The sequence below is a fragment of the Vicia villosa genome, linkage group LG4, assembly GCF_029867415.1.
Source record: "Vicia villosa cultivar HV-30 ecotype Madison, WI linkage group LG4, Vvil1.0, whole genome shotgun sequence".
NCBI classification, from domain to species: Eukaryota; Viridiplantae; Streptophyta; class Magnoliopsida; order Fabales; family Fabaceae; genus Vicia; species Vicia villosa.
Window position 1 is genome coordinate 185,033,528 of NC_081183.1, and position 72,089 is coordinate 185,105,616.

The 72,089-nt window shown below is 31.4% G+C and overlaps 5 protein-coding genes across 9 annotated transcripts in view; all 5 read left to right on the top strand.

The window, feature by feature from the left end:
• The window catches only part of LOC131600527 (F-box/FBD/LRR-repeat protein At1g13570-like), a 2,727-nt gene extending 287 nt beyond the window's left edge, over positions 1-2,440 (top strand). The window contains exons 3-5 of the mRNA XM_058872671.1: positions 113-983; positions 1,129-1,284; positions 1,977-2,440. Coding sequence (XP_058728654.1) covers positions 153-983; positions 1,129-1,284; positions 1,977-2,342 — 1,353 coding nt within the window. The 5' untranslated portion in view covers positions 113-152 and the 3' untranslated portion in view covers positions 2,343-2,440. The remainder of the gene's footprint in view (positions 1-112; positions 984-1,128; positions 1,285-1,976) is intronic.
• A 4,778-nt stretch (positions 2,441-7,218) lies between these two features.
• On the top strand, positions 7,219-9,481 carry LOC131596346 (F-box/FBD/LRR-repeat protein At1g13570-like). Of its 4 annotated transcripts, none has more exons than XM_058868970.1 (5): positions 7,219-7,285; positions 7,451-7,501; positions 7,711-8,577; positions 8,798-8,965; positions 9,081-9,481. In XM_058868970.1, exons 2-5 carry the CDS (start codon positions 7,499-7,501, stop codon positions 9,369-9,371), a joined length of 1,329 nt encoding a protein of 442 aa, XP_058724953.1. In that variant the 5' UTR covers positions 7,219-7,285; positions 7,451-7,498; the 3' UTR covers positions 9,372-9,481. The 4 variants fall into 4 exon arrangements, with proteins under 4 accessions (XP_058724953.1, XP_058724956.1, XP_058724955.1 ...); XM_058868973.1 differs by having other exon boundaries at positions 7,271-7,289; XM_058868972.1 differs by lacking the exon at positions 7,219-7,285 and adding an exon at positions 7,290-7,348.
• Positions 9,482-26,547: 17,066 nt separating this feature from the next.
• Positions 26,548-29,306, top strand: LOC131596347 (F-box/FBD/LRR-repeat protein At1g13570-like). 2 transcript variants are annotated; one of them, XM_058868975.1, is made up of 5 exons: positions 26,548-26,705; positions 26,775-26,828; positions 27,016-27,870; positions 27,999-28,154; positions 28,439-29,306. In XM_058868975.1, exons 2-5 carry the CDS (start codon positions 26,826-26,828, stop codon positions 28,733-28,735), a joined length of 1,311 nt encoding a protein of 436 aa, XP_058724958.1. In that variant the 5' UTR covers positions 26,548-26,705; positions 26,775-26,825; the 3' UTR covers positions 28,736-29,306. The 2 variants fall into 2 exon arrangements, with proteins under 2 accessions (XP_058724958.1, XP_058724959.1); XM_058868976.1 differs by having other exon boundaries at positions 26,552-26,705; positions 26,778-26,828.
• An 8,540-nt stretch (positions 29,307-37,846) lies between these two features.
• On the top strand, positions 37,847-43,184 carry LOC131598509 (F-box/FBD/LRR-repeat protein At1g13570-like). Its single transcript, XM_058871103.1, has 3 exons — positions 37,847-38,719; positions 38,850-39,005; positions 42,885-43,184. Exons 1-3 carry the CDS (start codon positions 37,847-37,849, stop codon positions 43,182-43,184), a joined length of 1,329 nt encoding a protein of 442 aa, XP_058727086.1.
• A 1,693-nt stretch (positions 43,185-44,877) lies between these two features.
• On the top strand, positions 44,878-48,043 carry LOC131598510 (F-box/FBD/LRR-repeat protein At1g13570-like). The gene is made up of 5 exons (XM_058871104.1): positions 44,878-45,041; positions 45,923-45,980; positions 46,162-47,034; positions 47,132-47,287; positions 47,738-48,043. The coding sequence occupies exons 1-5, from the start codon at positions 44,878-44,880 to the stop codon at positions 48,041-48,043; spliced, it is 1,557 nt and encodes a 518-aa protein (XP_058727087.1).
• Positions 48,044-72,089: the final 24,046 nt, after the last annotated feature.

Below are 72,089 nucleotides of genomic sequence, written 5' to 3' on the forward strand. Positions count from 1 at the left end.
AGGGTACTCTTTCAAATGACCTACCAATAATATTTTAGATTCATATATACACTAACCTAATTTGTTTTCTGATTCATTATATACCTTTGTTTCAATATGAATATATCTAAAGGGAACACAACAGACAGGGTCTACTCCTCAAATTGATTGATATGGAGCCGGATAGAATTAGTTCGTTACCGAATAATATAATTGAAAAGATACTGTCCTACATTCCAATTAAGGAAGCAGTTGGAACAAGTGTTTTATCCCATAAATGGATGAACAAATGGTGCACACTACCAAGTCTCGTATTTGATACAGATTGTTTCTCGATTAAAGCTTCTGAAGACCCTTCAGTTTTCAATAAGAAGTTTGTGGAAATTGTTGATCACGTGCTTTTAGTTCATTATGGACCAGTCAACATATTCAAGATTTGTGACTACAATTTAAATCGTCTGAGTCTTAAAACTAATGTTCTTGATCGATGGATTCTGCATCTAACAAGAAGGTCTATTCAAGAGCTTGTGTTGGAAGGTTGGATAGAAGGACAATATCAAATACCTCGGTGCTTATTCTCTTGTCAAGGCTTACGTTGCTTAGAGTTATCTTGGTGTTGGCTTAAACCTCCAACAAAGTTCGAAGGTTTCAAGAACTTGAAAAGTCTTGGTTTGTATGATGTTACTATATCTCAAGATGATTTTGAAAACCTCATATTTAGCTGCTCTTTGCTGGAAAGTTTGACATTGATGAAGGTTAACGGTGTCTCCCATATTAATATCCATGCACCAAATCTTAAAGAGTTGAACGTTGCGGATGAATTTGAGGATATTAACTTTGACATTGCTTGTCAATTAACTTCTGTATTCGTCAATTTACCTTTGTATTTCAACTCTGCAAACAATCAAAGTAGATTGCATGGTGGAGGTTCTAGCAATTTGCTCAAATTTTTCAATCATCTGCCTCACATAGAGGGCCTAGCTATTGATAATTATTTTTTAAAGGTATAATGCTTCAACCATCTTATTAATATTGAATTTGATTGTAGAAGTTACTCATTTATGCTTGTTTAAATCCCCTACAAATTTATGTAACTATTAAATGCATTATATTCATATATTCAGATTTATAACCATCGTTCTTTTCTAGTATTTGGCTGCAGGTGTTGTGCCGGTAAAACTTCCTACTCCCTGTATCAATCTACAAGGTCTTTCTTTATTCATAAACTTTGATGATTTGAAGGAAATTTCGGCTGCTCTTTGCCTGCTCAGAAGCTCACCTACTCTTAAATCATTAACAATATATGTGAGTACTCGCTTTGTTTGGTTTGACTTTTTTTTTTTGAATCAAGTAAATACTTTATTAATAGGATTCAGAAAAACAGATACAAAGCATGTGGTCACAAAGAATCTTGCCTCACAAAGAATTCACTCCCCTAAGCCATCATTAAGTTACTTAGGTGATGTCTCAATTTAAGACACCCCCACACTCTATAAATCATATTTTCAATTATTTTGGAGCCCACAGTAGCAGTGTTCTTACTCCCTCCAAAACATCTATTGTTTCTAACCATCCAACACTCATGAAGTGTTTCAGCAACAGCACATTTAAGAATCCTAGCTCTCCAACTTTTCTTGTTACATCTTCTCATAATCCAAAGCATCTCACCATGCCATCCTTGCGGACTATGCCTTATTTGTAACCACTTTAATACCTCAAGCCAGATTTTCCGCCTAGGGAATTTGTCTTGTTTTTACTGAAAAAACTTAAATAACTTGAGATTAAATTCCATAACTTGTAGATGTGAGTTAATATTGCTAACAAAAAGGTATGAATCAATTGTAGTTATACAAAGTAAGTGACGAATGCGCCTCATTTTCCATATTTTATCAATCAATACAATGTTAGCTTTAGCATTTTAATATGATATATATCCCTCTTATCAATCAATTGTTTTTTCTCCCTTTGATCCATGGGTTTATATTAATTGCAAGCAGGCACGGATTGAGCAGCATTCGGCACCTCTGACACCTATAAGTGAAAACTATTGCTGGGAAGATACATTTTCCAAGCCAGACACACCCATGCAAGTGCATGACTTGAGAATAAATAACATCTCCGGACTCCAACCTGAACTAGAATTTATCAGATTTCTGGTTCTCTATTCGCCCGTGCTAGAAAAAATTATTGTGGAGCGTAATCCAAATGTCGGAACGGAGTTGTTTATTAAAATACTTGGGTACATAGTTCAGTTCAAAAGTGCATCAGAAATAAATTTTATTTACAACAAGAGAGACTCCTCGTGCATTTGTATTCTCTTCCAATCATCGAAGTTCTTCAAAAGTCAACCAGAACAAGAGTAAAATTTTTAATTAAGTGTGAAATCATGACTGATTAGTATTGAAATTATTTAGTGTTTTTCTAACTCTTTCAAGTTTGCATTTTTGGGTCCAACATCATAAGTTATTTTAATATATGAAGTTTTTGCTAAGTTTTATGCTCCTACTATTTTTATTGGAATTCATTTTTTGTATTTTGTATTTTCAAGATTCACACTACACCATGAATGGTGAATCCGAACTTAAGTAAAAGGTTGGAGAAATTAAAAGAATTCGAGGAGAATGTTCGAAAGATTAATAACAGGCTAATATTTTTCAAAAGCAACTTTAATGAATTTGAAGAACAAGAACACAATTTTAATTCAGTGGCATGTATAAGCATGCTTTATTTTATATTTCAAACTTTCAGTTGATTTATTTGGAATTAGGACTAGTAGGTAATAACTATAAGAGAGATGTTACAATGTTGTTTATTACTAATGCTGCTGCAACTAACTTAAAAGTTTAACAATTATTTACATACTTACATCACACAAACTATTTTGAAGAATTCCATTTCCCATGCAATGATCCAAATGTATCTTTTACAAGCCAAAAACGAGAGTATAAGAGATACTCGGCCTATTACATCCGAACAATAATCCCCTACTTCCAAAACAGAAGAAAAATGTGGACCTATGGATAATCTCCAATATACACTCATCAAAATTAAACACTCCTCCATTGAAAAGGGAACCAATCCCTCCTCCATTGAAAAGACATCAATCCGCAATAACCATATGCTCAAAAATGTGGCTAACCAGATTATGACAACAGTTGATCTAATAGACTTGTTCTTCAGCTTCTGATAGCGGAAAAAGAACTCCACAAAATCACCCAAAGACAACACTGATAAATGCATTTTGATGCACAATATTCTATGTTCATACTTAAGCATTTTCATAATTTGTTTTGCTTATTTTTCACTTTTATTGTGTTTTCTTATTTTATTTTTGTTTTTATTTAATTTTCGTATTTTATTTTCAGTATTTGTAGCTTTCAGTAAAAAATTCATAACTAGAGCTACGGGAATCGGATCGACGCGTTCTAATATTCGTCGGAAAGCTGAGTGAAAGAGCTGCAACTTTCATGTTGTGGAAAACCGGATTTCAGCCGCTCTATAGTAATTTTTATGATAAACTTAGCTTTGTACGTTTGTAACGGAGAACTAATTCCAAGGTGAAATCTGCTGATTACGAATTAAAGTGAGGCCTTTATAAAATGTATTTTAAAATATTAATTTGGAGGTTGCTAAGGGTTGAACCCAAGACATAAAGGAAAAGAGGCATATATTTTACTAACTCAATTACAATAATATATATAACGCAAGCGTCAATATATATTTTTATAACTAAATGAAAAAAAAAAATTAAGGCCTTTTTTAGGTCCAAACTTTTGAGGCCTAAAGCCCTAACTTGAGTAGTTTGGCCCTCGGGCCGGCCCTGATAGGGTATATTGATTTAAGTCGATTGCTGTATGATCCTTAACTATAACCATGTTAGCGTTTGCTTACTTCGTTATCGTGTTTGATTAATCCGCGATGGCTTAAATCCGTTTGCTTAATTCGGATAATAGGAATTTACATCACATAAAATCCGTTGCGCTTGTCAGTGAGTTTTGTAGTCGAATAGGGATAGATTAGGAGATTGAATTTATAATAATCAATTATAAGTCAGAACCAAAATCAGTAGATTAGCCGTTTTAGCTTATTTGACACTTGGCAAAAGCCTTGATTTTCATTGAACAATAGAAAAGTTTTGATTTTTATTGGACAATAGAAAAGTGATTTGTGTGATTTAGTTAGTTACTAAATTGACTTTTTTTGTGTATAATTTTTTTTTGTGTGTAACAAAGGCCATTTTTCTCAAATTGGTCAATTTAATCATATTAGTTAAAACAATAACAAAGGACATTTTTGTCAGATTGGTATATTTAAATATTTAATAGTATTAGTTAGATTAAATAAAATTATATTAAGTGACACGTCAAATCAACTATCTAGCCATTAATAGAAGATATCACCATACTCTCTAAAATGCCCTTTTCTATTTTTAAATTTACAAAGCACAAAAGTTAAAATGGTTTATTCATAATCAACCTATCCTTTCAATCTTCTCATCATTTCTAATGTTGCCACATGTAATAAACTAATAGACAAACCACCCTCTCATTTCAACACACTTCACTTCTAAATAACTTTTATCTCTCTCTTCAATAAAACCATTTTAGTAAAATCATTGTGGTTTAAATTTCACAATAAATTTTTTTTCAAACATTAAAATTTCTTTATCATACAAATTCTTTTTTTTATATAACATTATTCAATACAGTTGAATTTAAATTATTATTATTATTCATTTTAAATTTTTATTTGTATTTAAATAGATTTTACATTATATAAAATAATTTTTATTTATTTACTATTATTAAAAATATTAATTAATATATTTTTAAAATTTACACGAAATTTTTATTTTAAAATATTAAAAATTCTTTTTTTCTCATAAACCATTCTCAGTTAAATTTTTCTTTTTCTCACACCTATTATGTTATAATTAATATATGTCTTTATTTGAGACATAAAATTTATATTTTCAAATGTCAAAATATTTTCTTTTTCTTACGGGCCACTATCAACAAAATACGTATTTTATTTTAATAAACATTTGCCCTTATTTAAAACACAAAATTTTTATTTTCAAATGTCAAAATTTTTATTTTTCTCACGGGACATTATCAGCAAAATACTTTTTTTTAATTAACAATTGTCTTTATTTGAGACACGAAATTCTTATTTTCAGTCAAATATATATAAATATAACTTTCAATTTACAGTATAATTTTACATTACTAAACTAGTAACAAACCCGTGCGTATGCACGGGTTCTGGTTTGGTACGCGTATTTGCTTACATGATATATTTATTTTAAATCATAAACAAAATTTGAATCAAAATTTTTGGATCATAAATACCATTTTTCGTATATAAAAATATCTAGATCAATAATAAATTTTTTCCCGTATATAAATATTATTTAAGTTTAGATATCATTTAGAAAAATATCTGAACCAAAAGTAAATTTTCGTATCTAAAAATATTTAAATTAATAATTAACTTTTTCCGTATATCATTTTTTAATCAAAATTATTTGGATTACAAATACCATTTTTCATATAAAAAATATTTGGATCATTAAGATATTTTCCCATATAAAAATATTATTTATGTTTAGATATCGTTTACAAAAATATCTGAATCAATTGTAAATTTTTGTATATAAAAATATTTAGATCAATAATAGTTTTTTTCTCGCATTCCTTTTTTGAATAAAATTTTTTTGGATCATAAATATCATTTTTCATATATATAAATATTTAGATCATTAATAGATTTTTCCCATATACAATATTATTTATGTTTATGTATCGTTTGCATAAAAATATTTAGATCAATAATAATTTTTTCCCGTATACCTTTTTTGAATAAAAAAATTTTAAATCATAAATGCCATTTTTCGTATATAAAAATATTTAGATCAATAACAAATTTTTTCCATATAGAAATATTATTTTTGTTTAGGTATCATTTACAAAATTATCTAAATCAATAGAATTTGAATATAAAAAATAATAGCATGTTACAATTGAATAAGTTTTAAACTTTTTCACACACACACGCACGCACGCACGCGCGCGCACACACACACACACACACACATATATATATATATATATATATATATATATATATATATATATATATATATATATATATATATATATATATATATATATATATATATATATATATATCCTATTTACATTGATAACATATATTTCTGAAATGACATCAATAACAAATAATTTTTTTAATATTTAATTGTGCAAACATTTTTTTAATTGCATAAACTTTATAAATGAAATATATTAATATAATAATATTTTGAATCATATAAATTAAGCTAATGATAAGTGACACACTTTTTGTATTTTATCCAATAACACACATTTTTTAAGTATATTTTTTAATTCATTTTAATTGAAATAATTTTTTTAAAACTAAAATTAGTATTATTTTCATTAAAGAATTGTATTTTAAAATAAAAATTATTTCAAATTATATTTCTTTGTTATTTTTATTCAATTAAAAAAGTTAATTTTTAAAAATTAAATATTACTTTAAATTTAGATTAACAATTACTTAAAATGATCATAATAATCTTTTTATTAGAAAAATAATTTATTGGAATATTTTGATTAACACTTTATTAGAAATAATAATAAAATAATAATAAAAAGTGAAAAGTAAAAAGTGAAAAGTAAGTTGAAAAGTGAATTGGGAAAAACCAACAAAAGACATTTTTGTCCATATATTATTAATTTAGACTAAGATAACAAAATGGTATTTTTGTGATTTTCGAACAATAATTTTTCTTATATTATAGATAGATAATTTTTACCCGTGCGGACGCACGAGTATATTACTAATATTTGTAAATGGAAGAGACCAATTTACACAAAAGAGAGAGAATTCAATTAAATTAATATTATAGGTATTCAATTATAACTTTGTATTGTAATTAAAATACAATTTTAACTTAAAAATACTATTATGACATGGCAAGTATAGGCATTTTAATTAGGTATATGTAAATTAAGTTTACACTATGGTGCGCTACCTTTAAATTCTAATTCTAAATGCAAGTTAGTATCATAGTTACTCTTCTCAGTCGTCTGATCTGAAATAGACAGTTGTAATTATTTTCAATGAACATTGTAAATGAGTACGATAACCGTCTGATATTCAATTAATGGTCAAGATGCGTGCTGCTTATACATCAGCAATCCCGGTTCATAAATACACAGTTTATAGTATACACTCAAAATTAGAAAACGTTAACTCGTTGAGTTGTTCCTCGCAGTCGCAGGCATGTAAACCCTAAAACCCTTTTCTTCTCCATTTTTCTGTGTGAATCAAATCCTTCTCTTATGTGATTCTCAAGCCTTTTTGATTTCCTCCTCAACATTGAATCCATCATTTCTTCTTTGTTTTTTCTCTAATTAGTTAATGTCTTTTGTTCTGTTTGTTGCAGCAATCCCGTTCCAAAGATTATTGGGTGTTTTTCAATCGCTAGCTTATCATGGTAATTCTTGAAATATCCTTTTATACTTTGAATTCTGAAGAATAAATAATTGTGCATTTTTTTTTAATTCAGTGAAGTTACATTAGTTTGAGTTTCAAGTTCTCTTTCAGTAGACTTAGCTATAAGTCTGTTATGCATACACTGACTTTGTTTGTTTTCTGATTCATGTATGTACCTTTGTTTCAATATGAATGTATATATATCTAAAGGAAAGAAAAGAAACAAAATCTATTCGCCCAACCGATATTCTTGTGGAGCCGGATATGATAAGCGGCTTACCAGGTCATGTAATAGATGTGATTCTGTCTTTCTTGCCAATTATAGAAGCAGTGGGAACAAGTGTTTTATCCAAAAAATGGAGGAATTGTTGGCGCACACTACCCAATCTTGTTTTTGATCCACAATGTGTATGTGTGGCTTCTCATGACCCTGTAGTTATTGAAAGCAAGTTTCTTAGAATTGTTTATCACGTACTTTTACATCATTCTGGGCCAATCAACATGTTCAAGATCGATGGTTTTCGTTACATTAGTGAGAATCTTATGAGTGATATTGATGAGTGGATTCTTTATTTAGTCAAGAGGTCTGTTAAAGAGCTTGTGTTGGAAGTTTGTGCTGAGGAATATCCCTATGGGATACCTCGGTGCTTATTCTCTTGTCAAAGTTTACATCGTTTAAAACTAAAATGGGGTTATATTAGATGTCCAAAGACGTTTGAAGGTTTCAAGCACTTGAAAAGCCTTGATCTAAATATGGTTCAAGTGGAACAAGATGATTTGGAAAATTTGATATCCAGCTGCCCCCTACTTGAGGACTTGACATTGTCCAGACTTGAAGATTTACAAGAAATTACTATTCATGCACCAAATCTCAAGTTTTTTAAATTATATGGTGAATTTGAGAGTATCAGCTTTGACAACACTTATCAATTAACCGCAATATCAATTGAGTTACATATGCAATTTGAGTTCGAAGGCAATCAAAGTATATTACATGGACACTCTAGCAACTTGCTCAAATTTTTGGATCATCAGCCTTGCATACAGAGCCTAGAGATTCATAGTCATTTTTTGAAGGTACAATGCTTGAGCATCTGAATGTTGAATTTGACTACTAGAGTAGATCATCTAATGTTGTTTAAGTTAATCCCCAATCTGAACCCCCTACAAATTTAATATGAGCCATAATTATTTGTGTGCTACTCTTGACCTGTAAGTATTAAAAAGTTTATATTCTGATTTAAAGTCTTTCTTCTGCTTTGCATTACTTAGAGCCATTCTTCTGTTTTTGCTTCAGTATTTGGCTACAGGAGTTGTGCCGCTAGAGCTTCCAACGCCATGTATCAATCTAAGATATCTTTCCTTATTCATAAACTTGGATGACCTTAACCAAATTTCGGCTGTTCTTTGCTTGCTCAGAAGCTCACCTAATCTTAAAACGTTAGAAATATTTGTGGAAGAATCTGTAAGTACTTATTTAATTCAGCTTTGTTTTCCTGTCTTAGCTGTGGTTGAACTTCTTAAGTTTGTAAACATCTCTTGCATGTGACTTACAACAATCAATACATTGCTATCTTCAGTGGTTCAGGGAGCAGAATGTTCTTTCAACACCCGACTCCTATAATTGGGAAGATATATTTTCAGAGCCAGTCATGTCCCTCGGAATGCAATATGTGACGATAAACAACATCTCTGGTTTCAAAGACGAAATAGAATTGATCAGATTTCTACTTCTCTATTCACCTGGGCTAAAAAAGATGATTGTGAAGCCTAAATTACTCTTCAGTCTGGAGTTGAAGACAAAACTAATTCAATTCAAAAGAGCATCGGAAAAAGTTGAAGTTATTTACGACGGTGAAGACTATTTGTAATGATTTTTATTCTCGATATTTCATCCTATGACTTTTAAAGTTAGGGAAATGCTAACCAGTGCCCTCAGGACAATGGTTAAGACTTTAAAATAGTAAATTTATTTCGGTAATCTATGTATTTAATGCCTCGAAAATTGAAATATTAGATTTTCTATAAAAAAAATTCTTTTTTTAGAATGTTTAACCATTGCCCTGAGGGCACTGGTTAGGAAGACCCAATTAGGGACAATGCTATAACACTTGTGTTGGTAACTTCAAATTCCCATTCAAAAGTTTAGAAGACATTGGCTATAACTATGTGACACTACATTTAGTTCCAAAAGTTTATAAGTCTTTGTGTATGACTTTGGAATTTAATTTCAACTTGTAGAAGTTGTTCTGTTAAATAATTTTCTTTACCAATTACATGTTTTGTTGAATTACCAAAATATTCAAATTGAAAAAAGGCTAGCTTATCAATGCATTCCATACACAAACCTGATTCACAAGCTCAATAAAATTAAGTGTAGAAAAAACATAGATGCTACTCCTTGAAACATGTCAAGACTTTTTTATTTTGGTAATACTAATAACTTCAAACGCTTGGGGAAACAAGCTAAAGTAGGTGTGGTGTGAACGATAAAGGAAAGAATAAGACAATTTATTTTCCCACTCTTATTCGTGATTCTAAGCACTTGGTGAATAGTAAGATTATTTTCCGACTCGTGATTCTAAATCCTTTGTGAATAATAAAAAGGGTTGAATATATTTTTGTCTCTATAAAATTATTAAATTTTATTTTTGACCTCTATTAAAAAAATGAAATATTTTAGTCCCATAAAATTATTATGCAACGGTTTTAAACCGTTGTGTAAAGTTTAGAATTTTTTTTTTTAAAATTAAACCACCGGAACACTTTAAATAAGTGTTCCGGTATGCAACTTTAAACCCCACTTTAAACAATTTGAAAACTATCAAAACTCTTTTTAAGTGTTTTGGTGTGATTATTTTTTAGATCGGAAGCCTTTGAGAAAGTGTTATAGTTTATATATTTTTGGATGTTTCGAAAAAATTTCTAAAACGTGAGGAAAAAAATGAAATTTTTTAAAATATGTACTATTTATAAGAGGGTATTTCAGTTCAAATTTTGTGTGTGTAGGGGTATGGGTAAAACTGTAGGGGTACAAAGTAAAATTTTCATATGGAAATTTAATCTCGGTCACTGGCCCATTTCCCAATGTCAAATTTAATTCAACATCGATCCGCCAATGCACCCGTTTAAACTGAAGTATAAGTTTTTCACATGCAAGTTTTAGGGTCTGATTCTATTTTTATTTTTAAAATACTATTCGAATAGTTCATTAACTTGAGCGTTGAAGTGTTAACCTAAAGTCCACTCTACTCTACCGCATTAGAAGCACTCACCATTGTATCGGAAAACTTTGTTTATCTCTCTCTCTCTCTCATATACTATTCTTAGTTCCACCATGAAACAATGACACCTTTTATAGGATTCGACTTCTAATTCACGCGAATCTCCACAAGAAACCCAAATCTCTTACTGCAATTTGACAAACATACGACCTCCTTCTTATTCCGACAGTTGATATTTTTCTTGTTCGTATTACCGATCAATCTTGTGAAACCATGGTAGCATCAAAATTTAATCCATTATTCGCAAACATAATGTCCCTGCCACTATAGCAACGTTCCAATCTTACGAGGGGGACTTAAATTTCTATATTGTTTAAGGACAATATGGCTCTGGTGACTACTCCTTGAACCCTCACTTCTCCTATTTGTACGATAATCAATCAAAGCACGTTCCAACTGAAGTTTCGGTCTTCTCTGGACTACTTCAAGGCCAAATATCGAACAACCTCCGATGCAATGTTTCAAAATCTCCAACAACTACAATCCAACTTAGGCATGCAAGTGAGAATGATTTGCTCAACAATATTTATTACGTGGTATAATAAAAGAACTCACACTTCTTTGCTAAAAGCTTACTCCGAATCAAAGAGAATTTATAGTACATTCCTCCTATATACCACTTTCTATGCGAAACAACTTAACATAACAACTAGAGAGTTGCACCACAACTAATTCTTGTAAACACTGTTTTTCCGAGCATAAGGACTCATAGATCATCATGTCACAATAGGCATGGAGAACACCATAATCCTCCGCACGATTATGGAGGAATAAGAGGAATTTACATCCACACAAGGATCACCATCCCCAACAACTACAATCACAACGCATAGATACTAGACTTGACTACTACCACACTCGTGGAGTTGTGAAGTATAAAATATTCACTTGACTCTCAAAAGAGACGTCATGACGTGGTTCAGTACCCTACTTGACGACTCTGTAAATTCATAGAAGGGGCTTTCAGGCTCATTCACCCAGTTCACTTCCCAAAAATGGAAACCTATTACAATCGACTTAGTGGGATCCATGAAAAGAAGAAGAAAACCTTACGAGAGTATATTTATCGACTCACCAAGGTGGTGGTAGAAGTTGGAGGGAAAATGACACTTTGAAGGAGTTAAGGTGGATTGCATGTTCAACTAGAAGCAAAGGATGGAAGGAACCGTCATCGTAAATGATCTCTTAACTAGGTCCCAACCTTGAGTTAACTACAAATAAAAACTCTTAGATGAAGAGGTAGAGAAGTACCAAAGATCAGGGAACCCTTGAAGTGGCGTGGAAACTGAGAAAGACTATAGTTAGAATCGGGTCGATGGAGAGTGATGGCTTTAATCTAAGTTCTCACCCTATAATTCTTTGAACATGTCAAGGGAAAGGATCCTGCAAGAATGTGTGACTATTGACTCAAAGGAAGTCAGAATAAGAAATCCTTACCCAGTGAATGAGTTAGTTAAGATCGACAATACAAGGTTCTTCGATTTCCAAAAGAGCCACAATCACAAAACGCACAAATGCGTGCACCTAAAAGACGTAGTTGAAGAAATGATAAAAAAAGGCTTACCCTATACACCCAAGAAGACAGTAAAAAAGATAACTGCAGAAGAAAGAAAGAATACAAGAGGTTGGATGAGGCTTCAAGGAATACACAATCACTACTACAAATAATACATTTCATGACAAAGTTTTTACCTTAGCAAAAAAATGAGGTATAATGCCAAGGCGCGCCATATTTTATTTATTTTTTAAAAATAAAAACAACATATTCCCTTAATTTTTAAAATAATCAAGGAGAAAAACAATTCAGAACACGCTTCAAATCCCAACTATTGCAATTTATGTTTTTATTTATTTATAAGTGTAAACTCAATGATCTATCCATTTGGGTTTCTTAATAACCAAATGATAAAATAATCAAATATTACTATAAAACGGCTCGTTAAACAGATTTTACCCTAAACCTAACTTATATGTAGCCGCTAATACTCGTATGCGTCATTCTTGTGAGATAGATTGCAAGACAAAAAAAAAACTTCAATGTTCTTCAATCTTAAACAAAACATTTTTTTCTATCCTTGCAATTTATATCACATAATGGCGCTATTGTTATATTTTTACAATAGCCTTCCTATGTAGTCAATCAAAGAAAACAACATTGCTTTCTTTGGATGACACCATTGAGAAATTTATTCCTAGACATGTTGTAAATTGCACAAAAATTGGTGACTGGTAAAAACGGAAATGAAAACATGACATGTTACTTTTAATTTTTTTATCATGTTCAATTTTTTGGTTAAAACTTATTACCTAGGTTTTTTCTAAAACCGAGGGGTTTACTTATTTTATTTTATTTTTCTATTTAATAAAATACGTTTCCCTTTGATTTTTTTTAACAAAATCGAAGGGATATGTTACACAGCTACAACAACGAATCTCTATCATACATTCATAAAGGAACAATCCACAACAAACTATCTACAACCACCACTATATATATTCCTTGTGAAATCATTTGCCACAAAAATATTTGCTTAAGATAATGAAATTTTGGAACTTAAAGATGCTTGAAAAAGTTTTTTATGATGGATTGCAAGTGCAGAATTTTTTTTTAATAGTTGGAACAAATAACTCCCTAGAAGTTGAATGCATGCAATCCATAATGAGCACAAAATGTATCCAATATAATCTGGATTACAACAAAGATGTGTTGTTTTCCAAGGGTATAATTTTGGTGTGATTATTGAGGATATTTATCACCCTCCTTAAACAAATCTTTTTGCATAAACAACAAAAATAAAAACCTAAAGACAACCATGATAAACATACTAATTATAAAAAATATCAATAAGTATGGACTATGTCGCTTGGTTAAGTATTTCAGTTTTCACATGCGTAAAATTTACTTTACACCATCATGTAATATTTTCTTCCAAGCAATGTAAAAAATTTGCAACAAAATATAGTCTTTATGATTACCAAAGGACACACACAACTAAGGGAGTGATGTTATTAGCACCATAGGTGTATGACTAAAGCAATCAAAACTCCACAACAAAATCACATAGATAAAGACAACATGCCACAAAAAAAGTGGTGATCGGGGCTCACCCCTGTTGGGTAGAATGCGGGTGTAGAATGGGTTGATGTATGCGCTCACAAGTATAGTCAAAAAGTGATCCAAGATGGTAAATATTTTTCGATAGTAAGGATGCAAGTCAAAGATAATGATAACAAGACTCGAAGCTTCATAATGTGGAAGAGAGAAAATGTGAAAGCTAGACTGATCGCATCCGTCTGAGTGCTTGATGTATTGTAAAGACATAAGGAAATTTTCAAAAGCATTATTACTAAATCACACACACACACACACACCCAATAAAAATATTGAGATGTCTCTCATTTTTTATATTAAATAAACAAAAAAAATGGTTTTTGAGCCTAGCTAGTTGATGAGGGAAGTGTTCACTTAATTACTACTTTTTGTAATTATCTAATCGATTATATCTTTGGACTAATCGATTAGATAATGGGAAATTGAGTCTATATCAATTGTGACAGTCTCTTAATGATTGATAATAACTCTAAATCTATACCTCTATTTTAGGCCACGATAACAAATTATTTGCATTGCCAAATAGACTATCATAATCGATTAGGTCATTAGTATGACCCATGGATTGTTTCAAAATTTACACCATGTCTTGACCTATAAATAGAGATCTCCAAAGGAACCACAAAGAGAAAAACAACAAGTTGATGACACACTTCCTTCTTCCCCCTAAAATGAATTCAACAACATCCTTGAGAATCAACGACTAATGATAAGAATGCATAGGAGGACAAATTCAAGGTTTCTCCACCTAACCCAGAAACTCGAAAAGACAAATCTCATATCTCTAATTGTATCAGTGCGGATGTTAAAGAGGCGAACTAGTCGAATGCTTAGTTGTTTTTCTTTGACTTGTTGTGTTTTTTTCCTATTGCAATTTCCATGATGTTTTTGCGTAAAAACTCAGTTAAGGTTGAGCTTGCCCTTAGAGGTAATGGAAGCCTTGAAACACGATGATGTTATGAATGGCTTAGGAGATTTGGAAGCAGTGTATTGTACACTTTGTTCCAAGAGAAGTGTCATACTTATCCCTCTGGCGGGAGCCCCTTTTATAGCATTGATTTAGTCCTTAGAACCTCATTAAAGAGGTGTCTTTGGGACTTCCATCGTTACAGACGTTTACTGCATCTTTAATGTAAAGTCATGAATGATGCATTTAATCATCAGTTATGGCCGAGCAACATGTAACAATTAGGTGTTATACCCGAGTTGAGTTTGTGACCCCTTACATGCCTTAATACGCGACCTATTTCATGGTAATTGTCTACTACCTATCAACCGATTAAGGTACCCGAATGTTGTCTAAGAGCGGTACCCGACGGGTTTATATGATACTCGGTTACCATACCTTATCCAACTAAGATACGCGGATGCTTCCTAGAAGTGGACTTCAGATGTTTTTAGGACATACGCCCTTGTATCCAGGATTCGGTATAGGTCGCGGCCTTACAAACATCCCGAGTATGGAACACCTACTTTCCTATACCTTAAATTTCAAATCTTTTGAATGAAATAAAATGTTTTTCCTTTCTCTAATTGTTTGATTATGTGCTTGCATATTTAATTTTTTTTTCTTACATTTTTACCAGTCTTTTTGATGCAAACAACTTTCACTCACTGCACTTCTGGCATGGTGATAATCGAGCATATTGTCCATGTGATCTACATGTTTGTTTGTGTCTTCGATTCTATCATAATTGTTCAGCTTCAGTTGTTTCTCTAAAGACGTAGAGATCTTGCAATCAATAATGTGTTTGAAAAATGATTCTTTCGATGGAGATATGGAGCCTGACGAGGGACTCTCTAAGGAATGTTGTGTCTCGTATTAAGGGTTGTCAGATGAGCCCAACAACTGAGATGAAGCAGTATCCTTCTTTAGTGTAGGGCTCCTAGTGCAAATGCACATGTTCGGCAGTTTCAATGTTTGTGATTGTTGGATTGAACCTCAAAATTGAGTTGGTCTTATTAGACTATTTGGCGAGTTCGAAATAAACACCTAGAAAATCGTTGAATGATGATGAACATTAAGAAATTCTAAGAAAAAAAATGATTTTGTAAAAAAAAAATCATTCCTATTTTAAAAATGTTTAATAACAATTTTAAATTTATATATTGTAATTTATCTTAATTAACTTTTGTTTTTTAGAAATACTATTTTTGTTTTAATATCAATTTTTTTTTACAATATATTATATTAATTTAAATAATTGATTTTTATCTTAAGTTAATTTTTATTGATAACTCTTTAATTATTTTTATCATATCGTGATGATTTCTAACTCAATTTACATGATAAAGATTAGAATTAGAGAAACAAGATTGATTAAGTTATCATATTTGGCAGTCTCACCAAACTAAAGATGGATTCAAACGTAATATAAAACAAAAGGGGAGTGTTAGAATACTCTCTTAAATATTTAATTTTTATTGGTTAAAACATAAGTAAGTTTCCATTTTAAAAATATATCCCACATAAATACTAAGATTTTGTTTATGAGTTTGGAGAGAAGGAGAAGAGAAGATTTCCGAAAACGAAAGAGGAGTAAGAAAGACTTCCGAAAACGAAAATTTAATAAAATAGTTGGGATTTTTGAAAAAATAATTTTGTTTAGAATGATAAAAGAGTCATTATCATTAAATTTTTAATTTTCAGAATAATATAACAACCTAAAAAATATTTGAAAAATTTATGTAAGTCCTCTAAAACTCTTATTCAATACAATTTTTTAATCTCCCATTTTAGAAGGTTTTTGGTGTTATAAATAAAAATGTTAAATATATTTTTTGTCTCTATAAATATCTCAAATTTTCTTTTTAGTCCCTATTAAAAAATGACATATTTTGATCCCACAAAATTATTAAGCAGGTAGTTTTAGTCCCTGTTGTTAAATCGATGTGTAAGTTTCTCGGAAAAAAAACTCAAAATTTGATTTCTAAGTCGAGATTTCCATTACCTTTATCATTAACTTTTAAAATTTAAAAAATTCATATTAAAAAAATGAAATATTTTAGTCCCATAAAATTATTATGCAACGGTTTTAAACCGTTGTGTAAAGTTTAGAATTTTTTTTTTAAAAATTAAACCACCGGAACACTTTAAATAAGTGTTCCGGTATGCAACTTTAAACCCCACTTTAAACAATTTGAAAACTATCAAAACTCTTTTTAAGTGTTTTGGTGTGATTATTTTTTAGATCGGAAGCCTTTGAGAAAGTGTTATAGTTTATATATTTTTGGATGTTTCGAAAAAATTTCTAAAACGTGAGGAAAAAAATGAAATTTTTTAAAATATGTACTATTTATAAGAGGGTATTTCAGTTCAAATTTTGTGTGTGTAGGGGTATGGGTAAAACTGTAGGGGTACAAAGTAAAATTTTCATATGGAAATTTAATCTCGGTCACTGGCCCATTTCCCAATGTCAAATTTAATTCAACATCGATCCGCCAATGCACCCGTTTAAACTGAAGTATAAGTTTTTCACATGCAAGTTTTAGGGTCTGATTCTATTTTTATTTTTAAAATACTATTCGAATAGTTCATTAACTTGAGCGTTGAAGTGTTAACCTAAAGTCCACTCTACTCTACCGCATTAGAAGCACTCACCATTGTATCGGAAAACTTTGTTTATCTCTCTCTCTCTCATATACTATTCTTAGTTCCACCATGAAACAATGACACCTTTTATAGGATTCGACTTCTAATTCACGCGAATCTCCACAAGAAACCCAAATCTCTTACTGCAATTTGACAAACATACGACCTCCTTCTTATTCCGACAGTTGATATTTTTCTTGTTCGTATTACCGATCAATCTTGTGAAACCATGGTAGCATCAAAATTTAATCCATTATTCGCAAACATAATGTCCCTGCCACTATAGCAACGTTCCAATCTTACGAGGGGGACTTAAATTTCTATATTGTTTAAGGACAATATGGCTCTGGTGACTACTCCTTGAACCCTCACTTCTCCTATTTGTACGATAATCAATCAAAGCACGTTCCAACTGAAGTTTCGGTCTTCTCTGGACTACTTCAAGGCCAAATATCGAACAACCTCCGATGCAATGTTTCAAAATCTCCAACAACTACAATCCAACTTAGGCATGCAAGTGAGAATGATTTGCTCAACAATATTTATTACGTGGTATAATAAAAGAACTCACACTTCTTTGCTAAAAGCTTACTCCGAATCAAAGAGAATTTATAGTACATTCCTCCTATATACCACTTTCTATGCGAAACAACTTAACATAACAACTAGAGAGTTGCACCACAACTAATTCTTGTAAACACTGTTTTTCCGAGCATAAGGACTCATAGATCATCATGTCACAATAGGCATGGAGAACACCATAATCCTCCGCACGATTATGGAGGAATAAGAGGAATTTACATCCACACAAGGATCACCATCCCCAACAACTACAATCACAACGCATAGATACTAGACTTGACTACTACCACACTCGTGGAGTTGTGAAGTATAAAATATTCACTTGACTCTCAAAAGAGACGTCATGACGTGGTTCAGTACCCTACTTGACGACTCTGTAAATTCATAGAAGGGGCTTTCAGGCTCATTCACCCAGTTCACTTCCCAAAAATGGAAACCTATTACAATCGACTTAGTGGGATCCATGAAAAGAAGAAGAAAACCTTACGAGAGTATATTTATCGACTCACCAAGGTGGTGGTAGAAGTTGGAGGGAAAATGACACTTTGAAGGAGTTAAGGTGGATTGCATGTTCAACTAGAAGCAAAGGATGGAAGGAACCGTCATCGTAAATGATCTCTTAACTAGGTCCCAACCTTGAGTTAACTACAAATAAAAACTCTTAGATGAAGAGGTAGAGAAGTACCAAAGATCAGGGAACCCTTGAAGTGGCGTGGAAACTGAGAAAGACTATAGTTAGAATCGGGTCGATGGAGAGTGATGGCTTTAATCTAAGTTCTCACCCTATAATTCTTTGAACATGTCAAGGGAAAGGATCCTGCAAGAATGTGTGACTATTGACTCAAAGGAAGTCAGAATAAGAAATCCTTACCCAGTGAATGAGTTAGTTAAGATCGACAATACAAGGTTCTTCGATTTCCAAAAGAGCCACAATCACAAAACGCACAAATGCGTGCACCTAAAAGACGTAGTTGAAGAAATGATAAAAAAAGGCTTACCCTATACACCCAAGAAGACAGTAAAAAAGATAACTGCAGAAGAAAGAAAGAATACAAGAGGTTGGATGAGGCTTCAAGGAATACACAATCACTACTACAAATAATACATTTCATGACAAAGTTTTTACCTTAGCAAAAAAATGAGGTATAATGCCAAGGCGCGCCATATTTTATTTATTTTTTAAAAATAAAAACAACATATTCCCTTAATTTTTAAAATAATCAAGGAGAAAAACAATTCAGAACACGCTTCAAATCCCAACTATTGCAATTTATGTTTTTATTTATTTATAAGTGTAAACTCAATGATCTATCCATTTGGGTTTCTTAATAACCAAATGATAAAATAATCAAATATTACTATAAAACGGCTCGTTAAACAGATTTTACCCTAAACCTAACTTATATGTAGCCGCTAATACTCGTATGCGTCATTCTTGTGAGATAGATTGCAAGACAAAAAAAAAACTTCAATGTTCTTCAATCTTAAACAAAACATTTTTTTCTATCCTTGCAATTTATATCACATAATGGCGCTATTGTTATATTTTTACAATAGCCTTCCTATGTAGTCAATCAAAGAAAACAACATTGCTTTCTTTGGATGACACCATTGAGAAATTTATTCCTAGACATGTTGTAAATTGCACAAAAATTGGTGACTGGTAAAAACGGAAATGAAAACATGACATGTTACTTTTAATTTTTTTATCATGTTCAATTTTTTGGTTAAAACTTATTACCTAGGTTTTTTCTAAAACCGAGGGGTTTACTTATTTTATTTTATTTTTCTATTTAATAAAATACGTTTCCCTTTGATTTTTTTTAACAAAATCGAAGGGATATGTTACACAGCTACAACAACGAATCTCTATCATACATTCATAAAGGAACAATCCACAACAAACTATCTACAACCACCACTATATATATTCCTTGTGAAATCATTTGCCACAAAAATATTTGCTTAAGATAATGAAATTTTGGAACTTAAAGATGCTTGAAAAAGTTTTTTATGATGGATTGCAAGTGCAGAATTTTTTTTTAATAGTTGGAACAAATAACTCCCTAGAAGTTGAATGCATGCAATCCATAATGAGCACAAAATGTATCCAATATAATCTGGATTACAACAAAGATGTGTTGTTTTCCAAGGGTATAATTTTGGTGTGATTATTGAGGATATTTATCACCCTCCTTAAACAAATCTTTTTGCATAAACAACAAAAATAAAAACCTAAAGACAACCATGATAAACATACTAATTATAAAAAATATCAATAAGTATGGACTATGTCGCTTGGTTAAGTATTTCAGTTTTCACATGCGTAAAATTTACTTTACACCATCATGTAATATTTTCTTCCAAGCAATGTAAAAAATTTGCAACAAAATATAGTCTTTATGATTACCAAAGGACACACACAACTAAGGGAGTGATGTTATTAGCACCATAGGTGTATGACTAAAGCAATCAAAACTCCACAACAAAATCACATAGATAAAGACAACATGCCACAAAAAAAGTGGTGATCGGGGCTCACCCCTGTTGGGTAGAATGCGGGTGTAGAATGGGTTGATGTATGCGCTCACAAGTATAGTCAAAAAGTGATCCAAGATGGTAAATATTTTTCGATAGTAAGGATGCAAGTCAAAGATAATGATAACAAGACTCGAAGCTTCATAATGTGGAAGAGAGAAAATGTGAAAGCTAGACTGATCGCATCCGTCTGAGTGCTTGATGTATTGTAAAGACATAAGGAAATTTTCAAAAGCATTATTACTAAATCACACACACACACACACACCCAATAAAAATATTGAGATGTCTCTCATTTTTTATATTAAATAAACAAAAAAAATGGTTTTTGAGCCTAGCTAGTTGATGAGGGAAGTGTTCACTTAATTACTACTTTTTGTAATTATCTAATCGATTATATCTTTGGACTAATCGATTAGATAATGGGAAATTGAGTCTATATCAATTGTGACAGTCTCTTAATGATTGATAATAACTCTAAATCTATACCTCTATTTTAGGCCACGATAACAAATTATTTGCATTGCCAAATAGACTATCATAATCGATTAGGTCATTAGTATGACCCATGGATTGTTTCAAAATTTACACCATGTCTTGACCTATAAATAGAGATCTCCAAAGGAACCACAAAGAGAAAAACAACAAGTTGATGACACACTTCCTTCTTCCCCCTAAAATGAATTCAACAACATCCTTGAGAATCAACGACTAATGATAAGAATGCATAGGAGGACAAATTCAAGGTTTCTCCACCTAACCCAGAAACTCGAAAAGACAAATCTCATATCTCTAATTGTATCAGTGCGGATGTTAAAGAGGCGAACTAGTCGAATGCTTAGTTGTTTTTCTTTGACTTGTTGTGTTTTTTTCCTATTGCAATTTCCATGATGTTTTTGCGTAAAAACTCAGTTAAGGTTGAGCTTGCCCTTAGAGGTAATGGAAGCCTTGAAACACGATGATGTTATGAATGGCTTAGGAGATTTGGAAGCAGTGTATTGTACACTTTGTTCCAAGAGAAGTGTCATACTTATCCCTCTGGCGGGAGCCCCTTTTATAGCATTGATTTAGTCCTTAGAACCTCATTAAAGAGGTGTCTTTGGGACTTCCATCGTTACAGACGTTTACTGCATCTTTAATGTAAAGTCATGAATGATGCATTTAATCATCAGTTATGGCCGAGCAACATGTAACAATTAGGTGTTATACCCGAGTTGAGTTTGTGACCCCTTACATGCCTTAATACGCGACCTATTTCATGGTAATTGTCTACTACCTATCAACCGATTAAGGTACCCGAATGTTGTCTAAGAGCGGTACCCGACGGGTTTATATGATACTCGGTTACCATACCTTATCCAACTAAGATACGCGGATGCTTCCTAGAAGTGGACTTCAGATGTTTTTAGGACATACGCCCTTGTATCCAGGATTCGGTATAGGTCGCGGCCTTACAAACATCCCGAGTATGGAACACCTACTTTCCTATACCTTAAATTTCAAATCTTTTGAATGAAATAAAATGTTTTTCCTTTCTCTAATTGTTTGATTATGTGCTTGCATATTTAATTTTTTTTCTTACATTTTTACCAGTCTTTTTGATGCAAACAACTTTCACTCACTGCACTTCTGGCATGGTGATAATCGAGCATATTGTCCATGTGATCTACATGTTTGTTTGTGTCTTCGATTCTATCATAATTGTTCAGCTTCAGTTGTTTCTCTAAAGACGTAGAGATCTTGCAATCAATAATGTGTTTGAAAAATGATTCTTTCGATGGAGATATGGAGCCTGACGAGGGACTCTCTAAGGAATGTTGTGTCTCGTATTAAGGGTTGTCAGATGAGCCCAACAACTGAGATGAAGCAGTATCCTTCTTTAGTGTAGGGCTCCTAGTGCAAATGCACATGTTCGGCAGTTTCAATGTTTGTGATTGTTGGATTGAACCTCAAAATTGAGTTGGTCTTATTAGACTATTTGGCGAGTTCGAAATAAACACCTAGAAAATCGTTGAATGATGATGAACATTAAGAAATTCTAAGAAAAAAAATGATTTTGTAAAAAAAAAATCATTCCTATTTTAAAAATGTTTAATAACAATTTTAAATTTATATATTGTAATTTATCTTAATTAACTTTTGTTTTTTAGAAATACTATTTTTGTTTTAATATCAATTTTTTTTTACAATATATTATATTAATTTAAATAATTGATTTTTATCTTAAGTTAATTTTTATTGATAACTCTTTAATTATTTTTATCATATCGTGATGATTTCTAACTCAATTTACATGATAAAGATTAGAATTAGAGAAACAAGATTGATTAAGTTATCATATTTGGCAGTCTCACCAAACTAAAGATGGATTCAAACGTAATATAAAACAAAAGGGGAGTGTTAGAATACTCTCTTAAATATTTAATTTTTATTGGTTAAAACATAAGTAAGTTTCCATTTTAAAAATATATCCCACATAAATACTAAGATTTTGTTTATGAGTTTGGAGAGAAGGAGAAGAGAAGATTTCCGAAAACGAAAGAGGAGTAAGAAAGACTTCCGAAAACGAAAATTTAATAAAATAGTTGGGATTTTTGAAAAAATAATTTTGTTTAGAATGATAAAAGAGTCATTATCATTAAATTTTTAATTTTCAGAATAATATAACAACCTAAAAAATATTTGAAAAATTTATGTAAGTCCTCTAAAACTCTTATTCAATACAATTTTTTAATCTCCCATTTTAGAAGGTTTTTGGTGTTATAAATAAAAATGTTAAATATATTTTTTGTCTCTATAAATATCTCAAATTTTCTTTTTAGTCCCTATTAAAAAATGACATATTTTGATCCCACAAAATTATTAAGCAGGTAGTTTTAGTCCCTGTTGTTAAATCGATGTGTAAGTTTCTCGGAAAAAAAAACTCAAAATTTGATTTCTAAGTCGAGATTTCCATTACCTTTATCATTAACTTTTAAAATTTAAAAAATTCATATTTAATTCTTCCCATTTATAAAATATTATAGAATAAATATTTTATAATATTCTAAACAAGTATGAAAAAAATTATTTAAAAATTTAAAGTTTAAGTGTAATTAAATAGTTTTCAAAATTTTAAAAAATAGCATGACTAAATCGGAATGCATAAATATTTTATAGGGATTAAAATATATCATTTTTTTAATAGAGACTAAAAATAAAATTTAAGATATTTATAGGGAACACAAATTTACTTAATCCTAAATAAAATTAAATCATCCAAAACACTCATAAAATCAAATCATCTCAAAATCTTTCTATTTTTTTTTCATACTAGATCACCGTCGCACGGGTATTAATTTTTTTGTAATAGTTGATATTTAATTTTTTATTTGCATATAAAATATTCTTATAGACCATTTATATTATGTTTGCAATTATACTTTTCTTTTTTTAATGTGAAAGATAATAAACTAAAAAATTACTATGATAATTATAAATGTATAAATTTAAAGAAATAAAAATTATTAACTAAAGAATATTTTTAATAATTAATAAATGGTTGTTTTGATATTTACTTATAAAATAAATAAGTTTTAAAATATAATGATATGATTGTATTAAATATAATATTTTGTAAAAAAATTAAAAATTATTTAAAATGTGAGTTTATATAAATTTAGAGTGTAAATATGATAAATATTTTGAAGATAATTAACTTTTTTGTTAATTATAAAATTTTCAATACATTTAAACGGTATGTTAAATTTGTCTATTTTTACAAATAAGAACTTTAAATATATATTTACTTCTTAATGTAACTTTTAATGTTTTTTATTAATTTATTTAATAAGTAAATAAAAATGTTATATATTTATAAGTAGTAAAATTTTTATTGATTTAAACTGTATAAAATTTACGAACATATATAATTAATATAATTTTGATTTTTAGTGCATAATTAAGTGATTTAACTCTATAATTTTAAAAATACTGAGTTTGTATTTTTTTTAAAATCATTAAAAGAGACATTTTAAAAAAAATTTAAAATAAATAAACATTAAAATAATTCTATGTAGTTTTTATAATATTCAATAAGTTTTAAGAAACATATGATATTTTATTTTATATAATTTCTAATAATAATTCATTTATATATATTATAATATTTATCAGTACTCACTTATCAAATAAATACATATAATTTTTTAAGTTAAGAATAAAGCTATTCCACTATATGTTCATCATTTTATATATTTATAAGTTTTTAAATATTTTATTCCATTGATTTAGATATTTTTTTTTTTGAGAAATTTTTTTCAATGTCATTTTTTATGTATTCTCAACTAATATTAATTTATGACTCTTCAAATATTTTAATAATATTTGATGTTACAAAATTTAATGATTGTGTAAAAAACACACACATTATAATAATAATAATAATAATTATTATTATTATTATTATTATTATAAGTTAACATAGTCATAGGCAACATAAATTATATTACATATATTGATATCAGCTATAAAAATATAACACAGTTAAATATGTGACTCTTAACTACTTAAAGATTGGTTTAATATAAAAACTAAATACACTTATAAGTTTTTTTGGCCGATGTCCTCCTCCTTTTGTAAAAGTTTTTTTGGTTAAATCTTAATCTTATTAAAAAAAAATACACTTATAAGTTAACCAAAAAATATATGTTAAATAATTGAAGTAGAAAAAATGTTATAAAAATAATATTTTAAAAATGGAACTAAACATTAAGCTATATGATAGTTTAAAGTTTATAGACATTTTTTTTAATACTTTATGAATATAAAATCAAAATATTTTTCTCAAACTATAGAATATATGTTAAAGAATTGAAGTAGATAAAATATTATAAAATAATAATTTAAAAATGGAACTATAGAATGAGTGATATTTTTTGTTAAAATATAAGAATATATATTACCAAAAATTATATTTTATATAAGGATATTTAATTTTTTCTCTTTCCTTAACAAAAATATGGAGAAAATATGATCAAAAGAAATATATGTCAAATATTATTACAATTTTAAATTACATTTTACATATATTATAAAACTTTAAATATAGGTTAGATTCCTAAATTTTATAAGTTTGGAAGATTTTTTTAATAAAAATTTTCATTAGGAGCTGAATATTAATTTTATTATAATTATTATTATTATTTTATTTTTAATATATGAGCAAATAACAAATATTTTGTTTATAAATTTATGGTCATTATTGTTTTTCTTCCTTTTTTTAATATGTATCTTTCACACAATAATTTTAAAAAAAATTAATATTCAAGAGTTGATATTAGAGTGACATGTGTCATCATGATAACAATAATTTTTAAATAATAGTAATTATTACTATTATTTATAATAATTTATATTATTATTATTATAATTACTGTTATTTAATAGTGTTAGCTTAATATTATAAAATTATTATTATTATTAATTATTAATGTAAAATTAATTTTAAAAAAATAGAATTAGAGTTGATATTAGAGTAACATGTGTCAAAAATTATTAAGAGTTGTCATCATGATGACACATGGCTGACAACCTTGCATTTATATATAAGATAAGATAAGATGTTCTAAAACTCTTCTCTATATTCTCCTTCAAACTCACAAACAAAGCTTAAATCTATTTTAAAAATAGACCTGCATAAAATAATATGACACAGATGTGTTTCGGCTAATAAAAAAAAAAGTAAGTGTATGAAGGACTATTACATGGTAAGAAATTCTTAAGATCTCTTTAAAACAAAAATAATAAATGTACAGACCCAAAAAATAAGTTTATTCACTATAAATTAATCACGTTTCAAATTTTATACGCACAATTTAAAAAAATAAAAGCTTAAATAATTTAAATTTAAATAATAAAATCAAAAGTAAATGATTGAATTGTTATTTAATTGACTGAAATGATTCCAAACAGGATAAATAAAAAAGTGTTCTGCCGGAAACTCGCAGTCGCAGGCGTGTGACCCCTAAACCCTTTTCATCCCAATTTTATGAATAGTGTTAATAGAAAATTTCAATTTGGAACTAATCTATTCCCTCTAAGATTCCGAATCCTTAGGGTAAGAACATTTTTAGTTATTCATGTTTATTATTATTTTTGCAAATTGATTAATGTTTTTTGTTTGTAGTAGCAATCACATTCCAGAAGATTACTGGCGTTTTTCAATTGCTAGCTTGTCATGGTAACTCAAAACATCCTTTTATTGTTTGAATTCTAAAGAATAAATAACTGTGTGCAATTTATTTATTTTACTGAAGTTACATTAGTTTGAGTTGTTCTCTTTTAGTTATAATTCTAGTATGCATACACTAACTGTGCAATTTTTCTGATTGCTGTATGTACTCTTTGTTTCATTAAAACAAACAAAGACAACTCGCCGAAAAGTTATTGATGCGGAGTCGGATATAATTAGCGACTTACCAGGTCATATAATCGACCATATTTTGTCACACTTGCCAATTAGGGAAGCAGTTAGAACAAGTGTTTTATCCTACAAATGGAGGAACAAATGGTACACACTGCCAAATCTTGTGTTTGATAAACAATTTGTCCCTGCTACAATAGATTCCAAAGACTTATTAGTTATTGATAGCAAATTTTTGAAAATTGTTGATCATGTACTTTTACTTCATTCTGGGCCAATCAACGTTTTCAAGCTCTGTGAGTGTGATGTCAACAGAGGAAATGTTGTGGGTGATATTGATAGATGGATTCTTTATCTGACCGGAAGGTCTATTAAAGAGCTTGTGCTAGAAGTTTGGTTAGAGGAAAAACCATATAAGATACCTTTTTGCTTGTTCTCTTGTCAAAGTTTACATCATTTAAAACTAAGGTGGTCATGGTTTAAACCTCCAAAGATGTTTAAGGGCTTTAGGAACTTGAAAAGTCTTGATCTTAATATGGTTACAGTGGCTCAAGATGATTTTGCAAACTTGATATCCGGCTGCCCTCTGCTTGAAAAATTGATATTGACAGAAGTTGATGGTTTAACCCAAATTAATATTCATGCACCAAATCTCAAGTTTTTTGAAATCGTTGGTGAATTTGAGGGGATTAGCTTTGACAACACTTTCCAATTAGCTACGGTATTTGCAGATTCATGGGTGGATTTCAACTTCGAAAACAATCAAAGTACATTGCATGGACGCTCTAGCAATTTTCTCAAATTTTTCGATCATCTACCTCACATACAGAGTCTAATGATTCATGGTTATTTTCTAAAGGTATAGTGCTCAAACATTAGCCGTGACTCACCTAATGCTATTGAATATGAACCATAATCCTGTGTATGATTTGTAAGTATTAAAAACATTATATTCTGATTTGGAGCCATTTTTCTGCTGTGTTTCAGAATTTGGCTGCAGGTATTTCGCCAGGAAAGCTTCCTACCCCTTGTATTGATCTAAGTTATCTTTCCTTAAGCGTAAACTTTGATAACTTGGAGGAAATTTTGGCGGCTCTTTGCTTGCTCGGAAGTTCACCTAATCTTCAAAAATTAGAAATACATGTGAGTACTCATTCAGTTTAGTTTGGCTTTGCTTTGATTTGTTTTGTTTGCTGATTTGTGGTTGCACTTGCACTTGCACTTGCACGCCATGTTTTTGTTTCTATTTAGTTATGTGATTATTAAACTCTAGATATCACAAACAGTTTTTTCTTTGAGTATATTTGAGTTGCGATATTGCTGACATAAGTTATGAATCAGTTGCATTTTAGATAGAATGCTTTGTATCTCACTTATGCATACTATCATCCCCCTTTGATACATAGATTTGTAACAATTACATGTAGGCACGGTTTGAGGTCGAAACTCTACCTTTGGCATTTGAAACCTATTGCTGGGAAGACACCTTTTCAAGGCCAGCCACTCCCTTTCAAGTGCGACATGTGACATTAGATAACATCTCTGGTTGCAAATCTGAATTAGATTTTATCCAATTTCTACTTCTCTATTCGCCCGTGCTAGAAAAGATGACTGTGAAGCCTCTACCAACATTAAGGCTGGAGTTGATGACAGAACTAATTCGGTTCAAGAGAGCTTCGGGAGAAGCTGAAGTTATATACGTTATCGAAGACTTATCATATTGATTTTTAATTTCAAATCACCTTTGAGGTTAGTACTGTATGACTGAAGTTAAACTTTTTCTCACTGCCTAGCAGGAGCATGATAAGTTTTATATATCATTCTGTACCATTAATTTGACAATTATCTACGAATCCAAGCTAAAGGGACACCAAGACAATCAATTATGGCCTCACAAAAGAGAACCGTGTATATTTAACTGTGATCTCAAAAAGAACTTCGTCAACTGTATATCAAGACATAACACCAAACTCATTCCATCACCTAACTTTTGTTAGCTAAAGTTTGGGGAAAGTTGGTATAGACTAAGCTTTTGTATGACCCAAGCCCAGTACCTCATCTTTAAAATTAGAGAATTTCTTGACACATCCTATGTGGTGGAAAAGAACTTTATGAAAATCCAAAATGCCCCTCAGTTTTTCAAAGAGATATTTTTGAACGCACCTCATACACATATAATTTATTCATTTTTGAGCTACAACCCAGTTTTACAACTAAGTTTATTTTGAAAATGCATTTCCAGAATGTTTTCAATGTAAGTATGAAATGCACCTAAGAAGGGGGAGTGAATTAGGCATTTTAAAATTTTTCTAGTTTTTAGAGATATGTTTTAGGGTCTTTGCTAACCAGTGTCCTCAAGGCAATGGTTAAGCATTCTATAAAAAGAAAATATTTTATAGAAAATATAATATTTCAATTTTCAAGGCATTAAATATGCAGATTACCAAGATAAATTTACTATTTTAAAGTCTTAACTATTGCTCTGAGGGCATGGTTAGCATTTCCCTATGTTTTATTATTCTTTTTGGGTTATGGTTAAGTGATGAAAGCGGTAAAGACAGAAAAATAATGAACACAGAGGGATTATACTAGTTCCTCTCACAGTCCAAGACAGTGGCGGAGCCAGAAATTTTATGCAGCCTGGGCAAAAATTTTACACCATTGATTATTCATATGTTTTAATTTTCACACCCTATTTTTACTAATTTTGCCCTAATTTTACCCCTGATTTGTCTAAAAATCGACTATTAAATTTGGGAGAGTACAAAGAAAATAGGGATTGAGCCCGGGCGCCTGCCCGGGCTAGCTGGGCCTTGGCTCCGCCCCTGGTCCAAGAGTATGTCTAGTCCCCTTACAACATGTAAACATGTAAGAGATTTCAAAATTGTTAGAACCTCTATACACAAGTAACTAACTAAATTACTAAGGCAAATAACCTTATGCTTCAACCAAGTGAAAAGAGAATAATCCTCTCCTTTTCACTCTCTTGTTTCCAACAATCTTGGACGACAAGGTATACGTACAAACACAATTCTAAATTTTTTACAAGAAGTTTGAATAAGTAAAGATGTATGTCAATTACTAGAATTGATCTTTCATTTCAAATAAGCAATTCACAATATGTTATTATACAAGTGCTCAAAAGTAATATTACAACTTTAAGTGATGCAATGAAAATTGAATGCAATAAGTTTCACAAAAAGGTTTATGACACAAAACACTCGGTTGAAATTTGAGAGAAAATGAGTTTGAATTGAATTGAAAGAGGTGAGTTTTCAAAATCTAAAACATAGAGTATTTATACATGTATAATACAATTATGAAAGAGTATAATATGATGAATCAACACATTGATTGATGGATGAAGTTTAAAATTCGTTAGAATAAGACTTTTAATCAAAAAGTACCACAAAGTGCAACTACTTCAATGGTAACCGATTAACACATCATCATAACCGGTTACAGTTGAAGCAGTGCATACAATTTAAAATTTTCGTATTTGTAACTAGTTAACCAAAAGTTGTAAACGGTTATACCTGATAGTTTTTAAAAAAATAAGGCATTTTTACTAACCGATGCAAATTGTGGCGGTTTTAATGTGTTTTAGAAACGGTTGCAAATTCCACAATTCACCAAAAACAGAATGTTTGAAATAATTTTCTGAAAAACCATTTTTCGTTCATGTAATTGGTTAACCAATTGGTGTAACCCGTTACATCTGCTATAAAATTGAAAAATATTTAATAAAACAGTTTGTATGCAAATGCCATGATGTTTTGAAACAAGTCATGCATTTGGATGAAATTAATAACATATTTTTAAGCACTATATTATAGCATATAATAGAATTGGAACTTGTACCTAAAATAAATGATCAAGCTCCAAAAAGGTCCAAATTCATATTTGACAATATTGATTGAGATATAAGTATTGATTCCATAGTTTTGGCTCATGATGCTTTTGCTCATCCTTTAAGACATGCACTTGTTCTTGAGAGATTAAAGTTGTCTTCACCAAAACATAATGTCGGAGAAAATTGATTTCACAATCTCCCCCATTTTAATGATGATAACCATTGAAAGTTGAAATACTTGAATCTCTTAGAACATTTGAGAAGCTTTTAAGTGAATGCTTCCGCTAACTTTGATAACTCCACATTGATCAAAGCTCTCTCTTGATTCATAGAGAATTTGACATCTTTGTTACTGCAAAATTTAGATACAACACATACACATACACATATATCTTCTCCGTCTTTGTCATTAGTAAAAAGGATGTGGAAAAGAGTTGAAAGTTGATGCATATCCACAAAAAATAGAAACTATGCAACAAAATACCATAACACAACACAATGACATAACTTAATAAGAACATAATACCATAACACATATAACATATAGAAACAACATATAATACATATTACATGCTGATATATGAAGAATCATAATAGAAAGAATAATTCACAAATGAAATTGTGAATTAACCCAAAAATTATATAAGATAGCATGTACGTTAATGAGATTGATGTATGAGAGTTGATTTCATTCAAGTATGATTGTAGAAATGTATTTATAATGAGAATTACACATCATGCTCATCCAATATGCCTAGTTCTCTTCAAATCTTGAAGAACGGCTCCTTTGCAAGCGATTTTGTGAAAATATCTGCTAGTTTGTTATGAGTATCCACAAATGTAACTTCAACATCACCCTTAAGTACATGATCTCGGAGAAAATGATGTTGAATGTCTATATGTTTGGCTCTTTAGTGCAAGACAGGATTTTTGGTTATGTTTATAGCACTTGTATTATCACATTTCAACGGAATGCATCTGAGTTGTTGCTTTAGCCAAAATATTTGTGCACAACAACTTCCTACTGCAATATATTCTACTTCAGCAGTACTAAAAGCAACACAAACTTGCTTTTTGTAGGACCAAGACACAAGTGTTTCCTAGGATATGACATGTACTACTTGTGCTTTTTCGGCCAGTTTTACAGTCTGCATAATCTGAGTCAGAATAACCAATTAAATCATATACACTACCTTTAGGATACCATAGACCGACATTTGTTTTCCCTTTGATATACTTCATTATTCTCTTCACGGAGGAAAGATGTGATTTCTTTGGATTTTCTTGAAATCGAGTACAAAGACAAACACTAAACATAATATCATGATGACTTGTCATCAAATATAACAATGAACCAATCATACATCGATATTTTGTGATATTTATTGTAACACCAAATTCATCTTGATCTACATAAGTTCCACTGTCCATTGGAGTAGCCATTGCTTTGCAATTGCCCATATCAATTATTTTTAACAATTTTTTGCTATACTTAGATTGGTTGATGAAGATGCCATTCTTTAATTACTTAATTTGTAGTCCAAGAAAGTAATTCATCTTACGCATCATAGACATCTCGAATTCTCCTTGCATCATCAATAAAAATTCTTCACATAGATCTTGGTTTGTTGATCTGAATATGATGTCCTCAACTTATACTTGAACCAATAAAGTATGACCTTTAATTTTCTTTATAAACAAAGTTTTATCAACTTCACCTTTTACAATCCTCTTTCATATATCAAGTTGCTAAGTTTATCATTCCATGCTCTTGGTGCTTGCTTCAAGCCATAAAGAGCTTTCTTCAACTTAAAGACATGTGAAGGATTCTTGAAGTCTTCAAAATCGTAAGGTTTTTTGACATTGAATTCCTCATTGATGTATCCATTCAAGAAGGCGCTCTTGATGCCCATTTGGAAAAGCAAAAAATTTAATGAACATACATAAACAAGTAATAAACAAATAGTTTCTAACCTTGCACCAGAGCAAATGTTTCTTCAAAGTTGATTCCTTCTTCTTGATTATAACCTTGAGCCACCAACCTTCTTTTTTTCGAACAATTATACCATTCTCCTCAAGTTTGTTCTTAAACACCTATTTTGTACCTATGATGTGTTTATTACTTGGTCTAGTTCTCAAAATTGATTTCTTTCGAATTGATTTAACTCCTCTTGCATATAAAGTATCCATTGGTTGTCTTCTAAGACTTCATTAATTTTGGAAGGTTCTATTTGAGAAACAAATTCCATATTCAAGCAAGCATCCTTGAGATTTAGCCTTGTTGAAACTCCTTTTCTTATGTCACTAATTACTTTGTCAATTGGATGATCACGATGGGTTCTCCATTCTAGAGAAAAAGTACTTTGATTTGTCTCTTGTTGTGAAGATTCTTCTTGATGTTTTGATCGATCAACATTGTTATCTTTGGCAACATCTTCCAAAGGCATTTCTAAAATATCATCATCCTCAAAGATAATTATTTCCTCATGATAGGTTTCAGATTCATCAAAAGAAACATGCATTAATTCCTTAATAGTTAGGAATCTTTTATTATAAATTCTATAAGCTTTATTATTGAGGCGGATAACCTAGAAATACACATTTGCCTAATTTCTCATCAAACTTACCGAGATTGTCTTTGTCATTGTTGAGGACAAAACATTTGCATCCAAAGATATAAAAGTGAGAAATGTTTGACTTTCTTTCTATAAAGAGTTTATATGGAGTCTTTTTCAAATTGATCTTATGATAACCCGATTACTTACTTAACATGTCGTACTAACCGCATCCATCCAAAAATACTTTTGTAGACTTGATTCACTAAGCATTGTCTTGCAAGTTCCACTAGAGATTGATTCTTTCTTTCTACCACTCCATTTTGTTGTGGAGTCCTTGGTGCTGAAAAATTGTGGAATATGCCATGTTCTTCATAAAATTCTTCAAACGATGCATTTTGGAACTCTCCATCATGGTCACTTCTAATTGATGTGATCTTTAATGATTTTTAATTTTGTACTTGCTTTGCATACTTTTTAAATGCCTTGAAAGCATCAGTTTTCTTCAAAAGAAACAAACTTCAAGAATATCTAGAAAAATCATCAGCAATAACTAAGACATATGCATTTCACTCGAAGCTTCTTGTTCTTGATGGACCAAACAAGTTCATGTGCAAAAATTGAAGTGGCCTTGTTGCTGATACCATATTTCTTTAGCTTGAAAGTTGATTTGGTTTGTTTTCCTTTTTGACAAGAATCACATAATTTATCTTTGACAAACTTTATCTTTGGTAAACCAATGATTAGATCACATTTGAATAGTTTATATAAATGTTTCATATGAAAATGAGCTGCTTTTTTATGCCAAAGCCACGAGTCATTGTTGTTTACCATGAGATATTTCACTCTAATTTCAAAGATAAATCGTCTAAAGATATCATAAATATATTATTGATTCTTTTACCTTTGAGTTTTACCTTATGAGTAACTTCATCTTTAATCAAGCATTCAGGTGAACTTGATTTTGAAGCCTTTGTCACAAAGTTAGATTATGCTTAGAAGATTGTGCCTTAGTCCCTCAACATAAAGTATATCTTCAATAATTGTGAAAGGTGGTGCTCCAACTTTGCCAATTCCAAGCATTTTTCCTTTATTGTTGTCCCTATAAGCGACATAACTCTTGGCCTTAAGCACTAGATTTAAAAATTTGCTTAAGAATCACATCACATGCTTCGAACAACCGCTATCAAGATACTATAAATTTGTAGTGATCTTCAAGCAAGCCTACAATACAAATTAAGTTTTTTTAGGTACCCAACGTGCCTTGGGTCCTTCATAATTAGTTCCTTTCTTGACCCACAAATGATGCTTACTTGCCACACTAAAGTTTCTTACATAGCAAGCATTAGGTGTATGACCAATAATATCACAATAGAAACATGTAGGAACAAAATTACTTTTATATATATATATATATATATATATATATATATATATATATATATATATATATATCTAGAAACACAAGATTTCTTTTTGGGACATCTCTTCTTAGGATGATGATGAACCTTTTGAGCTTTATTCATTTTCTCTTTGTTAGATTGGTCATTTTCTTTAATAAAGATAGTTTTACTAGCACTTGGTTGATAAAATTTAAAATAACCAAGTCCACTTTTATCATTGAAGTATATTTGTTGACTAAGGATATTTTCAAATCCAATTTTTCCTTTTTCATATCTTTCAAAAACTCTTTTCAATTGGATAGTTTGAAAAGAAAGTTAATCACACTCTTTGCATGTAAAATTCCGTTTTTCTTTGTCAATATAATGTTGTTTTTCAACTTCAATTTTTTTTATATGGTGTCAATCTTTTTTCAAGAGATAAAATTTGTTTCTCTTGTGTTAACACCGTTTTATACAGAATTTTGAATTCATTGAGTAACTCATTTATAGCACCCTGTGCATCATCATTATAAGGAGATATTTCATTACTAACCTCTTCTTCATCATCGAAATGGTATGATGACATCAATGCAAGATTTACACATTCTTCGTTTTATGAATCGGATGATGAACTTACTTTATTATCATCCCATGCAATGTAGGCTCTTTTAGGCTTTAACTCCTTTATTCTTTTGAAACTATTTTTCTTTACAAGTTTTGAACAATCCGTCTCTATGTGTCCTTATTTTCCACATTCATAACAAGTGACATTTTGTGCAGATGTAGAGGCTTCTTTCTTGTTAAAGAATTTCATCTTTTTTGCAAAGTTAGAATTATCATTATTACTAAACCATTTGCCTAACCTGTTAATAAGTAACATGATGTTCTCATCTTCTTCCGAAGTGTCTTCCTTTTCTATTTCTTTTGAATCACCCTTTAAAGCGATACTTTTGGATTTATTCTCTTGATTCTCATGCTTCTCTAGTCTTTCAAATTCCATCTCATATTCTTGAAGTTTTCCAAACAACGTTGCGAAAGTCAAAGTGGGTAGACTTTTCTTTTTCAAATATCGTTGTTACTTTGTGTTACAGTTCCCTGGTTAAAGATCTAAGAATTTTAAGATTAAGTTCATCGTTATAAAAAGTCTTACAAATTGCTTTCAAATGATTTGTCAAATGTACAAATCTTTTTTGCAAGTCAAGGATTGATTCTCTGGGTTGCATTCTAAATAAATCGTATTCTTAACTCAAGGTGTACAATCTAGGTCTTTTAACTCCATCTGTTCCTTCACAAGTTTCCACCAATGTTTCCCATTTTTTCTTTGCCGTAGTACATTGTGAAACACGAAATAATTCTTCCATGCTAAGTGCTCCTTGAAGTATGTTTATTTCTTTCTTACCATATAGTATTTTCTTCTTATCATCTTCGTCCCAAGCAATTTTTGGTGTACAAACACCATTTACAATGCTAGTAGGAACAAACAGACTAGACTATTCTCTACAGCATCCCTGATTTCATCTCCTTGTGTCTCAAGATGAGCCTTCAGATGGATTTTTTCCAAAAGTTAAAGTATTCACCACAGGCTTGCAAAAATCATGGCTTATGCAAATGCAATTCGGTTTTCAATGTCATAGCAAATTATGAACGGAATTATTTTTTCGTTCATGTAACCAGTTAACCAATTGGTGTAACCGGTTACATCTGCTATAACATTGAAAAATATTTATTAAAACAATTTGTATGCAAATGTTATGATGTTTAGAAATAAGTTATGCATTTGGATGAAATTAATAACATATTTCTTAGCACGGTAGTATAGCATATAATGGAATTACAACTTATACCTAAAATAGATGATAAAGTTTCAAAGAGGTCCAAATTCATCTTTGACAATATTGCTTAGGATACAAGTGTTGATTTTATAGCTTTGGTTCATGATGCTTTTACCCTTGATATATTCGCATATTCTTGAGAAATTAAGTTGTCTTTGTCATAACATAAAGTTAGAGAAGCTTAACTTCACATTTAAAAATACATCTCCGGATTCTAATGAATTTACATGTTTTTTTCTTATTATTTATATATACTTAAATTAAGGGTCAAGTATAGCTTAAAAATATTGTTTAAAGATTTCTACGAAGAGAAACTGTGTTAACTACATAAATAGAATATTTTAGTGGAAGAATATTTTTTTATCACACACTATTTAATTTAATTAATTAAAATATATGTAGGTCCCATCAAATTTAGATAATTTACTAGAAGTGTTAATAATAAAATATAGTCTATTAAGAGTATGTGTTGCTACCACTCATTATATATTAGTTGGCTTTGGAATTCTTTAAAATTAAAATGTATATTTAAATTTTTATTTTGATTTAAAAAATAATTGAGCTGTTTAGAATAAATTTATTTATAAAAAATAGTAGATGATTAACTTAAAAAAAATTTTGGAAAATATTTATTTTCCGCATACTATATTTAGAGAGCTTTAAGGATATTCATATGCATTCGTGTGAGTGCTAATCGGAATATATGTTATTTAAGAATCACAAGATGTTTACTGGCTTAGACTCCGAGTTATTTCCTTGAGTTGACTCAGTACTGTTACGGTAACCCTAACCCTAATCCTTCTCGTTCATTTGATTTCTCCTAAACATGCCATGCATTCTCTCTTAACTATTTTTTATTCTTTATTTTCCAATTAAGTTAATGGTTTTTTGTTTGTTGTAGCAATCATATTCAAAAGATTATTGGGTGCTTTTCTCTGAATCAGTAGCTTGACATGGTAATTTATGATAGTCTTCCTATGAATACCATATGCATTCCATGAATGAGTTTTAATATACTGCTGTCACATTATATGTAACCATCTTTTTAGTATAACCATACCATTTTATAATCTCAAGGTTATGATTCTAGCTATAATTCATATATCCACAAACCTTTGTTTTGTGATTCTTGTATGTAACTTTGTTTCAATATGAATATATCTATCTAAAGGGAACAAGTCAAACAAAGTTGGCTCCCCAAATTGCAAAAGATATGGAGCCGAATGATATGGAGCCGAATGATATGGAGCCGAATGATATGGAGCCGGATCGTCTTAGTTGGTTACCAGGTCATGTAATAGACAGGATTCTTTCATACTTGCCAATCGAAGATGCAGTGAGGACAAGTGTTTTATCCAGTATGTGGAAAAAGAAATGGCACACACTACCAAGTATTGTATTTAATACGGATTGTGTCTCCTTTGCACCTTTCCAAAATCATTCAATTTCAAATATCAAGTTTTTGAAAATGGTTGATAATGTACTTTTACTTCATTCCGGGCCAATTAACAAGTTCAAGATCCGCAACTACAATACAAAACTCATTTGTGCGATTCCTGAGACTGATATTGATAGATGGATTCTTCATCTAATAGAAAGGTCTATTCAAAAGCTTGTGCTACAAATTTCGTTAGAAGAACAATATAAGATACCTTGGGGTTTATTCTCTTGTCAAAGCTTACGTGATTTAAGATTATATGACTGTTGCCTTACACTTCCAACAATGTTTGAGGGTCTCAAGAACTTGAAGAAGCTTGACCTGTATGATGTTACTATATCCCAAGATGATTTGGAAAGCTTGATATCTCGCTGCCCTCTACTTGAAAATTTGATGTTAACAGAGGTTGACATCTCTCAAATTAATATTCATGCCCCAAATCTTAAATATTTTTCCATCTTTGATGAATTTGAGGATATTAGCTTTGACGACACTTTTCAATTAACTGAGGTATATGTCGGTTTAAGTTTGTATTTGAATTCCGAAAGCAATCAAAGTAGATTGCACGGACGCTCTAGCAATTTGCTCAAAATTTTCAACGGCCTACCTCACATATGGAGCCTGGCAATTCATGATTATTTTTTAAAGGTATAATGCTCGAATATCTTATTAATGTTGAGTTTGATTGTAGAAGTGACTCTTAAGTCACCCTAAAAATTTCTGTAAGTATGAAAACATTATATTTATATTCTGATCTACAACCATTGTATTTTTCCAGTATTTGAGTGTAGGTGTTGTGCCGACAAAGCTTCCTACTCCTTGTATTGAACTAGAATGTCTTTCTTTATGCATAAATTTTGATGACTTGAAGGAAATTTCGACTGCCATTTGCTTGCTCAGAAGCTCACCTAATCTTCAAACATTGTACATTTCTGTGAGTACTAATTTAGATTTGTTTGGCTTTGCTTTGCTAGCTGATTTCGGGGTGGAGTTGGATTTGCACATTCTAGTTTTGTTTTAATTACTACCTCTGATTCCATTTATAAGAAAAAATTCCTTTTTTAATACATTGAATAAATAATGCATCTGGATAACATATTGTCCAGATACATTATTTATTGTATGTATCTAAAAAAGAATTTTTTTTTATAAATGAGACCAGAGGGAGTAACTATTAAGCTCTTGGATTAGCAAACAATTTTTGTTTGGTGTTTACTAAAAACTTAATTTATTTAAACTCAAAATTAAGTTTTTTTTAATAAAAAACTCAGATATTGGATTCCATAACTTGTAGACGTTAGTTAATATTATTAACAAATTAACAAAAGTTATGAATCAATTGCAATTTAGATTGAGTTAGCAGTGTAGTAAAATTCTATAAAATAAGATATTAGTGTATCTCATTTTCAATCTTTTATGAATCAATAGTGTTGTTACCTTGAGAGTTTTAATATGCTCTATATCTCTCTTATATATACTATCGATCCCCCTTTGATCCATGGATTTATAAAAATTGCATGTAGGCGCGAAATGAACTGGATGATGTCCCTTGGATACCTGTCACTGACGCCTATTGTTGGGAAGAAACGTTTTTGAAGCCAGAAACACCCATCCAAGTGCGGCATGTGATAATAAATAGTATCTCTGGTTTCCAACTTGAACTAGATTTTATCAGATTTCTACTTCTCAAATCGCCCGTGCTAGAAGAAATGAATGTGAGACCTGTTGTAAATGTCAGACCGGAATTGGTTACACAACTACTTCGTTTTAAAAGAGCGTCAGCAGATGCAGAAGTTATTTACGATGTGGAAGACTCTTCATAATGATTAACCATCTAATATATCATGACTTTTAATGTTTTCTTTTTTCTTTTTGAATGACAACTTTTACGTTATTATGACTTAAGTTAAGTGGAAAATTATGAGTGATTTTCGTTATTTATAACATATTCTCAAAGTGAAATTATTTGGTGTTCTTCAAACCCTTTTGGGTTCAAAAACATCATACATTCTGAGTATATGAAATGAAGTACTACTAAGTTGTATGCTCCTGCTATTTTTATTAGAATTCACTTTTTTTTATGAAAGGATTAGAATTCACTTTGTATTTTTTCAAGCTTCCATCGGAATCCACTCTATAGTACGAAGCTGAATCTGAACTTGAATGGAAATTGAAACCAAAGTTTGGAAACATTATAAGAATTTGATCGTAGAACTCTAGAAAGATTTATGAGCAAATCAATATTTTATCAGAAGCCACTTTTTTGAGTTTGAAAAACAATGTCGATGGATTTATAGATATCATTGCAAATAAGGTCAGAGCATCATGACTTTGTATGCATGATCTGCATGGTTTTAAATTGCATCCAAAACCGCAATTGCAGCGGGCGGATGCGGTAGCCTCCCCAACCGCATCGGACCGTAATTGCAGTGTGATTTAATATCACGCGTCTAGCCTCATTAGAAACCACATCGCACAATTTCATCCACATTTGTTCAACTATTTTCATCAAATTTACTTATCTTTTGTTCTTCTTTTTTCTGATTTCTTACAGAGTTCTTTCATGGACCTAATGATAGTAAAGTTTTTTTTATACTTGTATAATTTTGATTCCAATATAACTGCATAAACGTTATTATCCAGCAGTAGGATTTTGTTGGACAAGAACTGCAGAAAGACAAATTTCTCGAATGCAGATTGAGTATCTTAAATCAATTCTCAGACATGAAGTTGGTTTCTTTGACAAGCATTCCACATAAAGTGCAGTATGTATATAAATAAACATTCTTAGAGATTATTTCTTGGAAAATTGCCAACGGTCTAAATGGCAATCATATAGAAATCACACACTTAGTTTGTAGAGGATGTTGAATATGGATACTTTAATTTCATGCTAAATCGTATGAATAAGGATTTAATTCCAACTACAACAGTTTGAAACAAACAGGTATATAGTGTTTATATAATTAACTCATGAAAAAGTTAGATTTCTATTTAGGGTTTATATAGCATATTCTAACTCAACATAGTGTCCACTTGTGAGTTGGGTATTGGGATGAAGCTATGGTGAAATGAGATTGAGCACATAACTGTTTTTCTCAATTTTAATTCATTAATTAATATTTAAGAAAATTAACTTAATGTTTCTAATTATTAATTTATTCTGTAAAATAATATTAATTAATGGGTCATGCTAACGAGTGTTCCCGGGGCATTGGAACACACATAATATTCTTTAGAAAAACTAATTATTTATGTTTTCAATGCATTGAATACATATATTTTAGATTAAAACATATCTTTTTTACTTTATTAAATAAAACTCAATTTACCTTTTTAATCTCTTAACCAATGCCCGGAGGCACTCGTTAGCATTACCATTAATTAGTGACTCGTAATCAAACCTCATTCAAATTTACTTTATATCCCAATCAGTGACACGTATTCAAACGTCCTTCAAAATTAAAATGAACTGCATATTAGAAATTGTTTAAAAAAAAGAGAGAAAATGCTTTATAGGTCAAAAAAAGAAGCAAAACTTCACGACTAAAAAAACGGAAAACTGCGTTATAGTGTTATCTACTTTTGATCTCCCAGCTAGGTCTCAAATCTCAACATTTCTCTCTACTTTATCCCAACCAACTTTTTTTTTCCGTTGAATTCATTTCTTCTTTATTTTTTCTCAAATTAATTCGTGTTTTTGCTTGTTGTAGCAAACAGATTCAAAAGTTTATTTCCTGGAATAACTCAATCAGTAAAAATGGTAATATCTAGAACTCATCTTATATATCAATTGATTTCATTATACTGTGTTCATGCCAAATTTTGAACCCTACCTTTTTATAATTTGAATTCTGCTTTTTTAAATTTATTTAATGAAGTTATATATTAGTTTTAATTTCATGGTTCTTGTATGCAGGCATAGATTCAATATACACTAACCTTGTTTATTTTCTGATTCCTGTGTACCATTGATCCAACATCTATAGGAAAGAAAAGAAACTGAGTCTACTCACCCAACACTGATTGATGAGGAGGAGCCGGATATAATTAGTGACTTACCAGTTCATATAATTGGCGAGATTCTGTCTTACTTGCCAATTAGGGAAGCAGTGGGAACCAGTGTTTTGGCTAAAAAATGGAGGAACAATTGGCACACAGCCACACACTACCCAATCTTGTTTTTGATTTTCAATGTCTCCCTGCGGTAGCTTCTCAACACCCTATAGCTTTTTTTTAAGGTATAATGCTCAAGAATGTTGAATTTGACTGGTTGAGTGACTAGACCACTTACAAATTTACTAGTATATATATGATTTCGAGTCATTCTTTTTGCATCAAAATATCATATTCTGATTTAGAGTTATTCTTCTGGTTTTTCTTTAGTATTTGACTGCAGCTGTTGTGCCAATAAAGCTTTCTACGCCTTGTATCAATCTAAGATCTATTACCTTATTCATAAACTTTAATGACCTTAAGCAAATTTCGGCTGCTCTTTGTGTGCTCAGAAGTTCACCTAATCTTCAAAATTTGGAAATAGTTGTGAGTAATCACTTAGCTCTTGGCTTTACTTTCATGTCTTATCTGTGGTTCAACTTGCATATTCTGTTTTTGTTTTTATTTAATTGTCAGTGTTTAACCTTGCCCTAATAAGAATATGAATAGGTGACAATTTTGATACAGTAACATAATCAGTGCAATATATATATTCCCATAAATTTGAGACTGTGTGTACACCTAATTTTTCAACTTTTCTCAATCAATGTGATGTTATTTTCAGAGGTTTAATATCCTCTTTAACAATTGCTTGTAGGCAACGATGGAGGAACAAAATGTTCTATTGACACCTGCTTTCTATTATTGGGAAGATATCTTTTCAAAGCCGGCCATGCTCCTTAGAGTGCAACATGTGACAATAAACTTTATCTCTGGTTTCAAATCCGAAACAAATTTGATTAAATTTCTACTTCTCTATTCGCCTAGGCTAGAAAAGATGATTGTGAATCCTCTTGTAAAGGTCAGACAGGAGGTGGAGTTGTTGAGAGAACTACTTCAATTCAAGAGAGCATCGGCAAAAGCTCAAGTTATTTACATGGATGAAGACTCCTTATAATAATTTTTTAATATATTTTTACTCTTTTAATTTAAAATTAAATAACTTTTTATTCTAATAAATGTATTATATTTTACTTTATCGTTTTTAATTAAAAAAATTCAAATGTTAATTTCTCAAATGTTTCGGTTTTCTTTTTTTTTGGAACAAAGGTAGCAAATTTTATTTCAATTGCACAAGACAATCCCCATCAAAATGACAGTAGCATTCACTACAGAATGGAGTATTCAGAATAAGAACCACATAAAGACTCTAGAGTTGACTATGTAAACGTCGCCCGCCACATTCACTTATCGGGCTAGCTGTTGTAACTCCATACTCCGATCTTAAAAAAATCGGTTATCCGATTCTCTCCAAACATCCCGTAATCTCTTAAGCACAACACAACCAAAGAACAAATTATAAATATTTTTATGCTCAGCATGATAAAATACACACAAGGGATCAACCACGATATTAAAATTTATCAATCGATCCTTTGTGTACCTTTGTTAATCTTCCTAAAATAATTCTTCAAACAAAATAGTAGTCTCTCAAATATTTTCCCTTAATACATTTTTATTGTGCATATGTTATAGCACAAAGAATCATACATTTCCCTAGGCACCAAAGTGCAGAAAAGAAAAAAAAATTATATAAAAATTCTTTAGAAAAAGTCTATACATTTCGAGGAGTTCTTCTTTACATAATTTTTTTGAAGGACTTATGTTCACAATTTCTTCAAAATAACTAAACTTAACTTTTGTTTTTCAATTTAAAGTACAATATGTAATATAAAAAACAATAAATGTATTCATATTTATTAAAATATGTCAACCTGATAAGCTTAAAAAGTCTTTTTATGGTTTATTGTCTGGTTTATTTAACAAAATAAACTTATAAAATAAGCCTAAGCATTTTCTACTTTTAAAAAAAAGTCTGGTCTGACTTTGGCCTGTATAGGCTAGGCCATAGATTCCTGTTAGTTGGTCTGGCCTATTCTCACCTCTAACAAGAATTTAGCTCTCACATCAAACTCTCATGTTAAAAAACGGTGTGGCCAAAGATAAAATCCTTTTAATAATGGAAAAGCTTTTTGTGAACTTCATTTCACTTTGATTAATTGAAGTTAGTTTGATTAAAATGCTGAGATACTTATATATAGTTACACATGCATGCTTGAGCTAACTTGAAGCATAAGTTAACATAATCCCTATGTATGCATGACTTGCGTGCATGAGAATCTTTGCCGTGCTTACAAAGATTGATTTATGGTGAGTAATTACCTACACTCTATTTCTCCCCCAGACGCTCAAGGAGGATTGAACCAGACGATTTTTTGATCTTGGAGCGCAATCTTGAAACGTCCACGTCTCAAGCAATTTTGTGAGAGTATCTCGATTTACAAAGTAATAGCTACATGTTGGACTTTTTTTTTGTTTTGAAATGACTCTTTCACACACAAAGTTGATGTCAATTTCAATGTGTTTAGTTTTTTTAATAGGCAAAATACTATTAAAGGGAGTATAAGGATACTCTACCAGATAGAAACAACGCGGAAAGCCCCTACTTCTTAAAACATAGGAGAGATAGAGTATTCCAAACAGAGAAATTAGAACAATTAGTTAATTTACACGAAGAAATAAGCCAAGTCCACGACCTAGAAACAATAACCGTTATACAATCGTCAAAATTAACATCATCGCCCTTAAAGATGGCGGCATTACGCATCAACCAAATACTCCACACCGTGACATGGAGAATATGGTTGTTCGAGAGAAGGACATCAGTAAGATTGTCACATAAAAGTGTGGGAGGGAAGAAAGTTACACCAAGTTCTTTGAGCAATGATTCAAGCCACATAAGTTCTGAATTAGTGTGAGTTATTAAGGCACAAAATATTGCCTCAGTTTTTGAGCGTGCAACAAGTCACTACTAAAAAATTTATTTTTAGTGACCAATTTAATGATAAAAAATTCCAATCACTGAGCGTGCAACAAGTCACTACTAGAAAATTCTTTGACCTAAGTTTGTCAACTTTTAATTTTATTTTCAACAAAAATTAATATTCAATTAATATGTTTTTTATTTGAATTTGAATTTAATTTCCGTAATAAAATGTTAAAATTCAACTAAAATAAATAGTTAGCTTTCAAATTCTTTAAAATTAAAGCTTATATTTAAATTTAAAAATAATTGAGTTGTTAAAGAATAAATCTATCTACATTTGACCAAAAGGTTGGTAGTAGATGATTAACTCTAAAATTATATTTAAAATAACAGTATAGATTTTAATGCATATTTTCCGCAAGAGTAATGCTATTTAGTACGAAACAATTTGAAAAAGAAATACAAGAATGAGTATGTGTCACTATTTTAGTGGTAAATTTTAAATTAATTTTAAATTTAACTTCTTTTTTAATAGGGATCATGGGGTTGTGGTGATAATGGATGGTTGGGATCTATTCTTGCATTTCTTATTTTTCCACTTTCTTACTAATAAGCATTTTCATATCCGCAATATAGTTAGAGAGCTTTAAGGATGTAAATATCCTTTAGAATTAATATAGTTGAGGGAGTAAATATTTCTATTTAAGTTCACTCAGCACAGTTACGGTAACCCTAACCCTAATCCTTCTCTCTAAGGTATTCCCAACCCATATTTTGGTTATTTGTCTCTTCCTTGTTCATTTGATTTCTCTTAAACATGAAATTAAGTTAATGTTCCAATTAAGTTAATGTTTTCTTGCTTGTTGTAGCAATTATATTCAAAAGATTATTAGGTGCTTTTCTTCAAACTACTCAGTAGCTTGCATGGTAATTTATGAAAGTCTTCCTTTGAATACAATATGCATTGCATTCCATGAATGAATTTCAATATCTGTACAATTATTTATATAATTTTTGTATGCATACATAGATTCATATATACACTAACCTAATTTGTTTTCTGATTCTTGTTTGTAATCTTTGTTTTCATATGAATATATTTTTAAAGGGAACAAAACAAACAAAGTCTACTCCCGAAATTGTGATTGATATGGAGCCGGATAGACTTAGTTCGTTACCAGATCATGTTATAGACAAGATTCTGTCATGCTTGCCGATTAAAGAAGCAGTCGGAACAAGTGTTTTATCTAGCCAATGGAATAACCAATGGTACACAGTTTCACGTCTTGTATTTGATACAGATTGTGTCTCTATGTCACATTCCGAAGACCCTACTCTTTTCAATAGCAAGTTCTTGCAAATCGTTAATCATGTACTTTTGCTTCATTCTGGGCCAATCATCAAGTTCGAGATCTGCAACTATAACGACAGTTTCACTATTGTGATTCCTAAGATTGAAATTGATCGCTGGATTCATCATCTAATTGGAAGATCGGTTCAAAAGCTTGTACTAGAAGTTTGGATAGAAAAAGGCTATCAGATACCTTGCCGCTTATTCTCTTGTCAAAGCTTGCGTACTTTAAAATTATTTTGGTGTTCGGTTAAACCTCCAACAAAGTTTAAAGGTTTCAAGAACTTGAAAACTCTTCAGCTCGAAGAGATTACTATATCCCAAGATGCTTTTGAAAATTTGATATCCGGCTGTCTTTTGCTAGAAAATTTGATATTGGCAAATCTTGACGGTATCACCCAAATTAATATTCATGCACCAAATCTTAAATTTCTTGAAATTTTGGATACATTTGAGGATATAAGCTTTGATGAAACTTTTCGATTAACTGATGTGTATGTCAGTTTAAGTTCGTATTTGAATTCTGAAAGCAATCAAAGTAGATTGCATGGAGGCTCTAGCAATTTGCTTAAATTTTTCGATCATCGACGTCACATACAGGACCTAGAGATTAATAATTATTTTTTAAAGGTATAATGCTTGAAAATCTTATTAATACTGAATTTGATTGTAGAGGTGAATTAAAAATATTATATGCATATTCTTATTTAGAGTCGTTATTTTCTAGTATTTGACTGCAGGTGTTGTGCCGGTGAAGCTTCCTACTCTTTTAAAAAGGCTACTTTCTCTTTCTATATGCATAAACTTTGATGATTTGAAAGAAATTTCGGCTGCTCTTTGCTTGCTCAGAAGTTCATCTAATCTTCAAACATTAGAAATTTCTGTGAGTATTTATTTATAATTATGGGTCATGCTAACGAGTGCCCTGGGGGCACTGGTTAAGCATTCCTAATAAAGAAAAAATTATATATTCAATACATTGAATAATGAATACTCATAATATTCTATGAAAAAGTTAATTATTTATGGTTTCAATGCATTGAATACATATATTTTGGTTAAAAAACTTATCTTTTTACTTTATTAAATGAAGCTCAACTTACCTTTTAAATCTCTTAACCAGTGTCCCTGGGGCACTCGTTAGCATTACCCTATATTTATTTATTTTTTACCTTGCTGGCTCATTTGTGGGTGCATTTGCGTATTCTAGTTTTACTTTTATGTAGTTATTAAACTCTATGATTTGCAAATGATTATTACACGATATTAAAACTTATTTTTGTTAATCTCAAGATTAAGTTATATGTAATATATTTTCCCCTTTGATCCGTAGGCAAGGATTGAGCAGCATAGTGCTCCTTTGACACCTATCAATGACATCTATTGTTGGGAAGAAATATTTTTGAAGCCAGAAACACCCATTCAAGTACGAAATGTGAAAATAAAAAACATTTCTGGCTTTCAACTTGAACTCGATTTTATCAGATTTCTACTTCTCAATTTGCCCGTGCTAAAAAAAATGACAGTGAAGCCTATTGTAAATGTTAGACCAGAGTTGGTTACCGGACTAATTCGTTTTAAAAGAGAGTCAAGAGATGCTGAAGTTATTTACAATGTGGAAGACTCTGATGATGACTAAATTGAATGTATTATGACTTTTAAGATTTTTTTTACTTTTTAAATGGCAACTTTTAAGATTATTATGACTAAATTTAAGTGGAAAATTGTGAGTGATTGACACTTTTTTTTGTTATTGATGATATACTCTCAAAGGGAAATTATTTAGTGTTCTTCGAACTCTTTCGAGTATTCATTTTCGGGGTTAAAAAACATCATATGTTCTTTGGAAACATTAAAAGAATTTGCGGAGAACGCTTGAAAGAATAATGAGCAAGTTAATATTTTATCAAAAGAAACTTTAATGAGATTCAACAACTCTAAATTATTCTAATTCAGCGGCATGTATTTTTAGTAATTGTAAAAAACGTAAATGATCTTTATGTGAAAATGATATTTTGGGAAATCTCTTCTATCACCAGCAGTGTAGCAGATTTGGTGTCTCTACTGACGGCTTGTTTTCCATCAGCAGATGCAGTAGATCAATTTATATGGAAGGGGTCACCTTCTAAGAACTTCTCTGTGCAGGATTGTTACACGCTATTAGATCAATGTACCAATATCTCTCCAGTGCTGGAAGAATCCTTATTATTGGCTTTGAAAGATGTTTGGAGGAACAAAATTCCACCAAGAATGAAGATATTTAGTAGTGGGTTGTTCCTCAATAGACTTCCAAATAGAGAGCAACTTAGGAGAAGAGGAATCCATATTAATTCTCATGATTGGTCTTGTGTTTTCTGTTTTCTGGAGGAAGAAAATATAGAGCATCTTTTATTTCAGTGTCAAGTTTATAAGTAAATGAGATTGTATTTTCTATTAAAATGACTTTTTAGAAATGAAGTCTTATTGGCAACCCTCCTTTATCATTTTGAAATTTTCAAGACTTTTTTTTTTTGCTCCTTTCGAAGTTGTTAATGGGAAGGTTAAAGGGAGTGTTAACCAAGCTGGTTTTGGCATCGCAGTCTGCTTTTGTTTTTAATAGAGATTTATATGATGGTGGCTAATGAAGTCGTTGACTATGTAAAGAGGAATATGAAAGGCTTATTTCTCTTTAAAGTTGATTTTAAAGAGGTTTTCGATTCTGTTTCTTGAGATTATTTGCTTTACATTTTGAAAAGGATGAAACTTGAAAACTGTTGAAATTGTTACAAATTTCTAAAATATTCTAAAAATAATATGTATGAAAATGGTAGAATATTCTAGAACTATGGTGTATATGAATATGGTAGAATAATCTAGAACTATAGTGTGTATGGATATGGTAGATCAATCTAAAATTATAGGTGTATGTAAAAGATAGAATAACCTAGAACCATCATGATACTAATCTATCATGAGAATTCTAGAAAGAACTAAAGAGATGTAGAAATATTCACCACCATTGAGAGGCTGCTGAGTTGAACTTATAAATAGGCAAATAGTATCTTGTAATTGATCATCGAAGAAATAAATGACATAGCCTTATTTCTAAACAATTCTCTAAAACTATCTTTTATCAACTATCAAATTTGCAGAAATGTGTTATAAGCAAAAAAGAAAATGAAGTTTTTATGTAAAAATAGAGTAAAAAAACTATGTGAAAAATACGTGAAAGAGAAAGAGAGAATAAAGAGCCATTTTCTTTAGGAATATAAAATGTGTCTAATATAATACGATCAAATATAAAAACAAAATAAAATATATATATATATATATATATATATATATATATATATATATATATATATATATAATAATATGTAAATAATATATTTAATTCATCATAGAGAGAGTATCATAAAGCAAAAATCGAGATACAAATGGGTGAAGGAGGGCGACAATATTAACACAAAATTCTTTCACTCAGTTATGAAGGCAAGGTTTAGGAGCAACAATATTTTGGAAGTGAGAAAAGGTTATGTGGTGCTTAATTCAGTGGAAGAGATGAAAGCTGAAGTTAGGAGTCATTTTGCTGCCAGGTTTACCAATAACTACATCCCTAGGCCCGAATTTTGTAACATTGAATTTGCTCGGTTATCACCTGTGGAGAGTGGCTGCTTAGAAGAGTTGCTCTCAGAAGAGGAGATTAAAAGTGTGGTGTTTGACGGTAACGGAGATAAAAGTCCAGGCCCAGACGGTTTTAATGTGGAATTCTTGAAACAGTGTTGGGATACTCTAGGCAGGGAGACAGTGGAGGTGATTCAAGAGTTTCACACTAAGGGAAAGCTTCCTAAATCTTACACTTCATCTTTCCTTGATTTAATTCCTAAAAGAGAAACACCCCCAATCTCTTGAGGGCTATAGGCAAATATGCCTCATCAATGGTATCCTGAAAATCATTTCTAAAGTCCTTGCTGCGAGACTTAGGAGATACATTGGCAAGGTAGTTTCTAGTAACCAGACGACTTTTATTCCGGGAAGACAAATTCTTGATGGAGTTTTGAGAATTAACGAGATTATCGACATGGCAAGGTGAAGTAAAAGGAACTGTTTGGTATGTAAGGTTGACTTTGCGCAAGCCTACGACTATGTTTATTGGAATTATTTAAGGTTTATGTTAAGAAGGATGGGATTCGGGGCAAGGTGGATGGGCAGGATGGAAGCGATTGTGTTCACCAGTTCTATGTCTGTTTTGGTCAATAGAAGTCCGACGACAGAATTTCAGGTTTCGAGGGGTTTACGCCAGGGTGACCCTCTCTCACCTTTCTTGTTCACTATTGTTGCCGAAGGTTTTCCTGGGCTGGTAAGGCAGGCGTCGAGTGGGGGCTGGTATAAGGGCTTCAGAATATCAAACGAAGTTGAGTACACTCTTCTACAATTTGCTGATGACAATATAATGATTGGGGATGGCTCTACAGCTAATTTATGGGCTTTGAAGGCCATCTTTAGGGGGTTCGAGATGGTGTCTGGATTGCACATCAACATGTATAAGAGTAAGATATATGGTATTGGAATGGCGGAGAGCGACTTGGAGGCTTCATCTCAACTCTTGGGGTGTAAGATTGATTTTTTCCCTTGTAAATTTTTGGGAATTTCGATAGGTGGCAATCATAGGAAGGTGAACTTTGGGAATCTGGTTATCAAGCCGATGAAATCCAAGCTTTCTTCGTGGAAGAGTAGGTGTTTATCTTTTGGGGGTAGGATAACATTGTTAAATACGGTTTTAACCAATTTACCGATTTACCAATTGTCACTCTATAAATTCCCAGCCAAAGTAGCGAAGGAAATGATATCAATTCAAAGAAGCTTCTTGTGGGGGGGAACGGTGGAAAAGAGGGGGATGGCGTGGGTGAGTTGGGATACAATATGTAAACCAAGATATTTAGGTGGGCTGGGAATAAAAGATATCCGCTGCTTTTAATTCGGCTTTGATGTCCAAATGGATATAGAGAATGATGTTTGAAGAGGATGCAATTTGGAAATAAATTCTTCAGGAAAGATACGGGGATCTTAGAGAGGCGTTATGGACTGGAGTGGATTATTGTTCTCATAATTCTCATTCTTTGTGGTGGAGGGACGTTATGGAAGAGTGTAAAGAGCCTCACGACATCATGAGTAGGATTTCGGTTAAATTGGGAAATGGAAAAACAACACTATTCTGGAAATCTTCTTGGCTGGGGCATGGCTGCTTACTGGATTCATTTCCGAACCTGTTTATGGAAAATCCAATCAAACTTGGCTGTGTGGGTAGCATGGGGGCATGGACGAATGAAGGGTAGCGATGGAGAATAAAGGATGGCGAAGAATTATATGGGAGAGAAGTTAGCCTTGAACTGAAAGAATTGAGAGATCTTTTGTATGGTATAGCTCCTTATGAGCAAAATTCTGACGACGTGATCATTTGGCCTTTTGACAAATCAAAAAGGTACACTGTCAAATCTTTTTACAATATTCTGAATTTTTTTGTTAGAGGAGTAGAGCTGGAAGAACATAGGAAGACAGAGCTGGGATTTATATGGGGGCAACTGTCCCCTTTAAGTTGAAATTCTTTGGCTGGAGGCTTTTGTTAGACAGGCTGCCTACAAGAAATCTATTACGCAGACGCGACATTATTTTATAGCAACAGGATGCTGTTTGTGTGTTCTTCCAATTGGAAGAGGAGGACCTTAACCACGTAATGCTGAGTTGTGCTAGCTTGAAACCGTTATGGAGAAAGATTAATAGATGGCTAGGGATAGATATCAATTTAAACCTGGACTGCTGCACCCATTAGATCAATTGTTGAGGCATTGTCTGGACCTATGTTGAAGAGCAGGGCGGGAGCTGTTTGGATAACAATTTGTTGGGCCATTTGGAAACATCGCAACGATATTGTCTTCAACAATGCGGTCGTTGATATGGATGAATTGTTTGGTATGATCATTTAGTTTTCTTGGTGGTGGTTGGCAATAGAATCTAAGGATAGAATTTTGACTAATTTCTATGCTTGGTTCACCAATCCTGTTTTGTGCTTGTGAACATGTAGATTTATTGGTTGTAGCTCTTTTTTCTTGTAATGATTGGAGCACCCCTTGTGCTCTTTTCTTTTAATACAAGAGTTGATTATTAAAAAAAAAATTGTTATAAGAATATTGGATTACAGTTGTGTACTTATTCATTAGAGGTAAATTACCTATTTCTTTTACAAGGTGATATAGAAAAAACCTAAATCATAATACATTAATTGCAAATATTAGGTAAGATAAAAAAAATTAAATACCAAAATTAATTTAGTACAATCATTAAATATCAAAATTAGTTTACATTTTGATTTCAAGTAAGTTTCAAATTTACTGCATTAAATTTTAAATCAATTTACCTTTTATTAAAATTAATCATTTAAATTTTAAAGTCTTATTAAAAAAAATTATAATAGTTAATTGTGGATTGTAATTATTGTAATCAATTGTGATATAACTATAAATAAAACAATAATTTAACCATTCACATCAAATAGATAAATAATAATCTAACCATTTACATAGATAAATTATTATTAAAGATTCATTATAATTTTCTTCTATTTCACTTAAATCAAATAAACAAATTTTTATTAAAACATAAATAAAACAAATTGATATCAATTTAAATTAAAGTAATTGATCTAAATTAAACATAATTCAAATCATAACTTACCAATTTTAATCCAATTAATGAATAACCATTAGCCAAAATTGAAACAAAAATTAATTATAAAAAATCATAAGAATTTATCATGTCATTAATTTATAACTAACATATTAAAATCAAAATGAACACTAATGAGAATTTTAGGAAATTTTACCAAATGTAAATAAATTAAAATAAAAAATGAGGAAAAATTTTACTCAACTAATAATATAAACATCATATTTAAATTTAAAAAAATATATTAAATTAAAATAGTATATATTTAATTATATGACTTGATTAATACAACTAATTACACAATTAATATAATTGATACACTTGATTTTAATTTTTTAATATATTAAATTATTTCGAAAATGCTTCTTCAAAAAATCATAAAACTTAATATTGAGATATTTCAAAAATGCATCTCCGAAAATACTTTAATTTGAAGTGCTTTTGAAAATACTACTTCGAAAACACTTTAATTTGGGTACATTGGAAAATACATCTTCCCAAATGACATTTTTAAATTTTGAGAGGTTTTTTCACCACCAAGTAAAAAAAAATATTCCCATGATTGTTTTTCTCAAATTTAATTCATTCATTAATATCTTAGAAAATTAAATTAAAGTTTATAATTATTAATTTATTCTATTAAATAATATTAATTAATTAATCAGTGACACGTATTCATACATCATCCAAAATTAACTTAGTGACACGTATTCAAACGTGATCCAAAATTAACTTTTTATCCTAATAAATGACACGTATTCAAAATTGTTTAAAAAGAGAGAGAAAATGCATTATAAGTCAAAAAAGAAACAAAACTTCACTACTAAAAAAACGGACAACTGCGTTATGGTGTCTCTACTTTTGATCTCTCTCAAGTCCCGGCTAGGTAGTCTCAAGTCTCAACCAACTTTTCTTTTCCGATGATTTGATTTCTTCTTTATTTTCTCTCAAATTAATTCGTGTTTTTGTTTGTTGTAGCAATCAGATTCCAAAGTTTATTTCTTGTAATAACTCAATCAGTAAAAATGGTAATATCTAAAACTCATCTTATATTATGCACATATCAACTGATTTCATTATAGTGTGATGCCAAATTTGGACGCTACCTTTTTATAATTTGAATTAGGGTTTATATTAGTTTTAATTTCAAGGTTCTTGTACGCATACCTAGATTCATATATATACACTAACTTTGTTTATTTTCTGATTCCTGTGTACCTTTGATCCAACATCTATAGGAAAGAAAAGAAACTGAGTCTACTCGCCCAACACTGATTGATGCTGAGATTGATATAATTAGCGACTTACCAGATCATATAATTGGCGAGATTCTGTCTTACTTGCCAATTAGGGAAGCAGTGCTAACAATTGTTTTATCTAAAAAATGGAGGAACAATTGGCACACACTACCCAATCTTGTCTTTGATTTTCAATGTCTCCCAGCTGTAGCTTCTCAACACCCTATAGTTTTTTTTAAGGTATAATGCTCAACAATGTTGAATTTGAATGGTTGAGTGACTACACCAATTACAAATTTACTAGTATATGTATGATTTAGAGTCATTCTTTTTGCTTCAAAATATCATATTCTGATTTAGAGTCATTCTTTTTGCTTCAAAATATCACATTCTGATTTAGAGTGGTATTGCTTTAGTATTTGACTGCAGGTGTTGTGCCAATAAAGCTTTCTACGCCTTGTATCAATCTAAGATCCCTTACCTTATTCATAAACTTTGACGATCTTAAGCAAATTTCGGCTGCTCTTTGTGTGATCAGAAGTTCACCTAATCTTCAAAAATTAGAAATGTCTGTCAGTATTCACTTTCATGCCTTATCAGTGGTTCAACTTGCATATTTTGTTTTTGTTTTTTATTAAACTAATTAAAAGCTCTAGAGTTTGTAAACAATTTTTTCTTAAAGTAATTGTCAGAGTGTTTACCCTTGCCCCAAGAGAAAATATGAATCGGTGACAATGTGTGTACCTAATTTTCCATCTTTTCTCAATCAATATGATGTTATTTTCAGAGGTTTGATATCTTCTTTAACAATTGCATATAGGCAACGATGGAGGAACAAAAAGTTCTTTTGACACCTGCTTTCTATTATTGGGAAGCTGTCTTTTCAGAGCCGGCCATGCTCCTTAGAGTGCAACATGTGACAATAAACTTCATCTCTGGTTTCAAATCCGAAACAAATTTGATTAAACTTCTACTTCTCTATTCGCCTGTGCTAGAAAAGATGACTGTGAAGCCTCTTGCAAAGGTCAGACAGGAGTTGGAGTTGGTTACAGAAGTACTTCAATTCAGGAGAGCATCGACAAAAGCTAAAGTTATTTACATTTATGAAGACTCCTTGTAATATTTTTTTGATATATTTTTACTCTCTTAATTTAAAATTAAATAACTTTTTATTCTAATAAATGTATTATATTTTACTTTATCCTTTTTAATAAAAAAATTCAAATGTTAGTCTCTCAAATATTTCGGTTTTCTTTTTTTGGAACAAAGGTAGCAAATTTTATTTCAATTGCACAAGACACAATCCCCATCAAAATGACAGTAGCATTCACTGAACTATAGAGTATTCAGAATAAGAACCACATAAAGACTGTAGAGTGGACTATGCAAATGTCGCCTCGCCGCATTCATTTATCGGGCTAGCTGTTGTAACTCCACACTCCGTTCTTAAAAAATTCGGGTTTTAAGTGTAATGTGGATACGGGTTTTAATCGGATTTTAGGGACAACGAACCGTGGTTGGTGTCTCCGTGATGACCATGGGGATTTTGTAGTTGCTGGCACGGCTTGGGATGGTGAAACGTTTTCTGTCCTTGAAGCGGAGGCCTTGGCCCTCAAGGAAGCTATGCGAGGGGTTATAAATTTGAATTATTCTCATGTTATCTTTGAGAGTGATTCTCAGGTGCTTGTTCATGGCCTTAAGTCAAATTCTTGTGGTAATTCTGAGTTTAATGTTATTATTAACTCTATTAAGTTGTTACTGTTAGTTTTTCCCAACTTTGAGGTTAAGTTTGTTAAGCGTCAAGCAAATTTGGTCGCCCACTTCTTAGCTAAGGCGGCTAATTTCTGGACTCGACGCATGCTGTTTGATGTAATTCCTCTTTGTATCTCCTCTTATTTGATTAATGAAAGTTAAGTTTGCCTTTGTCAAAAAAAAAATCGGTTATTCAATTCTCTCCAAACATCCTGTAATCTCTTAAGCACAATACAACCAAAGAACAAATTATAAATATTTTTATGCTCAGCATGATAAAATACACATGAGAGATCCACCACGATATTAAAAATTTTCTATCGATCCTTTGTGTACCTTTGTTAATCTTCCTAAAATAATTCTTCAAACAAAATAGTAGTCTCTCAAATATTTTCCCTTAATAAATTTTTATTGTGCATATGCCATAGCCCAAAGAATCATACATTTTTCTAGGAACCGGAGTAAAAAAAAAAAAGAAAATAAAAATAAAAATCATACAAAGAAAAACTATTTAGTTAGGTGTGAGAATAGGTTGGATCGAACAAGGCTTTTGGCAACTCTTGAGTCTGACATGCTAAATTTATTGTATTAGAAACTAGTAACAAACTCGTGCGTTCGCACGGGTTCTGGTAAGGGACGCGCATTTATTTCAGATATATATTTTTTAATAATTAAATGTATAATTAATAAAAAATATTTTGATCAGTAACTTCATGTCCCGTTAATAATCAATATTTTGATCAGTAACTTCATGTCCCGTTAATAATCAATATTTTGATCAATAACTTCATGTCCCGTTAATAATCAATATTTTGATCAATAACTTCATGTCCTGTTAATAATCAATATTTTGATCAATAACTTCATGTCCCGTTAATAATCAATATTTTGATCAATAACTGAATGTTCTCGTATACAAATATTAGTTTAATCAATAACTTCATGTCCTCGTGTACCTTAAAAAATATTTTGATCAGTAACTTCAAGTCCTGTTAATAATCAATATTTTGATCAGTAAGTAACTTCAAGTCCCGTTGATAATCAATATTTTGATCAGTAACTTCATGTCCCGTTAATAATCAACATTTTGATCAATAACTTCATGTTCCCTTGAACAAAAGTTTTAGTAAAACAGAATCTTATTTTTGCATCACATTTTATACACTAAAACTAACTTAAAAAATATTACAAATTGTAAAGTTGATCTACGTTTTAAGTTCATTCACAAAATTATTGGCCTTAAAATCACTTACTACCAAATTCATTAAATGACTATTATGATAGTGAATGATAAAAAATTTAAAAACAATCATTAATTGTAGAAGGTAAAGTAAATTGTTTTAAGTATTAAAACCAATCTTTTAATTATTCCCCTCATAAATTGTAGAAGGTAAAATAAAAGAAGTATTTGAGTATGGGTTTAGATAAAGTTGTATAGGGAAGGGAAATGAAATGTATAATATCCTTTTATATTATTTCCTTAAACTCGTGACTACGTTAGATTATTGGTATAGTAGTTTCATTTAAACTCATAGATACTCGTGTATTCGCACGGGGTAGTGATGTATTGCGCGTATTTGCTTTCAAATCTAATAAAAATGAAAAGAAAGAAAAATAAAATAGCTTAACCAAAATAATTTATTATTTAAAAAAATACGTATTTTTTACCTATAAATAATATATTATAATTTTAAAATAAAAAAACTAAACTATATCATAGATATTATAAATTAATAAAATATAGATTATAAACTAATAACTATGATAAAAAGTAGAGACAAATAATTTTTATTTTTAAATCATGAATTTCCTTATATATTATTTTCTTTTTAAAAGCAATAATTTTAGAAAATATTTATTAAAAAAAATCATAAAATTATAACTTTAAATTGTTCAGAAAATGTACACGTCTTTGAAAATAGCAGACGTACACTGTGTTGAGTAGACATCTTTGATTTGAAAATGTGAAATTGAAAAGTGGTTTAGAAAAGTGATTGAGTACAAGTTAAAATATATTAGTGTTTTAGATCAATAATAAATTTTATCCCGTATATAAATATTTTTTTTATTTATGTGAGATGAAAGTTGAAGGTTGATGGGTGAGTTAAAAATTAGGTGTACTTTCAAATCAGACATGCAAAAAGATATTTGGTAGCAGTATCAAGTTTATCAAGTTTTAACTAAATTCAAATCTTTATTTTAACTAAATTTTCACAATATCAAATTTTAAAATAAAAAAATACAGAGAGCACGTTCAAAGTAATGATTTATTACTTTTGTTACTTTTATCAATTCAATGTTATAGGGACTCACAACTAATAGTACCATCCATTCACTATTTTTTTTACTATGTATTCACATTGTACAATATAATATCAATGATCAACATAATTTACATAGGGACTCACAAAAATCTAAGATATCACATGCCATATATTTTTCTCGTTTCACACAATTTATTCTATTAACTTATTTAACACTCATCTCCCTACAATTTGACACACTTTTCAATGAACCATAATTTATTTGTCACTTTGAACTATTCACTTTTCAATTTCACACACTTTTACATTAACAATTATTTAATTATTATTATCATAATAATAAATTATCATTGAATATGTATTGATATGTAATAATGTTTCTAAATTGTAAATGAGACCAATTTCATTGCTACAAATAATTATATCACTATTAAGAATCAACTAATATCGTTGAACCATTTTATATATCGTACAATTATGTAGACTATCATAAATAATTATAACACTCTTAATTATTGGTTAAATGCAACAATACTATAATTATAAAATATTAAATTTTAGAGTTTAATGCAATAATAAATTTTATAAATAACACTCTTAATTATTAATTATAAATAACACTTTTAATTTAAGATAAGATAGAAAAAATTTGGCCGTAAACAAATAAATTGTGATAAGTTTTTTCATTTTTTTTAATATACTAATTTTAATTAAGTAATTGACTTATTTTATTATTATGTAAAAATTGAGTTATTTGGAGTCAGTTAATATTATTTTAATTTGATCCAAATATATTAAGCTGCTAGTATTCATATTCTCAATCACAATACAATTAATATCTCAATCACAAATTTCATCTCAGTAATCCTTGTTATGTTTGCAATTCTTGCATCCAAATTTTCTCTGTCACAAAACAATTTATATCTCATGTACTCTTTTCATCTCGTCTTTGTTATGTTTGCAACTCCTCCTCCAATATGTGTTAAGCATCCCAAACATCAATACCTCCATAACATGATAGATACAATAAAATTATAATAATCATATAAAGAATAAATTAATCATTAGAAAAAATTTATACTTAAATCTCTGTTTTTATTATAGCATTTATAATAATCATATAAAGAATAAAAATTTTCTATCGATCCTTTGTGTACCTTTGTTAATCTTCCTAAAATAATTCTTCAAACAAAATAGTAGTCTCTCAAATATTTTCCCTTAATAAATTTTTATTGTGCATATGCCATAGCCCAAAGAATCATACATTTTTCTAGGAACCGGAGTAAAAAAAAAAAGAAAATAAAAATAAAAATCATACAAAGAAAAACTATTTAGTTAGGTAGGTGTGAGAATAGGTTGGATCGAACAAGGCTTTTGGCAACTCTTGAGTCTGACATGCTAAATTTATTGTATTAGAAATAGAAGGAGAATGACAATATATAAAAAATAATTAAATAGATTAAAAAGGTAATTGATAACGTGAAAAAGTGGAAAGACTACGTCTATATATTAATGTATACATAAGTCACCTTAATAAATTATCTTATAAAATATAGACATAATTGAAATTTATATATATATATATATATATATATATATATATATATATATATATATATATATAATAATTTGTAATGCCTTATAGTATATTAATACTATGTAACGCCTTATATAATTCAACTAAATTTAAAATTGAAAATTAAACCTTTTTTTCTAAAAAAAAAATGAATAAATGTATATCAAATATTTCAATTACATGAACACTTAATATATAGTAAATAAGATTTGTTAATGTCATAATTAATTTTATTTGACACATTAATGTCAAAATTATTAAAATCATGATTTTCTAAAATTAATAAATATGCAAAAATCATATTCCACATCAAAATCCCCGCCATTAAATCTATTCCTCATCCCCGCTTCGGATCCCCATTTCAAAGAGATTTTGTCCCCCATCCCCGCGGATCCCCGCGGGTCCCCACGGTTCATGCGGAGATCTATAAACATGATTTTTTATATATATTATTTTTAACCAAATTAATAGTAAAAGCTTCAAAAACAAACCAATGAATATATTATTTTTACAATATTTAATCTATAATATCGAACAAAACTTTCAAACTAAAAAAATGAAAAAAAATCATTTATATCACTCTTTTACTAACAATACATATATATTTTAAATTTGTGTATAAGATTAATTATATAAAATATCAAATAAACTTACATAATAATTTAAAATTATATATAAATTAAGGATATTATGGTATTTTATTCGGGGCGGGGACTCCACGGGGCGGGGGATATTTACGCCACTCCCGTCCCCGAAGTGCCTTCGGGGAGACTTTGATCCTCATCCCCATCCCCGCGGGGGGAAAATTCTCCATCTTTGGGGCCCCAAACAGAGAATCCCCACAGAAATCCCCGCTAACAGAGGCAAGTTGACATCCCTAACTACAACTACATAAAATATAAATGGTTTAATATAAAAAATTAAAATTGGTAATAATTTATTAGATTTAATGAATTGAATCATTAGTGTTTGTTAAATTTGTGTTTTATTTAATAAGATTATTAAGAAGGGATTTTTCTAACCTATGCAACCTTGCATAGGATAAGGACAATTAATACATTATTTCATTCCATATAAAGTATCATATTAGTTATTTTTCTTTTGAAAAGTAATCTTTTATATTTTCTCTCTTCCACCCAATTAATGGATCAACATAAATAATAATTAATATGGTAATTTATAGTTAAAAAAATGGTGTATTAATTGTCTCTTATCCTATGCAATGTTGCATAGGTTAGAAAAACCCAAGAAGAAATAAAACGTTCTTTATTGATATTAAATCAAAATGATAATTTGGTTATTAGCGATTTGATCCTGAAATATTAATTTCAATTTAATTCGGTAATTACTTTCCTTTGTGTAAACTTGTATATTCAAAGACATAATATATTTTGAGAATTGCAAGTTTAATTAGCTTTGAAAATTCATTGTATCCTCTCAATAAGAATACAGTGAAGTCGCAATTTTATTCAGAATACAGTAAGAAACAACCAAGCAGTTGTTACACAAACTCATCGGATGAAAATGTGCTTCCATGATAGGCACAAATAATGCTAACTTCACCACATTATGAACATCAGTATAAAAATTCATCCATTGTTTTACCATTTGGTCCATTTTTAATTATTGATTTTACCATTTGGTCCATTTTCATTTATTGATACATACAACATGAGACAGATGCTTCTTAATTAGAATCAGATCAGAAATGGTTGGAGTTACAGAGACTTCTTAATTGGAATCAGGTCAGAAATGGTTGGAGTTATAGAACGTACAACACGTTGTTCGCATTCATCATCAATATGCATAACTCAAATTAAATAAGTTCATAACAGTTAACAACAACAAATAAGGACATGGTTGAATGAAACTTCAATCAACAAACAAGCATAAATAGAACTGAATGAGTCTCTTGACGTTCTGAGCCATGAACGTTCCTGGAAACGATTGGGTCAAGGTCAACAGGAAGGGGAGAAATGCTTTCACTAGCATCAAATGGGATATCTTTAAGAATCCCACGGTAGGTGTTAGAGGGGATATCACTTCGTTTTTCATTACAGACTTTGAACAGAAACGGGGAGCCAGAGATCTTTTTTTCGAGTTCAAAAACCTTGGCGTGGTGGATGAGATTGTTATACCACCGAAGAAAGACTGGAGAGGACAGAAATACGGATTCGTGAGGTTTGTCAAGGTCGAGGATATTAGATTGTTGGAGATTAAATTAGATAATTTCTGGTTAGATGGGAGGAAGCTGAAGGCCAATGTTTCTAAGTTTAAAAGGAAAGTTCAGAAAGGTTCTAATGAAGATGTTGCCCAGGTTCATGTTAGGCCTGGAAGTTCCGTCTTTCGTGGACCGATTCAGAAGGGTGACAATAAGCTTGTGCGGGGAAATGGAAATGGAGGCGGAAATGGAGGTGGCACCACCAATGCTTATAGGAAGCATTCGTTAACATACGCAGAATCAGTGAAACACAATGAACCGGATAGATTTTTTCCTGACATAGGGGAAGTTCCCAAGTAGAAACCTTTGAATCCTCTGAATCCTTTGAACAACTGCAAAACAGGGGAAGCGAGCAATTTAGAGGCATCTCATAAAACGTTCTTCTACAGTTCTAAGAAAGAGGAGACTGACCGTTTTCAAAATGCGATGGTGGGCGTATCGAAAGCAGCTGGGATGGCATATGGTGTGAGCAAGAGCCTGTTGGAGGAGGGTATATTCTCTGTGGTGGCAACACCACTGGGTCCAAATCTGTGCTTGTTAGAAGAGAAAACGGAGGGGGATTTAAAGCTGTTACTTAGGGATGCTGGGGATTGGAAAGATCGATGGTTTAAGGAGGTGAGGAAGTGGACGAAAAAGGATGTAGAATGCGTTAGAGCGGTGTGGGTATCTATATACGGCATCCCATGCTTCTTGAGGAACAGAAGTTTTTGTGAGATCTTGCTTTCGGATATTGGTGTGGTGGTTAACGGTGAAGAGCTTGAAGGCAACCAGATCCGGATGGATGTCACAAATGTCATGGTGTTCACTAACCAGATTGAATTGATCAACAGGAAGATTGTGGCATGCGTGGATGGGGAGAGGTATAGCATCCTTGTGAAGGAGGATGTGATGGTGAGGGCGGGGGACTTGGAAGAGGTGTGGTCCGAGTCGGTTTCTTCTTCGGAGGAGACGGTGGACTCTGAATCCATGGCGGAGAGAGAATCGGTGGAGATGGGGGAGGAGGTTGCAGACAGCGCGTGGGTAGGCGAAAATGGCCCTGATTCCCAGAGATGTGACAGAGGAGCAGTAAAGCCTAAGAAAGAGGAGCAGGGTGGTAGAAAAATCTGTGAAGATGTTAAGGTAGCAGGCTACAAAGAGGGTGTTTCCATGTCAGAAAAGAAGGATCAGGGCGGCTCAGAAAGCATTTCTAGTGAAAGTTGGTCTAGGGTGGAGTGTACTGGGAATGCAGAGTTTTCTGGGAAGGAGGTTTGTGAAACGAAGAAGCAGGGGAAAGAGGAGGAGAGAGATTATAACCCTAGCTTCAGGGATGAGGGCGCTATGGGCCCCGTCTGTTCTGGGCCTAACGTTTTTGTGGGGGAGGCCCATATTTTAAAAACAGGCTTAGAAAGTTTTGACTTTAATAATAAAAAAGCAAGTGAAGCCGTTTTGTCTTCTAGCAGTTTGGATTACAATAATATTTCAGCTTTGAATCTGGTGGGTCCCGCGAGATTGGAGAAGGAAGATTCAGAGGAGGGAGAGGTCTTGCCCATGCACGTAGGTAGGGATAAAGGCGTGGGAGAAGTTTTGTCGTTCGATGATCAATGTTTTAAACTAAAAAATTCCAAGAAGGTTAGAAAGCAAATGAGGGAGATATTTAATTTGGGTGAAAGGGTGGATAATTATAATTGTGCTCCAGAGCTGCTGCTGCCTTTGCAAGTCCAGAATGTTCAGCTGACTGAAAAAGGAGTAATCATCGGGGAGCATTCTTATTCTAACAATTCTCTTACGCACTCGGATGTGAGGAACTGCAATGCTAGAGTGATCAAGAGAGGAATAGGAGCTTCGTCTGAGGGGATGTGGAAGTCTATGAACATGTTGGGGATTACAAATAATTCGGAATTTTGCAATCCAATTAAAAAACTGGAGGAGATGGAGTTAAGGGGTTTCAAAGGGAAGGAGGTTTTGAAGGAGTCCACAAACGGTTTGAAATGATTATTTTTTCTCTAAATATTAGAGGAGGTGGAAAGAGGGTGAAGAGGAAGAGAATAGGTTATAATATTCAGAAAGGTAGGGTTGATTTAGCTTTTTTTGCAGGAAACCAAGTTGAGGAATGTGCAGCATCTTTATGTTAAGGAGTTGTGGGGAGATGAGTGGATGGAGTGGTCCCACTTAGAGGCCGAAGGGGCTTCGGGAGGTATCCTAATTATGTGGGAGAAAGACTTCTTCAATCTTGTGTACAGCTTTCGCGGAGAGGGTTTCTTAGGCGTCTGTGTGGAAAAGGATAACAAAAGAATTTACTTTGTCAATTACTATGCTTCTTGTGATCACAAGGTTAGAAAGAACTCTTGGAGGAAGTTAGTGGAATTGAAAAGGAGGAGTGTCGTTGGTTCATGGTGTTTAGGAGGGGATTTCAATATTGTTACATCTTCGGAGGAAAGAGTTGGTATTTCGAAGAAGAATTATAAAAAGGAGATGGAAGACTTTAAAGACTTCATTAGAGAGATGGAGTTGGTAGACCCACCCACGATAGGAGGGAATTTCACTTGGTCAAACAAGTGTGGTAGTGCAATGAGTAGGTTGGATAGATTTCTTTTGTCATCATCCTTCATTGATGAATGGAAGGTTGAAGGACAAACTATAGGAGATAGAGATGTGTCGGATCACGCTCCCATTTAGATTCGAGACAACAAAAGGAATTGGGGACCTAAACCTTTTAGATTCAATAATCTATGGTTTAGCCACAAGGACTTCTTTTCATTTGTGGAGAAGGAATGGAACTCTTTGGAGGTGAAGGGGAGGGGGGATTTTTGTCTTGTGGAAAAATTGAAGGCCCTTAAAAGCAAAATTTCTTTGTGGAATAAGGAGGTGTTTGGTTGGATAGATATTAATATAGAGGAGGCGGAAAAGGAGATGCACTTTTTAGATAACAAGTTTGCTCATTTTGCAGGTAATGTTCCGGAGGAGGAGGTGGCTAAAAGATCCAAGGCGGCCATTGTGTTTTGGGACAATCTTTATAAAAAAGAAGGTTTCCTTCGTCTAAAATCGAGACAATTGTGGCTAGCCGAAGGCGATTGCAACACGAGGTACTTTCACAATTCTCTTAAAGAGAGAAGAAGGCGGAATTCTTTGTGCTCTCTTTTGTCAAGTAGAGGAGTGCTTGAAGATGTTAACGAGGTCAAAGATTTTACTTTCAACCACTTCAAGTCTTTTTTCGAGGACTCGGAGGAGGGGAGGCCGAATCTAAGGGGATTGGATTTGAAGAAGCTTGATGTTGCGGAGGGGATGAATTTAGAGCGTCCGTTCACGGAGTTGGAGATTAAGGAGGCTATTTGGTCTTGCGATGGAAACAAAAGTCCTGGGCCGGATGGTTATTCTTTAGAGTTCTTCAAGAGGTTTTGGGGTGTGATTCGGGCGGATGTTTTGAAAATGTGCAATGACTTTTACACGAAAGGTTCTCTTGTGAAATCTATCACTTCTTCCTTCCTTGCTGATTCCAAAGTCCAACAATCCTCAATCTTTAGGCGAGTTTCGCCCGATTTGTTTGGTGGGTAGCATTTACAAAATTATTGCGAAACTTTTAGCGGCTAGATTGAAGGAAGTCATTGGGAATTTAGTGTCTACCAACCAAACCGCTTTTGTCCCGGGTAGAAACATGTTGGATGGTGTCCTCTTGGTCAATGAAATTTTAGATTGGTCGCGGAGGAAGAAAAGAAGTTGTCTCTTGCTTAAGGTGGATTTTAAGAAGGCGTATGACACCGTGTCTTGGCAATACCTTAAAGAAACAATGTTGCGGATGGGTTTTGGTGATAGGTGGATGAGGTGGATGGACGCTTGTATTTTTAACAATCACATGTCCGTCTTGGTTAATGGAAGTTCTACAAAAGAGTTTAAGGTGCAAAAAGGTTTAAGACAAGGAGATCCGTTGTCTCCCTTTCTCTTTGTTCTTGCAATGGAAGGTTTGACCGCTTTAGTTAAGAGGTCGGTAGAGGTGGGGAACTTCAAACCTTTCATGTATGGGGATAACGATAGTGTCGACATTCTCCAATTTGCGGATGACACTATTATTCTTGGTGAGGCGTCTTGCGATAACATATGGAATTTGAAGGTTATCTTGAGAGGGTTTGAATTGGTTTCCGGGTTGAGGATTAATTTTGCCAAAAGCAACATAATAGGGGAGAATGTTGGAGGGTGGTACATGAATGCGGCCGTGACATTTCTCTCTTGTAAGAAAGGTATGACTCCTTTCAAATTCCTTGGAATAATGGTGGGGGATAATCCTAGAAGGAAGAAGGTGTGGTTGGAAGTGGTCAATAATTTAAAGAGGCGTCTTTCTTCGTGGAAAGGAAGAAACATTTCAGTGGGAGGTAGAGTAACGTTAATCAATTCGGTTTTGAATTCAATTCCTATTTTTACACTCTCCTTTTTTAAGATTCCCGGAAATATCGCCAAAGAAATAAGGAAAATTCAAAGTGAGTTTTTATGGAGTGGAAAGCTTGGAAATAGGAGCATTCATTGGGTTAAGTGGGAAGTGGTGTGTAGGCCTAAAGCGAAGGGTGGTTTGGGGGTTAGAGATGTTAGAGAAATGAACAAAGCTCTTCTCTTGAAATGGAAGTGGAGAATCCTTCATGATAACGAAGCCATTTGGAATAGATTTTTTAAGGTGAGGTATTCTTGTCCTAAAATAAGAATTCAAGGAATCGGGGGTAATTTTCATAGAAGTGATGATTCCATTTGGTGGAGAGATATGTGTAAGAACAATTTGTTGAACGACATCATAGACAACGGTTTTTCCGGATGTTTCAAATGTTGTTGCAATAATGGAATGGATGTTCTTTTTTGGATCAATTGGTGGGTGGGAGAACAACCACTTTGCATGGAATTTCCGGATTTGTATGAATTGTCGAACGTGAAGTATTGTACGGTGGCGGAGGTGTTAGAGCGGATAGAAGGTTCGTTTAGGTGGGATTTTGGGGAACTTTTTTCAGCCGGTGACTCTCACGGCCAGCCCCATTCAGCTGCGGCAGCAGCCAGTCCAAACTGGACTCAGTTTTGTAAACGTTTACGGGGTTTTTCTCCTAGTGCGAATGGTCGTGACTCTTTCTCGTGGTCTTTAGCTGAGGATAAGGATTTCACCGTTGCAAGCATAACAAACGGAATTGATGGCGACAAACCTTTCGCATGGGATTATCATTTGTTTAATTCTTTGAAAGTGATGTGGGATCTAAAACTTCCGCCCAAGATCAAGGTATTTTCTTGGAGATTCTTTATTGATCGGCTTCCGACTAGAGATCAATTATTGAAAAGAGGTGTTGCTAATGTTTCGTGCCCGGATTGTGTGATGGTTGGTTTCTTCCTTGAATCATCTTCCCATCTTTTTTTCAATTGTCAAGAGGCGAAAACAATTTGGAAACATGTGTTTATTTGGCTTGGTATTTCGGAGGAGATGAATGAAGAGGATATGCTTTGTTTCGACGTTGTTCAAGAAAAGGTGAAATGTGGCAAGCGAAGAATTGTAATCAATTTTGTGTGGGTTGCAACTATTTGAAGTCTTTGGCTTATGAGGAATGCAATAATTTTTAAGGGGGAGGCATTTTGTTTTGATGTTATTTGCTCTAACATTGTTTTTCTTTCTTGGAGATGGATGTATTGTGGATATAGCAAGTTTAGACCAACCTATTATGAATGGTTTAAACTTCCTTTATCCGACACATGCCATCTTTAGAGCTTTATGTTTTTTTGTAAGGGTTGCACCCCTAGTGCGAGTTTTTCAATCAATTGCTTATTAAAAAAAATAACAACAAATAAGATATAATAAAACAATTGAATCAAATCATCATATCATGAACATCAAAGAAAAGTCAAACCAATTATATAAGTTGAAAACTCATATTGAGATGATGGAAGTTTTACCTGCGTATAGGAAACATATAGAATCTACCATAAGTTGAGCAACTTCATCAGAATTAAGATTCCTTTTTAGTTGCAAATACCTAACAATCTCTTCATAATTCTCTCCTCCATCCTAAATCACAAAAAACAGGGGATAAATAGATTAATAAATAAGGCTTAATTTTTTTAAATGATTATCCTGGTTTAAAAATAGAATTATTTTATTGCAGATATGTGCAATTTGCAATGGTGACAAATATCTACTTCTAATTAACTACTACCACTTTCATGTATATATGTTTTTTAAGACCATTACGGCAGGATTAAATTGGAAAAAGCTCAATACCAATATATTTAAATTGAACATGTTTTGCAAATTACCTTGTTTTTCCAAAAAATTCTTCACTGCTCTAGAACAACCATGGTAAAATATTGCTACTTTGAGGACAACATTCTGCAATCATCAATTCCATAATTTTTTTAGGATTAACATATACATACATAAGTCAAATTACAAATGGCAAGACTCAAACACACGTCAATATATCGGAGCTAAGATATTCAAGCAAATCTTACTTATCCATAAGATTATCGATTCGTTTTGTTTTAAAACTGATTCACATAAATTGATAGTGTGGAAAATTTAGATGTAGAATCTGAAGGATTATCCATCATAAGTATTATCATGTAGATATTTATAACTAATATCAAGCCAAGTGAAATCATACAAAAATAAAAAGATTTCATCATTGTACCTTTTGAACTTGTTTTTTAAAATCGGCAGCTAGTGATCGTGTTTTCCATGGATAAGTTCCTCCATTGAGCTTAGTATTCCATTGTATGATGCCAACACCACTCGCATATCTCTGAAAAGTGAAAGATTGAAAATTAACAAATCAAAATCAATTTACCCTAATTTCAATGCAATGCTGAAAAACAAAATCAAAATCAAAATCACAATATGAAGATTACAGCAACAGATCAAAAAAAGAAAAGATTGAATCGTTAACTGTGACTTAAATGAAGAAATCGGAATGAAGAAATAGATCAAATGAGTAGATATGTATAATATTTTGATTTGGGAATACTGAGAAATGATGAAGAATCAGTTTTGGGTTTGGGTTTCTTATGTACTTTCCCATCAAAGAGATTGAAAAGAAAAAGAAAACTCACGAAGAGGAATAAAAAATGGAAGAGCGTTGATGTTGATTGAATTGTGTGGAAAGAATCCTATTTAATAATGAATGATACTTAAAATAAAAAAATTAATAGTATGTAAAAATGGTTAGAGACTTAAATTCATAATTCACCTCTTTAATTAATCCCCACTTCTTCATAACCAAACCTCGCAACCCGCCTCATCAATTAATCCTCATGTAGTTTATAACCTTCCCCGAAATACTATAAACTCACGTTTATCATAGTCCGGTTCGGGGGTCAGTTCTGACATTAAGTGGTTTCAACCCCTCCCGATCGCAGTTGCGGGGATCGAACCGTAGTTCTCTCTACCAAGTCTAGCGCCAATCACCACTAGACCAACTAACGATTAGTTTCATAGTTTCAATCTCATTTATTATATTTTCTTAATCCTTTTCAATCTCATTTATTATAGTCTAAATCTTTTTCATCTTTCTCCATTTAACTTATTTTTTTCATTGATTTATGTCATAAACTTAAAATCTTTTATGTTCATTTTTTCAAAACCATTACATATAATTTTATCTTCATATCATTGTCTGATAAGGTATTCTATACTATTTTTTTAATACTTTTTAATTTATTCTAATATATCTTTTAAATTTTGAAGTATACAACGATGACTTGCCTATTGTTGAAGTAGAAGATAAACTTGAGACCATGCCTAAGGTTTCATTTTGATCCCTCTTTTTTTAATTTTTATTTTTAATTTTTTTTTATAATATGAAAAAATGTATTTCAATATTTATTAATGTTATATCTCATATTAATCTCTATCCTCTTTTAAATTTTGTTTTTTGTTTTTGTTTTTTATGACTACTTTCAGAGAAAAACTTATGACTTCAACCATGATGAATATGAAATTCATTGTATTGTGTCTTTTTAAATCATTCTTCATTTTAATAATGACATGATGAATATGAAATTCATTGTATTGTGTCTTTTTAAATCATTCTTCATTTTAATAATGACAATTGATTTCATGATAAAAGAAAAGAAGTTAAGCTTTCACCATTAATAATTTAATAATAGAAATTTTTTATTTTTATTATTATTATTTTCTTGCATTTTTTTCTTCTAAGTATTATTATTATAATAATAATAATAATTATTATTATTATTATTATTATTATTATTATTATTATTATTACTATTATTATTATTAGGGTTAGATATGTTTTTAGTCCCTATAAATATGATAACTTTCAATTTTATTCCCTACAAAATTTTTCATCAAACAATGGTGCTCACAATATTTTTCGTCCCTATTTTTGGTTCCTCCAGTTAGATTCTACTAACGGAGGCTTACGTGGCATGTCACGTGTCACACCACGTTAGTTAAGTTAACCCTAAAGTAAAAGAGATATATTGCAGGGGTTTACACCCACTTTAAATAACTTAAAGAACAATAATTTTTCACAAAAATAGAACAATAATTGTCAAACATTCCCTATCTTCTGAAGGTGGAGTTGTTGTTGCTGAAGCGCTCAGGGCATGCACACACTTGAAGAAACTTGGTAGAAGAAACTATATGAAAGGATGCTAAGATTCACTATGCCAAATTTAAGTTTTAGCAGCACACCTACTAAAGCGCTTCTAGTAAAAAGCGCTGTTATAGGTTGCACTAAAAACAAAATAAAAAAACACGCTAAAAAAGCGCTCTTAAAGGGGGGGTAATGAAAGCGCTTTTCAAAAGCGCTCTTATAGGGGGGGGCTATGAAAGCGCTTTCTAAAAGCGCTCTTAAAGGGGGGGGTATGACAGCGCTTTTCAAAAGCGCTCTTATAGGGGTCTTATAGTGGGGGATATGAAAGCGCTTTTGAAAGCGCTCTTAAAGGGGGGGTTACAAAAGCGCTTTTTAAGAGAAAGCGCTGGCATAGGTGGCCCTTCTAAAGCGCTTTTCAGAAGCGCCCTCGTAGGTGTTTTAAAATAAAACAAATTAAACTTGCCCCAATTAATTTCAGAAGCGCTTCTCAGTATCTTTCTCCTTCGCGACATAACACAGAATCCCTAAATCAATTTCTTCCCTAAATCAATTTCAATCCTCCGCCACGACCTCCGCCACGGCCTGCCACGACCTTCAGCCGTCTCCGCCGCTTCAGTGTCGTTCTCCGTTCTCCCTCCGCCTCTGGTTTGCTGCATCCCTTTAGGTAATTTCTATGTTGTCTCTTCTGCTTCTTATTCATATTGAATCATCTGGTTCATATCATTCTGTATTCTAGTGTTCTCTTCTGCTTCTTATTCATACTGCTTAGGTTTTTGAATATGCTGAGAGAGGATTCTGTATTCTAGTGTTCTCTTCATACTTCTTATTCATACTGCTTAGGTTTTAATCATTTTCAATTAAGCTGAAACATTATAGTTATTTTTACTAGTGTCGATTGAGTGGTGAAGTTGAGATATCATGCCGAAATATGACAATCGGATCGGTTATGCCGAAACATGCATCTATGGTGAATGAACCGGACGCTTACTTACTAATTTTCTTGTTACACTTGATGATATTATAACATGTCCAGGTGCATTTAGGGAAGAGAAATAGTAATTGATAGGATTGCATTTTAATGACTCTTTTTTGAAAATTCCCGGATTATATTTGGTTTGAAATTGGATTCTTGTTGAAATATATTCATAAAAGAGTGAAGATAATTTGAGTGATTGTAGGTTATGTTGTGTGTAAATACAACACGACACCGACAAATTAGTGAAGATATTTTGAGTGCTATCTTATTGATTATTAAGATTTAATAGTATCCTTTGAAATTAACGATAGAATAACATTCTTATTAATTCAAAGCATGCATGCATGGAAAAGATATGTTAATTCTCGTTACTTTCGTGATTTAGTGACTATTAAAAAATCACTTAT

Bases quoted from the DNA above. Each gene is read 5' to 3' on its own strand.
- LOC131596346 (XM_058868970.1), top strand. The intron at 8,578-8,797 runs GTACAATGCTTG...TTTTTGCTTCAG, and splicing joins TTCATAGTCATTTTTTGAAG to TATTTGGCTACAGGAGTTGT. The intron at 8,966-9,080 runs GTAAGTACTTAT...TGCTATCTTCAG, and splicing joins AAATATTTGTGGAAGAATCT to TGGTTCAGGGAGCAGAATGT.
- LOC131596347 (XM_058868975.1), top strand. The intron at 27,871-27,998 runs GTATAGTGCTCA...GCTGTGTTTCAG, and splicing joins TTCATGGTTATTTTCTAAAG to AATTTGGCTGCAGGTATTTC. The intron at 28,155-28,438 runs GTGAGTACTCAT...AATTACATGTAG, and splicing joins TTCAAAAATTAGAAATACAT to GCACGGTTTGAGGTCGAAAC.
- LOC131598509 (XM_058871103.1), top strand. From the start codon at position 37,847: ATGGAGCCGAATGATATGGAGCCGAATGATATGGAGCCGAATGATATG. The intron at 38,720-38,849 runs GTATAATGCTCG...GTATTTTTCCAG, and splicing joins TTCATGATTATTTTTTAAAG to TATTTGAGTGTAGGTGTTGT. The intron at 39,006-42,884 runs GTGAGTACTAAT...AATTGCTTGTAG, and splicing joins TTCAAACATTGTACATTTCT to GCAACGATGGAGGAACAAAA.
- LOC131598510 (XM_058871104.1), top strand. From the start codon at position 44,878: ATGGCGGCATTACGCATCAACCAAATACTCCACACCGTGACATGGAGA. The intron at 45,042-45,922 runs GTGAGTTATTAA...TGCTTGTTGTAG, and splicing joins CACATAAGTTCTGAATTAGT to CAATTATATTCAAAAGATTA. The intron at 47,035-47,131 runs GTATAATGCTTG...GTTATTTTCTAG, and splicing joins TTAATAATTATTTTTTAAAG to TATTTGACTGCAGGTGTTGT.